The sequence below is a fragment of the Canis aureus genome, chromosome 33 (assembly GCF_053574225.1).
Source record: "Canis aureus isolate CA01 chromosome 33, VMU_Caureus_v.1.0, whole genome shotgun sequence".
NCBI classification, from domain to species: domain Eukaryota; kingdom Metazoa; phylum Chordata; class Mammalia; order Carnivora; family Canidae; genus Canis; species Canis aureus.
In genome coordinates this window covers 22,453,752-22,525,840 of record NC_135643.1, presented here as the reverse complement: position 1 = coordinate 22,525,840, position 72,089 = coordinate 22,453,752, and the positions used below count along the sequence as shown (strand labels likewise).

General features: G+C 38.9%; 1 long non-coding RNA gene and 1 pseudogene across 2 annotated transcripts; both read left to right on the top strand.

Annotated features, from left to right (window-relative positions):
* The first annotated feature begins 29,849 nt into the window (after nt 1-29,849).
* LOC144303923 (TAR DNA-binding protein 43 pseudogene) lies at nt 29,850-46,746 on the top strand (annotated as a pseudogene). The gene is made up of 3 exons (XR_013370933.1): nt 29,850-30,158; nt 30,801-33,591; nt 46,550-46,746. The product of XR_013370933.1 is annotated as a TAR DNA-binding protein 43 pseudogene (transcript).
* A 22,393-nt stretch (nt 46,747-69,139) lies between these two features.
* On the top strand, nt 69,140-70,230 carry LOC144304176 (uncharacterized). Its single transcript, XR_013371126.1, has 2 exons — nt 69,140-69,432; nt 69,650-70,230. It is a non-coding gene; the product is annotated as an uncharacterized LOC144304176 (long non-coding RNA).
* The last annotated feature ends 1,859 nt before the right edge of the window (nt 70,231-72,089 follow it).

Below are 72,089 nucleotides of genomic sequence, written 5' to 3'. Positions count from 1 at the left end.
CTGCTGTCAATATATAAAGAACTCTATCCTTAAGACATTTGTTCTTTCTTCAGTCTTTATTATACATCTGTGCACACCCACACATATATATGTATATAGAGAGAGAAATTTATAGATGTTGATATCAATAATAAAGTTATTGATTAAAGAAAAATCAATAGACATTTCCTCTGTGCTGAAACCTGCTTCATTTGAGGTCAGTGGTTTCCAAACATTTTAGTGCCACATGCCTTTTAATTATTTTTCTTCTATGTATCCCATGATTTGAAAATAGTCCATCAAATGACTAGACTTAATTAAAATAGAAATTCATGTTTTCCATTTCTATTCATCAAAGAACATGTAAGTGTTCAGCAGAGCTTCCACATACTTTACACTAGTCACCTCATCACCATCAGTTGATATAATTTTAGCTTGAAGACAAGAGACATGGTTTCAGCCAGCAGCTAGAGCAGCTTTATTAGATATAAAGTTTCCATAAGGTTGTTTTAAAAAATAATGAACATTACCCGCAGGTCTCTGTTGCTAACTTCACAAATACTCGAAGACCTAGGACACTGTTGAGAAATGTTGCTCCAAGACAACAGAGTTCTTTCTCTACCTTTTCCCCATCCCAGTATTTGGGAGATACAACCCACTCTTATAAGTAACTATTGATCACAGTGGCAGAGTCTATCCATGCTGCCCCCGAGACAAGAATGTGCTAGAATCTCTAGGAGAAAATGGGGCCTGTTGAGAGGAGAGAGTGTGTTGACAGTGTCACAGGTGACTCTGATTCAACCTTCATTTCATCTCCTTAGTTGAAAATGACTGCTGGAAGTTATATAATTCCTGAAAAGAAAGGGAGTTTATTCAGTTATGAAACTTAAACCCTTTTCTATGAACCTGAGATGTGGCTGGATTACTAGGGAAATTCTCGCGATCTGAAAACTTTTCATTACTTTCCCCAAACTTGGAACAGGCAAGTCATATCATCAGTCACTCCCAGAGTCCAATCACTCTGAGAATACAGTGCTGCTCTAGAACTCCTAAACACTGAGTCTGGTGGGTGACATTGATGACATTATGAGCACTCAAATATTACCCAACCCTCTTTAAAAAATACAGGAAGGGGGGCTTTCGGGGACCGTGGCCAAGTTTCACCAAGTTTCCTCCATATGCTCCTTTCATTCCAGCTCCTGGGTGGCCTTTTGCTTTGGAGGAAGATACTTTGAATTTCAGATGCTAAGATAAATCAGCATGAGGATACACACTGTATGTAGGAGGCAAAGCTTATTGTCCCTTTCCCTGTGATTATGAAAATGCCTCCCACACTCCCAAACTGAACATTCCAAATGAAACAATAAACCTAAAATCCACCAATCTATTTTGGAAATGGTAGTCTTAGATGTGCACGCAGTCGATTTTTGCTGAACTTTGATAATCTGCCAGTATCTTCATCATATTTTCCAGGGAGCTTGTTATTAGCTGTACTCAAAGCACATGGACACCTTGGATACATTAGAGTAATCCCCATAGCTTTATCCTTCAAAAGATTTTTGAGCCAGAGCTTTGGCTAATTTTATTTTCCAGTGGAAGTCCACCCCTGCCAAGGATTCAAAATTGGAAGCATTCCCAAAACCAAGCTTATTTACTTTCAATACGTTATCTTCCTCCTTAAAGTATTGCCCAACATAAGAGTTGTGCAGTATTTAAGCTTGTAGCTTATGAAGTTAGCTTCAGGTAATCAATAATTTGTATTTATGGAGATAAGAAAGATAGAGCTTAGAAGAAGCTAAAGACATAAAGAGAAGGTAGCGTAAACAACTGATTTCCAAACTGAACAGGTAGGTAAGTTATATCTAGCTAACAAAACAGCTAGAGCCTATATCCACCAGACTTGATTTTTTAAAATCGGAATTCCCTGCATAGACAACATAATAATGCATAAATGTGCTAGAATAATAGACTCACTCAACAAAATACACAGGGTATTGAAGCTTCATTACTCTGAGACTCTATATTTCACACATGAAGGAACTAAGGCACTGAATGGTTAAATGTATATTTCAGGTCACACCAGACCCCAGGCCTTTAGGGTTTAATTTCTTGCCATCACAATACCTAATTCCATTTGATGATCCAAAAATGCATTTGATTCTTTATCGAAAAAGACAGGAGTGGAATGAGAAGCAGTGATTCTGACTGTGGAGGCCACCGAAGAACATAGCAAGTAATGATGTAGGAGAGACGAAGTGTTTATCGTAGGCGCTGTGGTCATGATCCTGCGGTGCCACGTTAAACTCCTTAGTTGGAAAACTTCTTGAACTAAAGCTCATGAGAATAAAATATTGATTATTTTTTCTCAATAGAAAACTGACTGCACGTGTTACATATGAAATAAAAATTAGCTAGTCTGCATCTGCTTGCTTGCTATTCCTCCACTTTGGAAATACAAAATTGAGAAGAGTTTTCTTCAAAATTAGACATTTTCAATGCAATGTAAAGTTCTTTACATGGTTACATTTTAGAGATACAGTAAAATCCTAATAAGTTTATCTCATTTATTGACATGTGACATAAATAAACTTAATTCCAATGTCAGTACAATTGTTTCTGAACTTCTGATGATCCTCTAATGATGATGCGTCATTAAAATATAGGAAGAATAGGGGCACCTGGGTGGCTCAGTCATTTAAACCACAGACTTTTGGTTTCAGCTCAGGTCATGACCTCAGGGTTGTAGGATTGTAGGGTTGAGTGCCACGTTGCCCCACATTGCTCCACATCAGGCCGCATGTTGGCTCTATGCTATATGAGGAGTCTGTTTGAAATTCTTTCCCCCTCCTTCTCTCTACCCCTCTGCTCCTTCCCCTGTGTTCTCTTTCTTTCTAAAATAAATCAATAAGTAAAATCTCAGGACTCCTGGGTGGCTCAGTGGTTGAGAGTCTGCCTTCAGCTCAGGACATGATCCCAAGGTCCCGAGATGGAGTCCTGCACTGGGGTCCCTGTGGGGAGCCTGCTTCTCCCTCTGCCTATGTCTCTGCCTCTCTCTGTATCTCTCATGAATAAATAAATAAAATCTTTTTTTAAATATATAAATAAAATCTTTAAAAATATATATGAAGAATAAACTTCTGGCACTTATGACATTGTATGGAAATTGAATTATATTAGAATATATCCCCTATGAGTTCCCTGAGAACTGTAACAATATCTTATTCACAGAATCTAACATTGAAACTCAACAACATCAGATTCCTGTAATACTTAGTACAACGATTTTTATTCAATTGAACTGAATATAATTTTTTTCTAAATGCAGAGGATTGAATATAGATTAGATGTTTGCATTTCAGAACAGAAATTATCAGAAAAGTGGGGCACCTGGGTGGCTTAGTCAGTTAAACATCTGCCTTGGGCCCAGGTCATGATCCCAGGGTTCTAGGGTCGAGCCCCACATCAGGCTCTCTGCTCTGTGAGGAGCCTGCTTCTCCTCCCTCTGCCTGACATTCCCCTTGCTTGTGCTCTCTCTCTCTGTCAAATAAATAAATAAAATCTAAAAAATAAATAAATAAAAGAAATTATCAGAAAAGTAAATCAAAAGGGGATCCATCGCTATTTCCTGAGTGCAGTGATGGCTCATGTGGAAGAGTTAACTGCCCACCCCCCACATTACCAGAGTATAGAGATGACATTGAAAGTGGCTTCACAATCACAGAATACATATCCCAGCCTTCACTGCAGGTGGATGGGAACATATGACTAATCCTCATTGGATTATGACATCAGTGAGAAATCACTTCCCTCGTGTTAAGCTAGACTACAAAATATCACTGTGCCTACCAATTCTTTTTGTAAAACTCCACACACAAACATCATTTTCTCCTGGATACACTGACCTGGTAGGGTTAACAACCTGTCACTCAGAGTTGCAATACTGCTTTTGAAGTACTGTATTTATGCAACAGGATTTGCACTTTTGGCTGAATCCATTATCAAAGTGACTCTGTTGACTTTTTTGCTGGTGGCAGATCTTGGAAATGTTTACCCAAATCTTTATGAAAACATCATTATTTTTCTCTCCAGTCAAATAAAGGTAGCTATCCTTTGACTTTCCTCCCTTCCTCCCCCTTCATTCTCCTTGTGTTATCTCCTTCTCTTTAGATTCTTTAAATACCTAAAGTTTTTTTCTAACCAAAAAGCTTAACCTTTCACTGAATTTTTACAATAATAAAATTAGCACTTTTAAAATTTTTTATCGTAAATTTATTTTTTATTGGTGTTCAATTTGCCAACATATAAAATAACACCCAGTGATCATACCGTCAAGTGCCCACTAAGCGCCCGACACCCAGTCACCCCCACGCCCCGCCCAGCTCCCCTCCCACAACCCCTAGCTCGTTTCCCAGAGGTAGGAGTCTTTCATGTTCTGTCTCCCTTTCTGACATTTCCCAGTCATTTTTTCTCCTTTCCCCTTTATTCTCTTTTACTATTTTTTATATTCTCCAAATGAATGAGACCATATAATGTTTGTCCTTCTCCGATTGACTTATTTCACTCAGCATAATACCCTCCAGTTCCATCCACGTCGAAGCAAATGGTGGGTATTTGTTGTTCTAATGGCTGAGGAATATTCCATTGTATACATAGACCACATCTTCTTTATCCATTCATCTTTCGATGGACACCAAGGCTCCTTCCACAGTTTGGCTACTGTGGACATTGCTGCTATAAACATCGGGGTGCAGGTGTCCAGGCGTTTAATTGCATCTGTATCTTTGGGGTAAATCCCCAGCAGTGCAATTGCTGGGTCGTAGGGCAGGTCTATTTTTGACTCTTTGAGGAACCTCCACACAGTTTTCCAGAGTGGCTGCACCAGGTCACATTCCCACCAACAGTGCAGGAGGGTTCTCCTTTCTCCACATCCTCTCCAACATTTGTGGTTTCCTGCCGTGTTAATTTTCCCCATTCTCACTGGTGTGAGGTGGTATCTCATTGTGGTTTTGATTTGTATTTCCCTGATGACCAGAGATGCGGAGCATCTTCTCATGTGCTTGTTGGCCATGTCTATGTCTTCCTCTGTGAGATTTCTTTTTTTTTAATAATAAATTTATTTTTTATTGGTGTTCAAGTTGCCAACATACAGAATAACACCCAGTGCTCATCCCGTCAAGTGCCCCCCTCAGTGCCCGTCACCCATTCACCCCTACCCCCCGCCCTCCTCCCCTTCCACCACCCCTAGTTCATTTCCCAGAGTTAGGAATCTTCATGTTCTGTCTCCCTTTCTGATTAAAATTAGTACTTTTTCTATGCCTGATAAATTGCTGACAAATTGAAGGAGTAGGTATTAGCTTGGATGTTATTTATGATTATGTCGCATTTGCCACTGCATGTAAAACATAGGGACTTCAGACCTGTCAGTGACATCAACCATTAGAAAATATTACTGTGGTGCTGATCCTTTAATGAGACAGTAAATAGGCTGCCTTTGGAAACTAGAGTAACTCTTTGATGTTATAAAGATGTACAAATCAAATTTCCTTTGTACGTATTCAGCACAAGTTCAGATTTATGCCTTTAATAAAGCACAGCAGCGATCTGGTTGCATATCTGAGAACCGCCAATGTGCAGTAGAATTTTCCCTGTGGGTGCCATTTGCCTGCAAGCCATAAGAATAGAAGGCTACATGGTCCCAATGGAGTGAAAACATTTTCCAAACTCCTGCTGGTAAGTCAACACTGAAATGGACTTCTAATGAGGAACAGGGCACTTAAAAACTCTGGGATCATTTACAGACCATTTCTATCTGCAAACATTTGTTGTTGGCTAAGTGCTATCCTACTTCAAGAAATGTTAATATCTGGGACACCTGGGTGGCTCAGTGGTTGAGCGTCTGCCTTCAGCTCAGGTCGTGATCCCCCGGGTTCTGGGATCGAGTCTCACATGGCTCCCCTCAGGAAGCCTGCTTCTCCCTCTGCCTATGTCTCTGCCTCTCTCTCTCTCTCTCTGTGTCTCTCATGAATAAACAAAATCTTTTTTAAAAAAGGAATGTTAATATCTTTACTCTTTGAATGAAATTGAATGAAATTTGGCTCCTTTCAGAATTCTGGAATTCTATCTGGCAAAAAGTTCCCACCTAGCCTGCTAATCAACGAACTGTGCCTAGAACCTACATCTGAAGTACTACTAGTGAGTTCTAAGACCCCTAACTTCTCAAGGTAGATTGTAGGCTCCTTTGTGATTTCGGTAAGAGTGTTTTTCTAGCTCTTTCTCTCATACTGCCGTGCTTCCCCACCATCACTCACTTGAACATATGTATGCATGCACACACCGTCTACTCCCCAATCATATGAGCTGTTGATACTTACTGCGAATATTCTTTTCTAAATTTAAATTCAATAAATTAACATATAATGTACTGTTGGTTTCAGAGGTAGAGGCCAGTGACTCATCAGGCTTATATATAATACCCAGTGCTCACTACATCACATGCCCTCCTTAATACTCATCACCCAATTACCCCATCCCCCCCCATTCCCTCCCTTCCAGTGACCCTTAGTTTGTTTCCTATGATTAGGAGTCTGTTTTGTCTCCCTCTCTGATTTCATCGTGTCTTATTTTTTCCTTTCTCCACCTCTGATCTTCTTTTGTTTCTTCAGTTCCACATATGAATGAGATCGTATGATAATTGTCTTTCCCTGATTGACTTATTTCCCTTAGCTTAATACCCTCTAGTTCCATGCACGTTGTTGCAAAAGGCAAGATTTCATTCTTTTCAATGGCTGAATAGTATTCCATTGTATATATCTACCACCTCTTCTTTTTTTTTTTTTTTTCTATTTTTTTTCTACCACCTCTTCTATCCATTCATCTGTTGATGGGCATCTGGACTCTTTTCATAGTTTGGCATATATTCTTATACACACCTATTTTAATTCTCAGCTTGAATATCATTTCTTCCAGAAAGCCTTCTCTCATAGGTTAAACTCCCTGAGAAGAATGATACAGAGATTATCCCACCAAGGGATTTTGAGGGTACTCTTAAGATCCATATCTGTGTGAATAAAAAGAAGAAAACATTTGGACAGAAATATAGCTATGAAATCTCAAGAGAAACCTGAGCTGACCGCAGGGGAAATTTTGAAGCTGACCCATAAGTATTGTCCCAAACTGGGGAACAGAGTGCCCAAAGAAGGAAGCATAGCCATGAGTGAGGCGCACTCATCAGTCAAGACAGCATATGAACGAGGCCTGGAGCTGCAGGCCTTCTGGCAGGAGGACTCTCAGCAACTGAGGGGATCAGTGATTCCCTCTGGAATGATGATCAGGCAATACATCCAGCATTTACCACAGCCTACCTCTTGGTCCACTCGGATGCACTTCTTTGTAAAACCTGAGAATACTTTCTATCAAAATTCACAAGATGCAACAAAACCACTGAGTAGAGAGAAATGTATAGCTTTAAATAAAGGAACCAGGAATCCCTCACAAGAAATGAAAATAAAGTGATTTCAAAGAAAGAGAAGATATTAACAAAATGGAAAACAAACACACAATAGAGAGGGTCACAAGGTCAAAAGTAACTGGAAAGACTATTAAAATTAATAGGCTGATAAAGAGAGAAATGTAGCCAGTCATGAAAATGCATGACATCATTATAGATTCTACAGACAAAAATTTTTAATATGTATGAAATAATTTTTAAGACATTTTAATATTAAATGAATCAGGTCAGTAATGTAAAACTTTCTACCATGAAAACTCCAGGTCCAGATTGTTCCACTGCTGAGCTCTACTAAACATTTAAGGAAAGATAATTCTAATTGTACACAAGCTCCTCCAAAGAGTTGAAAAAGTGTTTCTAATTCTCCACTGATTCAATTGATTATAAAAATTATAATTTGGGGGGTTGCAAATCCCCACAATGTCAGTAAAAGGGAAGGAAGTTAGAGGCCAATCTTACTCATAAACACAGATGGAAAATGTTCTAAAGTATTAGCAACTCAGAAACAGCAATATATGAAAAGAATACTGTATCATGACAAACTTGGGCTTATATGGAAATTATTAATTTGTTTTAACATTTAAAAATCAATCAATTTAAGTTTAAGTTAAATTACCAGAAGATATATAATGCATAACTTCTAAGCTAATTAAAGTGAATAAGAAAAATTATTAAATCTTTTTAAAAAGATTTTATTTATTTATTCACAAGAATCACAGATATAGGCAGAGGGGGAAGCAGCTCCCTGTGGGGAGCCTGATGCTGGACTTGATCCTAGGACCCTGGGATCACAACCTGAGCCAAAGGCAGAAGCTCAACCTCTGAGCCACCCAGGTGCCCTCAGAATTTTTAAGATCTTAATAAATCCAAGGGGACAGAAAAAGATGGACATAGAGGAAAGCACTGGAGAAAAAGAACACAAAATAACATCATAGAAATAATTTCATATATACCAGCAATCATTACACATACATATGCACTAACTTGCCAGGTAAAACTGTCAGAGTAGAAAAAAATCAAGATTTTGGAGTCTCAGCACATTATTTAAATACATGGAAGTAACCATAGTAAGAACTGAAAAATAAAAGTTGTTGCCTCTGAGGAGCTACATTAGGACAAAAAGCAGTGGAGCTAGGAATTTTCTTCCAATTTAAGATCTTTAAATATTACAAATATCTACCTACATGTCATTACTAATATTCATCAATACCTAGGTCTCAACTACTTCCAAATATTTCAACTATTTTCTCATTTTAAAAGCTGGCCTAGGGCACCTGGGTGGCTCAGTGGTTGAGCGTCTGCCTTCAGCTCAGGACATGATCCCAGGGTCCTGGGATCAAGTCCTGCATCCAGCTCCCTGCCAGGAGCCTGCATCTCCTTCTGCCTATGTCTCTACCCCTCTCTTTGTCTCTCATGAATAAATAAATAATATCTTTAAAAAAATAGTTGGTCCAAAAGTTTTTTTGCCTATCTGATTTTTAATGAGTTTGAGTTTGGGTTCTTCTGTATTGCCTTATGACTATGGAAACAAATTCTGTGCCAAAGAGTTTTAGAAAAAGTAAAGCTAGATTCAAGCTCCCAGAAGTTTTTGAAATGAGATTGCCTATGACGATCGTCCTCCAAAAAATAAGCTTTCTTTATTTGCTGACCGAGATCTTAGCATGTCAAAGACACCCAAAGAAATCTGACAATTTCAGAGATTCAAGCAAAAATAAGTCAAATGTCTCATTTTAAGCCCAGTAGTAATCACTGAGCTTCATATTTGTGTGAAGAACTATAAATCAATTGGTGTAGCTAAGTGAATGTAAGAAACTTTCCAAGAAATAAGATCTTAAATGAGAGTCTGAGCAGAGCAGAGATTCTATATCAAATACATAAGCTTACGGTAATTTTTCCTGAATTGTGTGGAATTGGTGTATATGTATCAGAGGGAATAAGTGATTTGAGGAAGAAAGGTTTATATTCTCTTTATTTAAAAAAAGTTTCAGTGTTTCTATCAATAGAAAGGACATTATAGATGAAATAAGATAAATTATCTCAAGCAATAAAATATAGCAAACACTTTTATAATGTTTGCCAAATGCCATATCCTCTGATGTAAGTGATTTTTATACATTAATTCATTAAATCTTCATAATCTATGAAAGAGTTTCTAAAAGTATATTCATTTCAGAAATGAGGAACTGAGAGGAGAGGTTAATAACTTTTCCAAATTCACCCACGTAAGAGGTGGAGCCAGGTTTGAATAGAGGCATATGGCTGCATTTCGATATTCATGATTTTGTATCATGATTATTATAGCACATATTCTGTACTTGGCTTTCATCAATTAATGTACTATAACTATTCTTTCCATGTTTCTGTATAATCATTCTAATGGTTTATATCTCCATATTATTGTATCTTGCAGATGGAGTGCGATTTACTTTACTGCTCCATTATTAAACATTAGGCTGCTTCAATATTTTCTTTTTGTATGAATATATAACCTTATCCTCAGCATCTTTATGAACACAGCTTTTACCATGTTTCTAAATATTTCCCTAAGAAACTTATCCAGAAGTGGAATTACTGAGTAACCTAAAATTATTTTTATAATTCACTTTTTTTTTCTTGGGCACCTGGGTGGCTCAGTCGGTTGAGCATCTGCCTTCTGCTCAGGTCATGATCCCAGGGTCCTGGGATCAAGTTCCACATCAGGCTCCTGCTCCATGAGGAGCCTGCTTTTCCCTCTCTAGCTTGCTCGCTCTCTCTCTCTCTTTCTCTCTCTCTCCTCTCATGAATAAGCAAATAAAATCTTTAAAACAAATAATTCATGTTTTTTTCTTTAAAACATCTAAAATGCTTCTATTTTTCCCAAGCATTGTGTGTTACTAGGTTGTTAGTCCTTAAAAGTAGTCATATACTAAATCCTCCCTTGCAATAGCTTACTGTCAATTACCCGCCAGTCCTGCCTGGTGATAACAGATTAGAAGCTCTAATTTGTAACCTTTTTAAAAATCACTAATCTTTCTTTTTTAAGCTGGCAGTAATGTTATCAAGTTTCTTTATTTGGCACACAGAATTTTATACAGAAGAATACAATTTCTGCCAGCGTAACAGAGTCCTTTTGTTTTGCCAAAGGAAGATTGAAACTGATGATTTTCGTGGTTGAAGTAGATTCTATGGAGAGGTTTCCTTGCCACAGAAAGATCAAGCAAAGCTGCCATGAAACCATACCCATTATAATTGTACTTGCTCTCCCCTAAAAGCTGATAAGTAAAGCTCCAGAGAGCTATGCATTTCAACTTCCTTTTTTTATGTACCTAATTACTGAATCAATGCAAACTCACATATAAACTTTTTGTTCTGGGTCCAGTATTTTGTAAAATTATACAGAAGACAATTTCAAACTGAAAAGGAACTCAAAAACATTCACCTATCCAACTCATTATTTTACAGATGAAGAACATGAGGCCCCGAAACTTGGACATGACTTTCTCAAACATACACAGAGAAATAATGGCAAAGTCAGACTGGAACTAAATGTCCTCACTCTTATTCCCTCTGTCTCTACTTTTGAGATTGGAAAATTGGTACCAACGAAGTCCAGGAAGACCTAATTCTAGAAAAAGGAAAGACCTTCAGTCATAGGAATCAGGCTCAACCTTATATCGAGAATATATGATATTAAGCAGAATATTCAGGGGCTCCTCAGGGGTTCAGTTGGTTAAGCACCTGCCTTCGGTTCCTATCATGGTCTTGGGTCCTGAGATGGAGCTCCCCATAGGGTTTGCTGCTCAGCAGATAATCTGCTTCTCCCTCTCCCTCTACCCTTCCACCTCACTTGTGCTCTCTTGCTCGCTCTCTCAAATGAATAAATCTTTAAAAAACAGATAAAATAAAATAAAATTTTCAGTAAAGGAGAAAAGGTAGCAAACTTGTTGATATTATCTTTGTCATCACATGGCCAATGTCATATGGCCATATTAATTAATTTAGGTCACAGAAGTTATGATCTCGATGACCCAGTGTACAGTGAATGTTAATTGGTCTTTCTCAAATACAGCCTATGATGAAACTATTTTTAAGTAACTATTATATTTCCAAAGGAACAATTCACTAATATAGGCATGGGAGGCATCTCAATCTTCAATTACTAAAAGTTAGACCATATTATTACAGGTGAAGAGCCGTCTGAAAGTTTAAAGAGCCTGCACCATCACTGTAATAGAGTGCTACTGAGAGTAGTCTTTAAACCCATAATGCTAGGGATGCCTGGGTGGCTCAGTGGTTGAGCACCTGCCTTTGGCACAGGGTGTAATCCTGGAGGCCCAGGATCAAGTCCCACATTGGGCTCCCTGCATGGAGCCTGCTTCTCTCTCTGCCTATGTCTCTACCTCTTTCTCTCTGATGAATAAATAAAATCTTTTTTTTAATTAATAAATAAACCAATAACATCAGCTTCACCTGGGAGCTTGTTAAAAACACAAAATCGGCCCCACTTAGGCCTATCTGCAAATAGAGCCCAAGAATCTGTGTTTTAACAAGCTCTCCAGGTGATTCCTATGCATGTTAAAGTTTAAGAAGCATTGTTCTAATAGCAACATTCTCAACCTTTTTGCACATTGAAATTGTATGGGGAACTTTTAAAAAGACTTATGCCTGAGTCCCATCCCAGATTCATATTTAAATGGTCTGAGGTGTGGCCTGGACATTATCATGGTTGAGAAAAAATACTCCCAATAATTCATTTGAAGCTTTTGTGTTGGTTCCTTTTTATAAAATTATTGAATATAGCCTTCAGTCTTCCCAGCTCCTTTAAGGTTTAGAACAAGGGTGTCCAAAGTGAGTAACTACAATACAACCATTAGAATACAGACATAAATATCAGAACTTCTTTTTATTTATTTTAAATTTCAATATTTTAACATTTATTTTTGTCTGCATTTGTGCCCTCTATAGCATTAATATAGCAACACATGTGTAAAATTTATAAGTATAAATACAGAGGATGCTTTTCTTTAATTATCAGAGTTCATAATATTGAATGATGGTTTTTAAACTTGAGTGTGCATGAAAATCACCTGGGAAGCTTATTAAACTACAGATTCCTGGGATTACCTGCTAGAGACAGGTTCAACTGGCCTGAGTTTGTGCTCAGGCATCTACACTGCAAAACATTCCCCAGATGATTCTTTATGCAAATACTCCACAGACCACTGTTTAAGAAGTACTCGTTAGAACCAGGTCCAGTTTTAGTTACAGCAATAACAGAGCTGTCTGGGAAGGCGGAACATGAATTCAGGACCTCCAAGGGCGGTAGTACCTTGGGGGATAATCATGTTCAAAGGCTCAAACTTCAGCTATGAAGAACCGCAGCACACTCCAATGGATTAGTTTCCTGAGGCTAACCCTTGTTACAAAGACAGCAGTGTAATCAGGAATATCAGTTGCTAGATTTATAATGAGAAATATAACTTTTAGTGAGACTATAGTGGATCTTATTGGTTGCCAATACGTTATGGTCCTGCAGAAAACCAATAGAATGCAAAATTGTAATAATAAATTTGCTTCTTTAGCCTAGAATCAGAGTAAGAAGAAATAATTATAAAGTAAAGTTTTCATAGTTGCTGCTCTCAAAATATAATACATGGCATACTGCCAACAGAAGAGGAATAATTAGACCAAATATAAATATAAGTGATATAAACACACCAATTTAAAAGATTGTCAAATTGTACTGAGCAAAACCAACTGTAGTTTTCCTACAAGAAATTCACTTACAAATACATTTAAAGTAAAAAGATATAATAAGATGCACATGTTAACCATAATCAAGAGAAAGCTGGAATGGCTATATTAATAATAAGCTGATTATATATTTTGGATATTAACCCCTTATCTAATATGTGATTTGCAAATATTTTCTCCTGTTTTATAAGCTGCTTTTTCTTTGGTCATTTAGTTTAGTTTTTTGGTTTTTGTTTTTGTTTTTCTGCTGTGCAAGGCTTTGTAGTTTGATGTAGTCCCATATGTTGTTGTCTTTTTAAGATTAATAATATTGATAAACACTTAGCCAGTCTTATCAAAAGACAGAGAGAGAGAGAGGTATGACAGAAATTTAAATATCTAGAATTGAAGAGGAGACATAACTACAGAAGCTAGAGAAATTACAAAGATAACAATATATTTTTATTTACTTATTGGTATTTATTGGTATACCAATAAATTGGACAACTTAAGTGAAATAAACCTTGAAAATTACCAACCGCTAAGTCTTTCTCAAGAAGAAATAGACAACTTGAATAGCTCCATGGCTATCAAAGAAAATAATTTTGTACTTACAAATCTTCCCACAAAGAAAAGTCAGGGCTTAGATGGCTTCACTGTTGAATACTACCAACATTTAAGGAAGAAAAAGAATCCCAACTCTACACAAAATGCTCCAGAAAACAGAGAAGAAAACACTTCACAAAACATTTCATGAGGCCATCATTGTCCTTTAACCAAAAGGGACAAGGATATGGTGAGAAAGAAAACTATTAATTGATCTCTCATGAATACAAATACATAAATCCTTAAGATTTTAGCAAATCAAGTTCATGCATAATATATCCTGACAAAGAATAACCTATTTCAGGAATTCAAGGTTGTTCTAATATACCTATTCAAAAATCATATATTTATCATATAATCAGACTTAAAAAAGAAAGACTCAAATGAGTATCTCAATAGATGCAGAAAATTCAATATCCATTGATAATAAAAATACTTCAAACAAACTAGGAATAGAAGAAATTCTCCTAACTTGATAAAAAAGCATCTATAGCCGATACCACACCTAATGGTAAAAAATTGAATGCTTCTCTCTCTAAGACTGAGAATGAGGTAAGGATGTTTAGACCATCACTTCTACTAAACATTATATTAGATGTCCTAACAAAAGCATTAGATCAAGAGAAAGAAATAAAAGGCAGACAGATCAGAAAGGAAAATAACATGATTGTTCAAGAGGAAAATTCTAAGTAATTTATGGAAATATTTCAAAGTTTAATATCTGAGTTAGCAAGATCACAGTATACATAGTTAACACACAAAAATTTATGATAGTTCTATTTCTTAGCAATGAGTAACTATAAATTAAAACTTTAAATATATCATTTATAATAATATCAAAAATTTGAAATATTAGGGATATAGCTAACAAAATGTGTGTTAAGACCTTTCCTCAAAAATTCCAAAATGTTGCTGACAAAGATTGAATAGACTAAAAATGGAGGCAGCTGAGTGACTCAGTTAAGTGTCTGACTCTTGGTTTCAGCTCAGGTTATGATCTCAAGGTCGTGAGATCGAGCACAGCGTCAGACCCCACACTCAGCACAGAGTTTGCATAAGATTCTCTCTTTCCCTCTGCCTCTCCTGCTCATGCTTTCTCTCTCTTTCTCTAAAATAAATTGGAGAAATAAATTATGCTCATGAATCAGAAGTTTGTATTTTTACGAGGTCAGTTCTCCTCCAAATCCATCTGTAGATTCCCTGCAGTCTTTATCTAAATCGCAACAGATCTTAGCAGAAATTACCAAACTGATTCTGGAATTATATGGAGATTCAAAGGACCAGAAATAGCAAAAACAATATTATAAAGAAAAATAAAATTGGGGGATTACACCACCTGATTATAAAACTTAATATAAACCCATAGCAAATCAAGAGTGTGATATTGACACAAATATAGATGAACAAATTTAACATAATAGGGAATCAAGAAGTAGACATAGACACATATATAGTAAATTGATTTTCAAGGTAGAGGCTAAAGCAATTCAGTAGAGAATAATTATATTTCAAAAAATGATGCTGGGACCCTGAATTGCTATATACAATAAAATGAACCTGTATCTTTATCTTACATCATACACATATAACTCAAAGCAGATTATAGATGTAAACATAGTGGATAAAACTTTAAAACTGGTAAAATAACACATAGGAAAAAAATCTGTGTGACTTTGAAGAAGAAACAGATTTATTTGATGAGCTATAAAAAGCATGAGATATTTTCAAATGATAACTAAGATTAAATTAAACATATTTACTTTTCAAGAAACATCATTAAGAAGATAAAAAGACAAACCAGAATAGGAGAAAAAAATTGCAAAATCTATATCTGATAAAGAACTTGTGTTCTGAACATATGCAGAACACTTAATAGTTGATAAAACAAAGATATACAACCCAATTTTTAAAAAAGCAAAATATGTAAAGAGAGACTTTGTCAAATAAGCACATTATGTGATGCTGAGTACCATTATTTATTAGGGAAATGCAAGTGAAAACCACAATTACATATCACTCATTACACACCCAACATAGCTAAAATTTCAAAGAATGACAATACCAATTATGGGCAAGGATGAGCACCGACTGACTCTTACGAATCACTAGTTAGAAGGAAAAATGATATAACCACTTTGGAAAACAGTCCAACAGTTTCATATTAAATGAAATACATACTTACTATATGACCCAGAAATGTCACTCCTGTGTATTTACCCTCCCCCTCTCCCCCAAAAATACCCATGCATCTATACCAAGATTTATAATGAATATTCATACTAGTTTTATTCATAATAGGCAAACACTGGAAACAACCAAATTTGTCAGATGGTGATGGAAAAGCAAACTGTGCTGTACCTATAACAATAGGTTACTACTCAGAAAGAGAAAAGAATTAGTTATATAGGTGGCAGCATGGATGAATCTGAAAAGCATTTAGCATGCTAAATTTAAAAAGGGAGACATAAAAGGTCATTTGATTCAATTCTGGGAAATGATAAAACTATAGTGACAGGCAGTCTATCTTCGTTTGCCAGGGGCTGGGACTAAGGAAGAGCTTGGCTTTAAGGGCACAGAGGAATTTGGCAAGGTGATGCGGATGTTTTATACCTTGATCGGCTGGTGGTTCCACAGTACTATGCATTCATCAAAACTCATCAAAAGATACACATGAAATGGGTGAGCTTTATTACATGTAGATTATACTACAGTACAGCTTAAAAGAACAAATCTTTAAAAAATAATAGGCATGAAGGGCACCTGGGTGGCTCAGTCGGTTAAGCGTTGTCTTTGGCTCAGGTCATGATCCCAGAGTCCTGGGATCGAGCTCTGCTTTGGGGTCCCTGCTCAGTAGGGAGCCTGCTTCTCCTTCTCCCTCTCCCTCACCCTCTGCTGCTTCCTTTTGTTCATGTTCTCTCTTTCTCTCTATAAAATAAGTATAAATAAAATAAAATAAAATATAATAAAATAAAATATAATAAATAAAATAAAATATAAATATGGTTTTATATACCATATAAAACCTGGAGAAGGAACCCATACTCTGTGCTTTCACATTTAATCCTTGTAATCATCCCTTGTAATCAGACATAGATATCAGCACTCCACTTTATAGATAAGAAAATTGAGGGCTAGAGAGCTTTGTTTCCCCAAAGTCACACAACTAACAAATGGCAAAGCAGTGGCTTGGATCAATACAATGCTGAATCTCACGCTCATAACTATTATTCAAGGGGAAAAAAGAACATAACAAAGACCTATGATTTTACATTTTTCCATATGCCATTGAAAAACATGACATTGTGGCAGCCAAGGACAATTCCCAACATATCTAGTTAAAAAGAAAACTTTGAAGTCACATGACACTCGAAAACCACGATACACATTTATACAAATTGCTATTGTTACTGTCCATATATGCATATTTACTAGACTTTTAAAAATTATTTAAATTGCATCTATAAGAATACAAATGGAGAAAATAATTTCAATAGGAGTCAGAACAAATCAGAAAATCAGATTCTTTTGTTTTAAATAAGAATCTCATACCCAAACAAGCTCACTTGCATAATCATGTGAGAAGCCCTATATGGATTGTGACATGGAAAAATTGGATAAACAAGAGCTTCATTAGGTATGTTCAGGGGGGAAAAGAACCACAATATGTTATATTAAACTAGGACACCTGACCAGGTTAGTTTACTGCTATATTCTAAGCGGCATAATCATTTGAATGTCATTGTTATGCAAAGAAATGCTTAAAGTTTAGTTGTACTGTGGCCATTATGCAAATATGATCCTTCTGTGTCTAGCCTAGTCTGGTTTACAAAATTAGATATGCCCAGTCATGTTTCAGAAGCTCGCTACAATAAATACAATCCCAGAATAACTGAGAGAGGATAGTTAGCAAAAAATCTAATGACAGAGCCCGAGAAAGCAAAATATCCAATGTGGTAATACGTATTCTTTTAGTGGCAAAATTTAAAATAATAACATGCCAGAAATACTGCTAACAGATTATAATATATGGGCTTATATATGAGACCAAACAGATTATGTTCCCGAGGCAAAGAGCTTTTCTGTTCTTTCACATTTAGGACATTAAGACTTTCTATTAGAAATTCCTCATTTCAGATTGTAAAAAAAGATGCACATACCAAAGTCACTTTGATCTATTCAATTCATTTAGAAAAAAAGTTTCACATTTTATGCATACTTCAATTTTAAGAACAGCTACCATTTCGTGAGCACTTGGTGTGTTCCAGACATTTTTCTAAGTGCTCTATTAATTCATGCAATCCTCACAACAACCTTATGAGGTAAATAGTGTTACTGTCCATTTTACAGATCAGGAGACTGAAGCCAGGAGAGGTTAAGTTGCCTTGGGTCACACAGCTCTCAGATGCTGGAGGCAAGAGTTGAGCCTAGGCAGCCTGGTTACAGAGCCTGCACCCTATACCACTACACCATGCTGGCCAGTGCTGATACTACACTTTTAAGCTATTAGGAATAATGCTGCTAAGAACAGGGGTGTAAAAACATCTTTAATATCCCCCTTTCAATTCTTTTGGCTATATACCCAGAGATGGAATTGCTGGATCATACGATAATTCTATTTTTAATTTCTTAAAGAACCCTCATTCTGTTTTCCATAGCAGCTGCACCATTTTACATTCCTACCAACAGGGCACAAGGGTTTTAATTCCTCCACATCCTCACTAACCCTTGTTATTTTCTGGGTGTCTTTTTTAACATTAGACATCTTAATGGGTGTGAAATAGGATATGTGCTTTAAGTTTCTGGAAAGTTCTAGATTCTGTATTTTGAGTTAATAATATACATTGTTAAGGACTCTATCTTGCTTTGAATGTTTGCCATGACCATGTCTTCTACTAAGAAAAGAGGTACTAAGATACCATAATGTATACCAGATGGCCCCTCAGGCATGTGAGCTCATGCTTTATACATGTGACCCTGTTTTTCTGGCCAACAACTGATCAGACCAAAGGATGATGCCTGAGCCAGAGGTTGACCGGGTGTTTTGATGCAGAAGTTTTCATAAAGGGCATCAAACCATATCTTCTCTCTCAGTTTCTGTCTCACAGCCTGTCTGTGATTGTCTCCCTTTATAGGACTAAACTCATGAAGTTTGCATTCCACAGGTCAGTTGGTCCTTAATAGAAGGAGAAGTAGAAGCAGTTGAAACAGAGATGGAGTATCTGAGACACCATAGTGATGGAACATTTACAGGCACCAGATGCTGAAATTTGCTGAACCACCAGGTCATCAAAGCTACTCTGCTTTCCCTAATGATGTCCTAGCTATTTCATGCACTCTTCTACAGATGCTCCCCATGAACACTGACCTTTGGTACCTTGAGCATGCCTCTGTTCTCTACAACCTCAAAATGATCTAGCAGGGTTTTTTAAACAAAACAAAACAAAACAAAACAAAACAAACAAACAAACAGATATGTGGGGATCCCTGGGTAGCTCAGTGGTTTAGCACCTGCCTTCAGCCCAGGATGTAATCCTGGAGTCCTGGGATCGAGTCGTACATCAGGCTCCCTGCATTGAGCCTGCTTCTCCCTCTGCCTGTGTTTCTGTCTGTCTGTCTGTCTCTCTCTCTCTCTCTCTCTCTCTGTGTGTCTCATGAATAAATAAATAAAATCTTTAAGAAAAAAACAGATATGCTTACTAATGAAGATCCATTTCTTTTCAGTTTTATAAGTCATTTTTTATTTTTAAGGTAACTTTTTAAAAAGAGACTTTAATTGGATGCTTCTGCTTTGCACAAATGTGTTCCTGTTTGCTGTTGCTTTAATGTACATCTCAAGATATCTCTGAAACATAACTAGGAAAATTGGAAAGAAGTTATAAATGCAAGATAACTGAGAAGAAAATGAGAACAATATATTTAGCTCTGAATTAGAATTAACAAAAAGCAAACAGCAAATTTCCAAAATGAATTCATCTGCAAACACCAGTCACCTTATACTTTCTCAGGTTAAAAAACGATCAAGAAAAGCAGTTTCTTATATTGAATTATAATTCTGGCTTTAGAAATATTATTTCCATAAGTCAAGTTTTAAACTGGGGAAGCCAAAGGCATCCAATAGCCATAAAGAAAATATAATTTACTGTAATCAATTTTGAAATAATGTGCATAAAATTAAAAAAAACACACACAAAGCACTTACCCTTAACTCACACATGCCCCCTGCTGACACACTTGATGTAACACCATTCTCTGATTAACTCCATTAAAACAGAACACATATGCCCCATTTAAGTGCACCGCTCTCATCTGCTAATGTAAAAACTAAAAGTTCTGCACCAGAAGCTTTACTCGTGACAAAATGAGGGGCAGATCCAGAAGTCAAACTACACTGACATTTAAATACACAAATGAACATATTGGAGCTATTGAAATGTATAGGAATAAGTGCATGGTGTAGAGCAGAAATTTCCAAAGACATGTAGATTTCTAAATCTCAGCAGAGGTAAGTTACATCCTCCCCAGTGCAGGCTGTGAGCCAGACTGACGTACAAAGCATATACTACCTTATGATCCCAATGGGGGACTAAACCAGACCACAGAAAAACCATAAACCTCTTTCACAACTAGGCTAAAAAGTCTGAGATGGTGAACTTCAACACTCTCCATTTGCTTAGATAATTTAAAGTGGGGAGGTGGGTAGGAGTAAATATTGACATACATGTCAACTAACTATAAGTATGATGTCACCTTGGTTTTAACGGATCTTTCCTAATTAAGGGATTGATAGTAATATCAGCAACCATTTGTTGAGTGACTATTGTGTCAGCCACTTTGTACACATTATCTAATTTAATATCTACAGCAATCCTGTGAGGAAGGGTTCTTATACCCTGCATCTTATACATGATGTTCAGATACTTGACCAAAAGCACAAAGCTAGGAAGTGACAGAACAGGTTTTTAAAACTCTATTTTGTGGGACACAAAACCCATATTGTTTGACTGTATCACACTAATTTTCAGAGTACCTACTAACCACATAATAATAAATGAAGAATTCAACAAATTTCTATTGAGTAAAACATGCCAAAAACTCCAGTCACAAAATGCTATCTCTTCTGTGAAAGATGCAATGTGTATTTCTACTGTACTTTGGTTCCTGGCTTGATGTGTGCAAACAAGAATTTAAAAGGCAAATAAAGTCTGTCTACTATTTCTGAACATATATTATTCTGTTTTCAGCACAGAGCAGTTTCTTTACCATTGTCTTACTTTCTCTCCAGTAAACTGTGAATTCCCTTGTCTAGACCCCAGGCACTTCTTTCGTAGACAGCTCTAACATCAGTCTACTAACGCCATAGCCAAAGTCGTCTTGCATGCCTGCCACTCTCACGTTGCACTTCCATAAGATATCCTGAAGGTTTTCCGTGGCTCTACTAGTTATGCAAATGGACGTTGTTCCCTTCAGGAGCTCACTCCACGCTACCTGCCTGTTCCCTCTGCTGCTATAATCCAGCTGTATCATGCATTACATATTATGGAAGGTAAAATACACCCTCCATCCCAGACAAGCTTAGGCTTGTTCCCTTACATTCATTGCCATCCCAAAAACTCACACAAACTGTTCCATGTCACATTTGCAGCATGGTTGCCAAAGAAGAAACTCAAGGTTGGCAAAGGGTGTTTGTTTTTTGTTGTTTGTTTTTGGGGGGTGGTTTTTTTTTTGTTTTTTTTGTTTTGTTTTGTTTTGTTTTGTTTTGTTTTGTTTTTTGCCTTTTATGAAGTTCTTTGAATAGATTTACTTCACTGTTCACCCAAGAGAATCCCTCTTCACAATATTATTGAATTTGGCAATCCAATTGAGGCTGAGAGGCCATTCCAAATGGATTTGCTAAATCAGCTTTTATTCTGAGGCAGACAAGCAACACTGCATTCTAGAAAAAGAAGCATTCCAGTTAAAAAGAGAAGCTGCCCTTTGGTTTGCCCTCTACCTCCTATTATCAACTTTCTTCTATTTTCAAATCTATTCTTCAAGGAGGACAAGCTCTAATGGAGGATTGGGAGATGGAATCTCCTCTGAGCCAGGCAATGTTCTTTTCTATTCGCAACCACTCCACTGCCAAACTGCAGTGGGCTTGTTAATTTATTCTACGTGAATGCCAACATGACAGCCAAGGAAGCAGCCTCACGTACACCCAACAGTTCACCATTGGAATCACATCACGATGTATGTTAGGACACTTGCAATATCTCTCGTGCTCTTTTTCCTAGGATTGCAATCTGTAAAGCCACCATACGCCAGAACCACCAGTGTCCATATTTGTCACTTTGTGGAAAGGACTTGCCTAAAATGGAAAGCAGTACAAAGTAGAGCCAAGAAAAGGAGAGAAACCTGCCAACGTCATGTGAGCTCTTGGAATCAACCATGCCTGAAGACAGAATTATCCCATGGACTTTCTAGTGATACAAGCTAATAAATCCCTATGCTTTTTCAATGTAAGCAAGGTTAGTTGGAATATTTTGTCACTTGCGAATGCATGAGCTCTAAATAATGAATAGCGTGTAGTTAAGAGGAAAGAAGGCTGCCTTTGGTGTATTTCCCAATAGGAAACAGATGGCACTCTCAAATTGGAAAATTTTAGAGGATTTTTTTTTTTTAAATTAAGGTCCTATTTCCAAAGTTGTAGGTAGGGTGGATCAGAACCACAGGGGTTGTGTGGTAACTCAGAGCTGGTTAGAGCAGTGCTATAATTACCCACAAGCCTAAAAGGACAAGAGAAAGGACCAGTTATCAGAACACAAAATGGGAGTCATGCAGGAAAAAAAGCTACCTTGAAATAAACAGTGATGTTTAGTCAAGGGACACAGGTGGCTTAAGGTGAATTCACAAGAAAAGATCCATGGAAATAAACTCTTGCCCTAGTTCTGATCTCTTGCCTAGGATACCCTACTTGCCATACTCAACTGAAAGTCAGAGAAACCTGGGATGTAGTGCACATAAACCATCCACCCAGGGCAGAGATAAAAATTTAGAAGGGTGAAAATTGACCTGTAATTTCAAATGAAAGATATTCAATGAAACCTACATGCTTTGTCCCTCACCATTCATTTTTTTCCTTCATCCAGTTGAAAAACTCATGTTCTCATCTTGGGACACATATGAAATCTCATCAGCTGTTGTATTATCATGGGATGATAATGACTCCATCATACGGCCACCTGTCTTTCAAGGTCACCCCTGAGTGTGATTGTTGTGTGGTTTCTGTCCTTCTTCATCTGGTGCCAGCAGAGCATGGCGATCTACCTATAAATCAGGCCCATGGTTTGCCTCCACAATTAAGTAGGCATTTTGAACTCTCCATGCAGTCACAGTTGTGGATGAGGAAAAGATGACAAAGCAATAGAAGCAGATACGATATGAATTCAGCCACCAGCCCCTAAAGCTGATGAATATGTTCAAGACCAGATATGTACATACTATTTCAATTTTATCATTTATGTTCAACTTTAAATTCTGTAGGTCAAGTATACCTATACATATAGTGGGAAGTTCAGATTGCATAGTCATTTTATTTCCCATGATCAAGTGCTATCTATCAAAACCTGCTAGCAAGCCAGGAGTTGTTTTTCAAATGGAAAATAGTTGTCAGTAAAGAAGGACATGGCCTCATTCCAGATCCCTGTGTTGTGATTTTCCTACTGAATTTGCCAGAGGCTCAAAGAGCATCTTGTCTGCCACAAATGCTTCCTTTATTTATAGTGTCCCATATTATTAGGCTCAGATAGCAGAGCAAATTGCATTGCAACCTAGAACTACTACAGAGTCCATTATTACTACCGGTCCCACTCAAAAATTGTAACCTTCTGAATTGCCAATAAATAGAATGAGAGGATTACCCCCAAATACATGCATTGCCAGCAAAATCCTGAACAGCTTTAGATGGATCCCATTGTTTTAATATTTTATTTATTTATTCACAAAAGACACAGAGAGAGAGAGAGAGAGAGAGAGGCAGAGACACAGGCAGAGGGAGAAACAGGCTCCATGCAGGAAGCCTGACGAAGGACGTGATCCCGGGTGCCCAAGATCACATCTTGGGTTGAAGGTGGCGCTAAACCGCTGAGCCACCCGGGCTGCCCGATGGGTTCCATTTTTGAAGTGGTGAGCATTGTGTAAAGTGTAGCAGCTTGTTCCTCATTTCAGAAAAGAGATGACATTATGCTCAGTCCTACTGAAGACCCTAAAATACTGTAGTTTTTATTCCTAACCTTTAGAATGTACATGCCTTATTAAGATATCTTGAGTGCTTAATACTTCCCACGTACCAGACCCAGTTACCAATGTAATCATTGTGTAGTAGACAAATGAGATAGATGTTCAGTGTAATAACAAGATGATGAAGGTCCATCTAGATTACAACATAGAATAAAAGAGTTGACATAGCCTTTGAACAAAATAGTGAAAGTAGGCTGCAGTCTCTGCCATGTAAATGCAAATTGTTCCTGATTTTCCTTGCTGATTAAGATAGAATGATAGCACAGCTGAAAATATAATCACTGCATGATCAAGTCTGCTATAGTCTGCTGTTACTCTCCATAATACATCTGGCTATTGTATCAGCCAAATAGGCTAATGTTAAGTGATATGTGGCAACTATAACCATTTTGTTTCTCAAAATGTTGATAGTGACACTATAATATCTCTAGGAATTGAATATTGCTTTTGGTGTTATGGGAAGAAGAGCAGGTAGGGTTGGAGGCAGTTTCAGGAATTTCTACTTGATCTTTTCTGCTCTGGAACCTTCAGAATTCATTCCCACACAACTTCTGCAGTCATCTGCTGATAGAGATCAGTCAATTCTTTGATCCTTTCTATATGCACTTTCTTCACAAATGCAGGTCTTGAGCTTCTCAAACTGTGCTATGTTGTAGAATAACTCTCATTTTAGGTCTAGAAGGAATGACAAGTGTGAGGTTGGGTCGTGAGCAAAATTAATGTCAGGTTATGAGACAACCACTTTAGGTCCAATCACTGCGAAACTTTTATGCAGAAGAGGATTACTTAGAGGAAGGGAATGAGACAGAAACTACCTCCCTAGGCAAGAAAATTTCGGGAGATTTTTGAGAGTCAAAGTTCTCAGCCTAGTGTCTGCTCAAATGTCCCAACCCTCTGCTTCAGGGTACAAATCCTTTTCTACCAGTTGCCTTAGAAGAGAGACATGACAAACCTGAATATTTAAGTCTGCAATCCCTCACCCCTGACAACTACATTTTGGGCTTATGCCTTAGCCAAATATATCCTGCAACAGTAGGAGATGAGGAATTCCTTCAAATCTTCCATAAAGGCCATCTGGTTCTCCACATGTGTTATATAAGTTCATATCTCTTATTTTCCCCCTAAGTAAGCAATGGAGGGAGACAAGAAGCCAGTTCACTCAATCTTTTTAATCCCTATTGCTGCCACAGTGATCTCTCACTGCCATGCTCCCATCTGCATGTCTTTTATACTGTCAGTGATAATCTGGGTAGTAATAATGCCTCTTCATTCCATGAAGTGCCAGTATCCCACCTTCTCCTGGCAAGATGACTATCCCTGTGCTCTTTGAATTCAGGAGAAACTCATTGTCAGAATCCCATTTTGTAGGCCTATTCCCTAGAGCCACTTACAGTACCAGTGAATGCTAAATATAATACTAATTATTGTGTCACTCAGGGTCATAGCAGGATGCCATATTCAGATTAGGAAAATTGAAGGAGACTCATCACAAAAGGACAATTTGCTAAAGTGAGATATAGGGGGAACCACAAGTAACAGTGCATTATTCCAAGTGTTTTATCATCCATAATCCAAAGATGGCAATGAAGGGAGGAAGCCAATGCTCAGAAGCTGAATGTTGACAGACAAGTATGAAAGCCACCTCAAGAGGATCTAGTGAATGAGCATTCCAGGGAAGAGAAACAAAACATATGGAGGATCCAAGACTAAAGCATGACTGGCATTATGAAGGAAGAGCAAATAGACTAGTACCTGGAACAGAATATGAGAAAGACTGCTAGGAAGTGAGAACAGAGAGATGAGAGGCTGTAGGTACTGCAGAATTTGTAAGTCATTTGAAAGGCTTTTTTTTTTTTTTTTTCTTAACTGTCCATATGTTGGGAAGATTCCAGAAGGTTTGAGCAAAAGGGTGACATAATCTGATTTACTTTTTAAAAGGATCACACAGGAAACTCTACAATGTTAACAAACATGGAGACCAGTTAGAATATTCTTATAACTCAGATGAAAGATGACAGGGATTCAGACCAGCCAGCAATGGATAGTAGCATGGAGTGATCAGATTCCAGATATATTTTGAGAAGTTGATCTGATAGGAATTGCTGAGAAGCTGAATATGGGCTGTGAGATAGGAAGGAATAAAGAATAACCCCAAGTGTTTGGACTGAGTAATTTAAGAATGAAGTTGCCATTTGGAGCTGGAGAAGCCTTGGGAAATAACAGGTGGGGTGGGGGGACAAGAATTCTATTGTGGACACGTTAGGCTTGAAAAGGTTTTAAACAAAAAGTGGAGGTGTGCAGCAAGCAAGAGGATATATAATCTGGACCTAAGAGGAAAGGTCTAAGCCAGAGAAATAAACATGAGAGTGTCAGACCATAGATGGTATTTAAAGCCATGATACTAGATGAGATCACCTAGGGAGTGAAAATCAATAGAGAAGAGCACCATAAATTTGAAATATGAATCAGTCTCTGAGCAAATTTTATCCTAAAATGATTAGTCTGAGGATCTTTAAAATTGTAGAAGGTCAAGAGACTACTCTGTTTCTCAATGGATTTGTATAAAATCTTCATTTAAGGGTGTTAAGCATCATGGCTAAGTTGATGAAGAAATATGTGGATAGGAAAGAAATACAGTCCCTTTCGACTTAAATTTCTTAATTCCCTCAGGTTTCACACATTTAAAATATTCAAGAGACACCTCAGTAAAGGCCTCATCAAGTCACAGCCAGTGCTTGACTGTAAGCCTTTTGTAAGAAAACCTTTTGTCTGAGTTGAATCCAAAGTAATTTCTCAAGATTTTCTTTAACAACCCCTTGGAGGCCACAGGAGAATTAATAAGTGCCCATCAGAGACAGTAGCTATGCTCATAGTATGCCCCCTAGTAAAATCACAAGACCCGAAAGCAGCCAGTGAATATAAATTTGTGTACAACAGCCCAGATCAGTGCCTTTGATGGTATCCCCCTGAGGGGATCTGAACTGTGAACTCATTAATCCATCCAACATTCTGACATGTATGTGGGAAAGTTGCTCCTGCACAAATTGTTTCAATATATGTTATATAAATGATAGCTGGTTTTCATAATGCTCCATGTCACTCCTGCCTTGGTGTTTGCCCCAGTTTGCATTTAGGAGATAACAAGGTATGGATATTTAACAACCTGTCAAGAGTCACAGAGCAAGCCAGAAATTGGCTGTCCTGATTCTCCTCCTGGATTTACCACTTTGTCTTTTCACTTCAACAAGAAATAACTTCAAAACCACACACAGCCACCATCAAATGTTGGTTTCACACACACTCATAAAACTTAGGGGGGTTTTGAAGCCAGTTTTATTTTGAACCCTGTTCCCAGTGGCCCCTTAGCCTTAAAATTTTGATTATTATTTTCCTGATTTTGCAAGATAATGGAGAAACAGCACAGAAATAAACCATGACTGAAACTAAAATTGTTAAAGCATATCAAACAGTATACAGCTGCACAATCATTTACTGGGGGGTTGATAGGATATACCACATATTATTTTGTGGCCATTCAGAAAAGATATAGAAATAATCATTTTTTCTTTGGCCAAGCCACTCATGAGAGTACAAACAGCACTCAACTAGGCAACTGAGGACTTCTGGGGCTCCCTGTGTATGTTCATATCACCTTAGCCAAACTCCGCTTCCTCGGTAGTCCAGCAAGGTTATAACACCTGCTCTGTTAGCCTTGTGAACATCTGTGAGGATCACACAAGATACTACGTGTTAAAATATAAGCACTAAACCAATAATAATACAAACAAAAGTAACAGTAGATAGTATCGTGCTTGTCTCACCATCCTAGCAGCCTCACGGTACACACAAGTATTATTTTATTTGCGTTGATCTATTTCATATCTAACGTATCAGGGTGCTGGGAATTATTGACTTTTGAGGCTGTCTGTCCTTACTTGAATGTTATACTGCATCATGGTCACCGTTTTCTCAACCATCTGGACACTGATCAGAGATAAGCCAGTTCTAAAGAGCCCCAGGAATGCATCCACAGCCTCTGACCTATAAGCTGGCTATGACTGGAACTGAGGCAAACCTAGGACTGCACACAGGAGTTTTGGCTTATTGGTCACAACATGGTTAAGCTAGAAGTGGCTGGTATAGTGGGTGAGTTAGAAAATCAGTTTCAAAACTGCATTTGTATAGCGAGCACACCACATTTGTGTCCAATGAAAAATACATGTTTAATAATATATGAAATGGACACTTAATGTAATGTATACATAATGTAGAATGCATATAGAATGTAAATTAAATGCAGGCAAATTTTCTTAAAATGTTTTTATTCACACTCTCCAAAAATGGCAGATGTCAAAGTCTCTATGTGGGAGGTAAATGTTGATAGTGATTCTAAAGAGATATAGTGTAATTTGACCCACTCTCCTAGCATGACTGTTAGGTTGGACTTTGTTTAGGCAGATGTTGTGCAAGGATAAGCCCTCCCATTTCCTTCTCCCCTCTTTGCTTTTCCCCTTCTTCCCACCCCCTTTGCTTTCCCCCTTCTAATCTTTTTTATCTTTTTCCTTCTTTCCTCTCTTTTACTTCCATTTGCCTCCTCTTCTCTTTTTCTTCTCTTCTCTTTGACTATTTCTCCCTTCTCTCTCACTGCTAGCCTCTCTACCTTCTCCTCATTTCCCTTTCCTATCTCCTCTCCTCCTTTTCTCTCTCTTTCTCCTCCTCCTCCTCCCCTTACCTCACCTGCCTCAACCTGCTAGCCCAAACCCATTTCCTACTGTTCAGGGGCCCTTTCTTGGCACTCTATCCACATTTTACCAGAGTCTTCCCTGTTCCTACAGCCTGGTTGGCTTCCTTTTAGGAGAGCTTTTTAACTGGGGCCACAATACAATCCTACTGCCCAGAGTCCCCTCACATCATCCCACTCCACACAGCGGATTGGACTCTTTGATCCCAGCATTGGCATGAACCACCTCTGATCTCCCCATGTGGCTGAGACCTAGAGCACTGGCCAGCCCCCCTAAAGCCCCTGAAAGCCCTCTACAGACAGATCAACTTCTTCCCCTCCATCTCTGACCTCATTCTGCCATTCCCACCCTCTGCTCTCTTGTGGTCCATGTCACTGAGGTCCCCACATTTTCTGAATTTAGGTATTCCCAAGGTTTTTTTTAAAGATTTTATTTATTTATTCATTCATGAGAGACAGAGAGAGGGATTGAGAGGGGGGGGGGGGGGGCAGGTACACAGGCAGAGGGAGAAGCCGGCTCCATGTAGGGAGCCCAATGTGGGACTCAATCCCAGGTCTCCGGGATTGTGCCCTGGGCCGAAGGCAGCGCTAAACCGCTGAGCCACCCAGGCTGCCCTAGGCATTTCCAAGTTAAAACACCCACTCTGAGGAAGCTGACAATCCTACTGAGAAGACAGCATAGGTATGTAGAAAAAAACTGACAACACAAAAGAAAGAGAAGAGCCAGTTTGGGAGTCTATAAACTAAGAAGAATGCAAAGGAGAAGTGATTACTATAAGAGTAGGTGGTTAAAGAAACTTCACAAAGAAAACAGAACCTGAAATAAAATTTGAATTTGTAAGGTTTAATTAAATAGAGAAGTCAGTGGAGAGCATTCCAGGAAGACACAATATAAAAGTGGGTACAAAGATGGGAACATCTCTAGCATTTGGAGGTTTATCTTTCTATTTGCGTGTCTCTGACTTCAGGGCCTGCTGGGCATTCAACAATGGGTCTATGAAGATGGGAAATTTATCTAGAAATAAATGAATGCAGACCACAGAGACCAGCAAAGAATATTTTAATACCTTTGGAGACGTTCTTGTGGATCAGATCAAGAAAGATACTAAAACTAGTTGTTCAAGGCAGTTTGGCTCTGTTCACTTTATGGAATATGAAACTCAGGTGAGAGTAACATCACAGCAACATATGATAGATGGACAATGGTGTCACTGTAAACTTCCTAATTCTAAGCAAAGTCCAAATGAGCCTCTGAGAAGCAGGAGGATGTTTGTTGCGTGTCGTAGTACCGAGGACATGACTGCCAATGATTTACTTATTAAATGATAGCATCAACAAGTTTGGTTACTGAGTGGGAGGATCCATACAAATGTATTTCAATAGAACCATTAAAGCTTAGCAAAATCGCTCTCTAATGGGTAGCTGGTAAAGAGCTGGGCCATATGGGTTGAAAGGGAGCTCATAAAGTACAGAAACTAGTTAAATTGCACATCTAGTGTAGATTTGTTGAACTCAGAAATAGGCCTGGATGTCTTAAAAAAAAAAAAATAGTACTTTGGACTGCTTCATACTCAGCTTCTCTGCAGCAGGTTATTTTTTACAATGCACCTTATTAAAGTATAAATTGATATAAACCACATTTAAAGCATATAATTTGGTAAGTTTTGACTTCTGTGAAACCATCACTGCAATCAAGGTAGTGAACAATATCTGTCACTGCCAGACTTTTTGGTGTTCCCTCCTTTGTAATCCTTCCCTCTTATTACTACCTCCCTCCTCTCAGCACCCCTCCCCCTTTGGTATGAAATGTAATTAATGGGCAAAAATCTTATGGTAATGGGTTTAAAATAACACTTCAAAAATTGTATCCTATTTGCTTTATATTAAGATAAGGATTAGAATTATTTATATTTCCATAAATCTATTTCTATTAAAGTTGAAATAAATGTAAAAGTGTTAACCTAAAAAAACAAAAAACAGGCAATTTGCCAGAAGAGGGAGGTGGTCGATGTCTTTATTCCCAAACCATTCAGGTCCTCTGCCTTTGTTACATTTGCAGATGATCGAGTTGCCCAGTGTCTCGGTGGAGAGGACCTGATCCTTAAAGGAATCGGCATTCATATATCAAATGATGAGCCTAAGCACAATAATAATAGACAGAAGTGGAAGATTTGGTGGTAATCCAGGAGGCTTTGGGAATCAAGGTGGATTTTGTAGTAGAAGGGGTGGAGCTCATTTGGGAAACAATCAAAGTAGTAATGTCAGGGAGGGGTGAACTTCGGGGCTTTTAGCGTAAATCCGGCTGCAGCCCATGCAGCACTGCACAACAGCTGGGGCTTCATGGACATGTTAGCCAGTCAGCAGAGCCAGCCAGGGCCAAGTGGTAATAACCAAATCCAAGGCAACATGCAGAGGGAGCCAAATCGGGCCTTTGGTTCTGGAAATAGTTCCTACAGCCATTCTAACTCAGGTGCAGCAATGGGTTGGGGATCCGCATCAAATGCAAGATCAGGCAGTGGTTTTCATAGAGGCTTTGGCTCAAGTGTGTATTCTAAATCTTCCGGCTGGGGAATACAGGCAGTGGAGTTGGTATAGACTGCTGGGAATTCAAATTTTTCTAAACACGTGGTAAGTATATAGTAAAATGCATATGTACAAAGAATTTTCAAAATTGGTTTGTTCGGTGTGGCATACATTCAGGAGTATTTTTTACCTTTCTCCTTAGAAAAAGGAAAAACTAAAGGAATTCTATAAGTCTTGTTACATAGAGGGTAGAAATATTGAGTGTTTAAAAGTGAACTGCTGTTTGCCTGATAGGTAAAAAACAACACACTACAACTGATATCAAAAGGTTTCTCCTGTAATATGGAAACCATTGGTTAAAACTACATTCTTTCTCCTGATCTTTTTTTTTTAAAGATTGTGTTTATTTATTTATTTGAGAGAGAGAGAGACAGAGAGAGAGAATGTGTGTACAAGCATGTGTGCAAGCAGGGGGAGGGGCAGAGGGAGAGGGAGAGTGGGAATCTCAAGCGGACTCCCAGCTGAGCGCAGAGCTGATGGGGAGCTCAATCTCATGATACTGAGCTCAAGACCTGAGCCATGACCTGAGCCAAAATCAAGAGTCAGATGCTTAACCAACTGAGCCGCCAGGCACCCTATCTTTTCTCCTTGACTTAATTTAACCCCACCAGATGCATTTTTTCCTTAGGACAAATCTCCTTTTTTTGGAGATCATGGCGTCACAGGGTTTAGTTCTTTTATTTTTACTTTGTTTTTAACACTTGCTTCCCTTCATATGCAAAAATGAAATATGAAGCCTTCATTTAATCTCTGCAGTTCATCTCATTTCAAATGTTTATGGAAGAAGCACTTCATTGAAAGTAGAGCTGTGAATAGTCTGCCATAGGAATATTTCTGTCTACATGCTTTCTCATTCAAGGATTCGTCAGCATGCTACAGAAGCTACATTTTTGACAGCGGGTGTCCCGTTTTTATCTGCCACTCTTTATTTCATGGAGTTGTACCAATCCTATGAACACAGGCCTGTGATATGGAACCAGTAGGCTGTTTGAACTTTTGAAATTTTATGTGGGATTGATGGTGGTGACAAGGCATGAAAGGCAAGTATGAGCAAGAACAGGAAAAAGTCCGTGCAGAGACTTGGTGGTGCATAATGGATATTTTTCAACTTGGCAAGATGTGTCTCTCAATCCTGTGGCTTTGGTGAGAGAGCATGCAGACAGAAAAGACAGCAAATAATGTATAACCGTTTTTTTGTATTTGAAGGACATCCACATTTGTTGGAAGACTGTACCTGAGTTTTGTTTTTAGATAAGCCCCATTAATTGAATGTGTTAAGTAAAAGGATGCTTGCATTCCCCTTACCCCTTTGTCAACCACTATGAATGCTGTATGGTGTGTGTTCTTTTCTGTTACTGCGCTGCAAGTGTGGTCATGTGAACTGAAGCCAGTGGGTTGAGAACAAGAACTGAGCTTGTGCTGTGCTTTGCAGGAGTACTTGGAAACAGAGATCACCAGGGAGCTTGGGGGTGTCACAAAGAAGGGTGGAAGTTCTAAAGAATGCTGTTTGATGTAGCCCTGTGTCCTGTGCTTGGATCCTTTTTATAAGAGTTTCCCATGCTGAAAATTATTAAGTAAAACTGATTTACATAATGAAAAACAGTAAATTGCAATTTGGTTTACTGTGGAAGAATAAAAGAAAATTTACCAAGTCTATGGACTGAGAAAGTGATCCTGGATGAATTGACATCTGACTTGGATCTTCCAAGATGCAGAAGTTTGATTGGCTAAGACATTCCAGGCAAAAGTGCAATGTGAGCAAAGTTCTAAAGACAAGAAAAATGTATAAACAAGAAGCTGTATGTTTCTAGGATGAATTTTGAGGCACAAAATTGAGAAAGGTTATCAGGGCAAATCACAAATAGAAGGAGCAAGACCCAAAGACCAGGGAGAAGACATTGGCTGAAAAAGGTTGGGTTGTAATTGGCTCCAGTGCAACAAGAAAATGCAGGGCAAATTCTCAAGGGGCATGAAGAAACAGATGTCTGTGAACACCCGGGCACCAAGGGACCCACACCAGGCACTTAAGGCTCAGAAGAACAGAATAATTCTTATTCCAGAAGAGTGATGTTTCTTATACACCTGCCAAACTTGGTACTTATTGATGGAGAGAATAAGAGTAGCGCTGAGCCCACAGCTTTTCAATACTACTTGCCAACCTGCTGAATGGAGACCTGCAGAACTAATGGTATACGTATTTTATACATTTATTTATATAAAAAAGTCAATACTCAAAAAATAAGATTGTAAATATAGATGATGCTCTGGTTTTGGAAAATCTTCTTGGCCAGACTGAGAAGCTTTAGTTTTTTTATAGATAAATGAAAGGTCATTTGCCATTGACATCTCAATAAGGAACCAAGGAACCTCAGACCTAAGCTGCTACTAACAATTCTAGTCCAAAGAATGTAGTTTAGGCAGGCCATATTTCCTTAGGCCAAATGTACATAAAGCTGAATTTCTAATTAAAAAATAAATGGAGAAATGGTATGTTTTAACAGTATTTCCACTCCAGGATTTCTTTACTTCATAAGCTATATCATCACTGTCACCTGCTTGATTCGTAAGCATCCAGGTTTGGTGCCATTTTTCAGGAATAGAGCTATAGCATGAGATAAGGTATCCTGTGCTCAGGCTTCTCCATTTAGTAGGCAAGAAAACTACCTCTTCCATCTTAAAGTTCAGGATTATTTTAAATTAAAAGTAATAAAAAATCCAGAGTGCCTTGAATTCCTCAGTAGAAATATGCTACGTAGGTGTGAAGTCCATAAATTTTTTGTGCCTCCTTTTCTATAGCCTAACAGCTGGCACGGAAGAGAAAAGGATTGACTTAGATACAAGTTAGGGTCACCGTGGACAACTGAGTGGTCATCTGAGCAGTGGTTTCCAAAATACTTTGGATACTAAAGGATAAGAATGCAGAACTGCCACTGCTAATGCGGATATCAGCATAACAACAAAGAACAGCAATCATGCAGGTTTTGTTGGATTCTTGCTGACTGAGAATCAGATGATGTTGCCAAGCCTTATAACCACTTGGTAAAGGGAGGCGTCTTAAGTGTTGGAACATGGACTAGCTCACAGGATCGTTCCAACATATGCAAATACAATGTAAGTACTTTTGCTATTTATTCATTTATGTAAATAACTATGTGTTTAGAAACATAATCTCTGCCTTTAGGCAAGAATGTAATCTACATGAAAGCAGGAATCAAATTCAGTATCATCAGCACTACATTTTACTTTCCAGAATAACACCTGATACATGGTAGGCTCTCAGTGATGCCTGGCCTCCTGTAATAACATCCCATCCTCATCAAGAATGAATAAACAAACAAAATCATTGACTTAAAATTTATGCATTAAACCACATTGTTAGATTCTATCTTGGGCCCTGGTAATTCCTGGAACAGAACAGGCACCAGAACAAATTTTATGGTTTGTCTTAAACTCCATGAGACCAGTGATTGTCTTTTGCTTGCAACACTTAGCATGGCTCCCTGAATATGGTAAATGCTTGCTACCTCTCCTATCAATTCAGGCAAACTTGGTGGACCTCTGAAAGATTGAGGCAATGTAGTTTGATAGAAATAACAACAAATAAGAATCGTGAATGCTGATTTAAAATTTAACCATGGATCCATGAATCTAGGCATGTATTTAGACTCTTTGGCCCTCATTTTTTCTCATTAGATCAGGATAGAACTTCTCAATTCCCCTTCTTTGTTATGGCCTCTTGAAATGCCCTTATTAATCAGAATTTGTTTGGGTCGGTAGCCAGAGAAAGAGAGAGACAGGAAAAGATTATATATGTGTGTGTATATATATTCTATGTACATGTGTATATATGTATATATTATATTGCAGACTTTATGTTTCAGAAAAATGATCACTGTCAGTAGAAATATACGTCCTTCAACAAAAATGAAGTTTCCTTTCCTGACATCTATATATCAGGCCTGAAAAAGATTTTCTTTGGCCTCCCTTGAGTCATGACTTTACTCTTCAGAGGCATCATTTAGCCAAGGATAAAGAATTGTCCAAACCCAAGTCACATTTTCATCACTATGGCAGGAAGGGAGCTAGGGGTGCTGGCACTTGGATGCCAAATGAGTTGATTCCAGAACCACAAGGGGAGTAGGATAATTTCCTAAAGGAAGAGATATTAAGCAAACAAAACTAAAATATGGCCATTGCCATGCTTTATAATCCCCCTTTTATGTTAATAAAGTTATACTGTTTGAAATTTGTTCATGTTCATTTTTTCATGAGTATTTGGTTTAACTTCATCTTTCTGTTAATGGGACCTCTGGCTAAGTGTGTACAAGGTATCAAGGAGCTAGAAAAGAAGCACTGCTAATTGTCTTAGTCATAGGATTTAAAGTAAGTTGTGTTCTCCAAAGCAGCATTATGATACAGATGGTAACATAGAACAGTGGGGAGAACATGGGCATTGCACTTGGGCCTGATCTCTTATTAGCTGATGACCTTGAGAAGCTTACATAATGTCCTTGACCCTTTTTCCACATCTGTACATTATAGTAATATCTATTTCATAGGATTTTATCAGGTGGTGAAGGCATAGTATGTAAGGTACCAGAATTGTTCAAATCTGGGTCATATTACCATCTCTGTGGCAGAAAGGGAGCTGGTAAGATGGATAGATAGATAGATAGATAGATAGATAGATAGATAGATAGAGATATAATTTGTACAGGTACACATTTGAAAGAGAGAGAGAGAAGAAAGAGAGAGAAAATTGAGTCTGATCTGCCTGCAAGCTGAAGGTCCAGAAAAGCCAGTGGTATAATTTCAGGACAAGTCCAAAGGCCTGAGAATGATATAAGTTCCAGTCTGAGGACAGGAGAAGGCAAATATGCCTGCTCAAGCAGTTAGGCAGAGAGAAAATGCATTCTTCCTCTACCTTTTTACTTTATCCAGGTCCTCAATGGCTTAGATGACACCCATATTAGGAAGAGCAATCTGCTTTCTCAGTCTCTAGATTCAAATGCTAATCTCATCCAGAAACATTCTTATAGACACACACAGAATTAATGTTTAACTAGATATATGAACACTCTATGGTACAGTCATGTTGACACATAAAATTAACCACCACATCCATCCGCCAATGGCTTCTCAGTCCATGTTGAAAAGTTCAAGTGGAAGGGTTTATAGGAAAAAGTGGGTAGGGCTACCCTTGGCATATATGACTTCTCAAGTATTTTTGGTAAACAGTCAAATACAATTCATGATGAGGTTAAGACAAAGCCAAGTAGCTGTGTATGTCCAGAAAATATAACCTCAAAGATTGATTGAGACAAGGCTCAAGAAGTAGGAGCATTCCCAAAGCCTCTGGGTAAAGGTAACAGAATAATAAAACAAATGTCATATTACAAAGGCTGCTCAGCCTGAATGTTACCCTCTCAGAGTGGTCTTCTCAGAGCATCACACTTGAAGAAGAACCTCCTGGTTTGCTTATTGCTCTATCCCTGGGACCTAGAACAATGTCAGGCCAGAACAGACCCTCAGGAAATACATGTTGAATGAAAGGAAGAAAGAAAAGCACAAAGGGGTGAATGGGTGATTGGCACTGAGGGGGGCACTTGACGGGATGAGCACCGAGTGTTATTCTGTATGTTGGCAAATTGAACACCAATAAAAAATAAATTTATTATTAAAAAAAAATAAAGAAAAGCACAAAGGAGGGAAGAAGGGAGAAATAGAGAAAGGTTCATGATTCAAATCAGAAAACCAGTAGAGAAGCAAATGGACTTAAATAATGGAGATTTCGGGTAGCTCAGGTGGCTCAGCAGTTTAGCGCCACCTTCAGCCCAGGGTGTGATCCTGAAGACCCGGGATCGAGTCCCACGTGGGGCTCCCTGCATGGAGCCTGCTTCTCCATCAGCCTGTGTCTCTGCCTCTCTCTCTCTCTCTGTGTCTCTCCTGAATACATACATACATACATACATACAAACATACATAATATATACATACATAAAGGAGATTTCAACTATATACCAGAAGCAGAGAAGCACTGCTCAGCTATAATAAAATAAAATAAATCTAATAAATCACTGATTCACTTTGCTGACAGTTCATTTTTAAGGCTGAGGATATGATAAAAGGCTGGTTTTAGATATGAAGGAAATCATTGGTAAATACAATTCAAAGACAAATTGATTAAAGTGATTGCTAAATTGCACAACTTTGCCTAATGAATTCTTAGAAGTCCAAAAGAAAAATAATACATGGTACCCTGAGGCTAGAAGAACTGGAATCTCTCTCATCTCATAATAGAAAATCACTGCAATACCATTCGTTCAGTGCCTCCTGTGAGCTAGATGGTGTTTAGCTCTAATTATGGGAAGTGATTAGCATTGACCTGACCTTACAGGTCAAAAGCCAAGCCTCAAAGAGGTAAAATGACTTATCCAGTATCACTCAGCTAAGGGGCGGCATGAGATTAAAGTCCAAAGCTACCTAATTTAAGGCCTAGACATCTTCCTTTATGAAATACTGAGGTGTGCTGCCTCTGTGGATATGAGTGTTCTCTCAAGCCTATAACCTACCTTACCAAATATTAAAAGCCTAAAAACTTTAACAAGGCCTTAGACATAGTATTTTTGAAAAGTTGCTTTCAAAATGAAGTGCTTTTATTTTAATCTTGTTTTCCAATAGACCTATTATAACACCGAAAGCACATTTCCATAGAAAAACGAGGCCTAGGGCTTAATAAAAACATTCTTACTTAAACAGAACTCTTTAAAAAATCATGTTCCAGATAAAGTTAATGTATAATGATAAAATATTCATGTTAACCAAGTCACCTAATTCAAACAAAGTAAGGAAATCAGATTTATGCCTGACAATGGTTTAGTGGGCTAAAAAAGAAAACAAAGGGCAGAAGCTCACTGCCTTAAAAGTTATTCTTCTATGAAACTCTCTTACTGATATGCCACATACAGCTCTCTGTGGCTAAGATAGCTTTGTTTTAAAGCACCTATAGAAGCTGCTGACTTCTAGAAATAAACATGCCGAACTTGGCTGCAGGGTGAAAGGAGACAGAAAAAATCCAGAGACCAAACTTCAAAATAAGTTGAAAGAGAACTAATGAGGAAATTGATTTCTAGAAACACACAGCCAGAAGCATCTGAAATGTGAGTCCTAGGAGTCCTCAGGCAACATGCCAAGCTTGCTCTTTATTTTATAAATTCATAGAATTGTTGTGTTTTAATGCCAGAAGGCAAATGGAATCTTCCACTCCTTATTTCTGATGCAGAGTAGAAGCCTGGAAAGGCCTAGTAACTCACGCAGTAGAGTGTAGCTGGCTAGGAGGAGAGTCTTTTGAGCCATTCTATTAGAGGATCTCTTGATAAGATTTACTTTTTCAAACTAAAAACTGTATTTCAACTAGCCTCAACACAATAGGTAACATTAACAAATTAGCCTAAATTCCTTTTTTTTAAGATTTTATTCATTTATTTATTCATGAGAGGCAGAGAGAGAGAGAGAGAGAGAGAGAGAGAGAGGAGAGACACAGGCAGACAGAGAAGCAGGCTCCATGCAGGGAGTCCTACGTGGGACTCGATCCCTGGTCCCCAGGATCACGTCCTGGGCTGAAGGTGGCGCTAAACCGCTGAGCCACCCGGGCTGCCCCAAATTAGCCTAAATTCTAAATGATTATCTTTTTTATCAAATTGTTAAAACAAAATGTTACCTAATAAAAAAAGACAAACTTTTGAAAACTTTTGAACTCTTTGGAACAAAGATGTTTGGTAAATCTATAGATAATATAAAGAAGGTAAGACTAAGCAGTCTCATACTAGCAAGAGTCAACAGTGAGCTTTAGAGCAACCACCTAAGTACACCCAGATAGGATGGGAGAGACAGTGGAGGGGAGGTCAGAATGGCTAGGATATTATTAGCAAAATACTTTAATAGGAGCATGCCAATTGGCATGGGATACACAAGGACCAATTTGGAGTGGAAAACGAGAAAGGATCAAAGTGCCATGGAAAATAGGAGCAAATGAGAAGGAGTGAGAGATGAATCCATGCAACAGAACACATTTCCCTGCTTTGGCAGCTTTGCAGAACCAGCAGAAGATGATTCTGTCAATGGTTGCGGCCGGCAAGAGTTTAAGAAATAAAACACTCCACAGCTCTGCCAAGCTACATTTTTTTTTTTTTAATTTAAAAACCACTCTGACAATTCTCCTGAGAATGTGAGGCTCCAAGAGTTAAGAAAGCACAGAGGCGAGGTTTCTGCTTCATATTTCCTCTCCTTTGCCGTGTTTCCTCCACAGACCAGACACGCAGAGTCAGGAGATCACGAAGCAATGAATATGCTCTACACTGTGTTCCTTAAATTTTGAAAGTTTTTTAAAATACCACTGGCAGCATTTTTTTTATTATTCTTTTAATTGTTTGCAATTTCATGTTGGACTTTAACATAAGCCATTTTCCAGTTTTGTTGCCAGCAATAGAACTTGGTCTGCTGCCGCTCTGAACTAGTTCCACACTATCTCTCCTCACTATCTGTAATGTGACCCAGTTTTGGTGAGAGAAAAGAGCTCCTGATCCCTCAGTGTGGCAGCTCAGGGGAAGCTTTTTGCCAGACATGGGAAGTATCTGACCCTCCTGAAACTACACAATGTATAGGTCAAGTGCCGGATCCTTAGAGTGAGTAGCAGAGTGTTGGACTTAGAGAAAGTTCTCTTAGAAGGTCAAACTAAAAGAAGGAGAGCACTGCCTGTGCTGATAAGTCACCAGACTGGGACTCCACACGCTGACATGGCTTCCTGTGGCACTGGGGGGTAATTAGTAAGATGGGGGGATGTGGGCCTACACAATGGGATTGCACTTAGGGCCTCAGCACCATCACTCATTTGCCTTGTGAACGCAAGAGAGTAAATCTCAATGAGCCTGAACTGTAGCATCTAAATGTGGGAATGAACATTAACCTTTTCAAGGCTGTTGTTTCATAGGAAGGGGTCTGTGAAAAAGTCCTTTGTAAACTTCAACATGGCTTATGGAGATTAGTTATTAATGTTACCAAGCAAAATCTTTTCTTTTTTTTAAGAGTTTTATTTATTTATTCATGAGACACACAGAGAGAGAGGCAGAGACACAGGCAGAGGGAGAAGCAGGCTCCATGCAGGGAGACCAATGTGGGATGGATCCCAGGTCTCCAGGATCACACCCTGGGCTGAAGGCAGCACTAAACTGCTGAGCCACCCGGGCTGCCCAACAAAATCCTTTCCTTTACAAGAGTACACACACACACAAACAGGCACACACGCACACACACACACATACACTCAAGAGGGAATACTTTCAGTTAATTTATTATTTCAACATTTTTATGTCCTTGGCTCAAAGAACTTAAAAGTATTCTCATTTGAGTGTGATATACTCTAATAGTCTGGTAGTATGTGAAATGAATTTGTCTTTGATGAATTTAACTGAAGCATATCCTCACTGGGGCGAAAGGGGAAGCCCTCATGGATCTCCCATCATATTCTGCTAACTGGCAAAGGAAGGATCAGTTTTAGGGGTCTAAGTCATCTCCTTAATGCTGCAATATCCATTCAAAAAGGGAAAATTTACATAGAAGGACAAATATTGTATAATTCCATTGATATGAAGCACCTACGTTAGTCAAAGTCATAGGGACAGAAAGTACAATAGTTGTGACCAGGGACTGGGCAGGAGAGATGGGGAGTTGTGATTTAACAGGTTTAAAGTTTCAGCTTGGGATAATGAAAAGTTCTAGAGATGGATGATGGTGATGGTTGCACACAATGTGAACGTATTCATGCTGCTGAACTGTTCACTTAAAAATGGTTAAGATAGTAAGTTTTATGTTACCTATATTTTACCACAATAAAAGAAAAAGTAAAATTTATTTTAAAAGTTTAGGTCACTTCATATTGATATGCTTTATCATGGGTCACTAAGAAAAGAAGAAGAGATATTGATGAAGATCTTTCATTCCGTTATCAGCTCTAGATTGGCATGAAGCTGAAGCAGAGAGAGAAAGAGATTCACAGTGATCAAAAAAATAGTCCATAGTTTGCTAAAACATGGCATTGCTACATCTAAGTATCCTCTGTTCCCTGAAAGAGAATGAGGACAATTTTATCAGCTATAAGTGAGTTCCATAATGCTGTAAAACTCAGGAAAAAAAAAAAAAGTCCTGAGTAGGAGGAATAAACCAATATGGTTCCCAGAGCATAAAGAATTACTTATATCACATTGCTTATAGCCAAGATAAAGGTATGCACAAGGGTCAGCAGGCAGTAAATAGAAAACGAATTTCAAAACCATATGAAGAAAACTATTAACTTTGTATCATCATCACTAGAAATGAGATGATCTGGGAAACAAAGAAGACATTCTTTCTACCATTCAAAGAGCTATGACATTTGAACTGAGTTAGTAAAGTCTGTTTCAAAACAGGATATTGGTGAAATCATAGGTATGATGTTCTAACTGGAAGGGGAAGAAAAGGACAGAATTAATTCAGATTAAGCCAATTCCTTGAAAAGGAGTCAGTCGCTATGCCCATAAAAGCAAGCTCATTCCCAATCTAAGAGTCATCCCAGTAGATTTTGTGAAATACTAGATCACTCCAATGCCCTCACTAAATAAATGGAAGCGTCAGGCTGTTTCCTTTTGCAAAACAGAGACTCTGGCATAATTTCAATATAAGCAGTTTGGTTATCTCAATCCCTGCCTTGAAGGCTTTTCTTTTTAACAAATTATACCTGCTCCAAATATCTTCATTTTTTTTTTTCATCTATAAACTGGGCAAAAAGCTGTACGTTGTTTTAGCCAAGCGCCTAAGACCCCTTACTAAACTCTGAAAGAATGTGGCAACACAGAAGAAAGAAATTGTATACTGGAGCCCTTGGAGGCCTTAAAGCACCGTGGGGCTCTGAAAGTAACTTAGATCCCCCATGCCCTCAGGGCGAGTGCTTCAGGGACAATCTCCTAGGGAGCAAGTGGGTTTTCTCCAATTCTCTGCAACATATATGTCTGTCATCTGAATTTTATTTCCCTTCTTTTATTTTGCCTTTGCTCTACAAACATGGTAGCTTGGTCTCAGAGGAGCCAAATTTCATTTCTTTCCTAATCGTTTCTTCTCCTCTCTTTACACCTTTTTCTGCTTTGTTATTGAGGTAGCTATACCAATTCTAGTTCCTTGGTTGTCTTCTTGTGTGTTATCTTAGGGGAATTGGATTTATTGATCCAGGGACCACCCAAAAGCCAGACCAAAAAAAAAAAAAAAAAAAAAAAAAACAGAGTTCTATTGGTTTTTCTATTTTCTTCCAATATAAATAAAGATTGCTTTTTCTTCCATTAAGAATTTAAAATTCAAAAGTCAATCCATCTTATTTACTGTCTTACCAGAATGACATTGAGTCCAAAATGCTTTCTATATACTTAATAATTTTCATTTTCACAATTGTTGATTTTGTTTCACTTGGTCAAAACTAGGTGCATACTGTTAGTCCCGTCTTCGATACACACCCTCATGTTCACAGGCGCACACACACACACACACACACACATGTCCATGTGCACACACATCACATACTAGTCTTGGTTTGAGTCCTTATCGTGCTCTCAGGAAATTGTAACAAGACTTTCCCATAAATATAACTCCAGCAATTTATGCTTAACAAAAAAAACAGTGTGTGGGATGTAAATACATATCTACCAAGTGTTATGAACTCACTTATGGGGCATTCTCAATCATAAACAACCATATTCTTTTTAGCATTTGTTGCTGAAATGCACAATAGTAGCAGACACAACACACAAGTCCTAAAGGAATGAGAACATTTGGCTCATGTAAAGAGTAAACAGATTTTTCAAATATATTATTTCTCAAAGAAATAACCTGGAATGTGAGAAATGAATGGAAAGAAGCATGGTTATTAATGCATTTTCTTTTTTCAAAATTCTGAAAACCAGCCATATGTTCCACATTATGAATATGCAGATGGTCTCAATGCAGTTATTTTTCTCTAATTAAAACCATCAGGGTAAAATAATGCAGTAGTTTAGGAAGCTGGTGCAGCTGGGTCTCTTTGCTCCCCTTCTCCAGAAGTGCACCAAAGCCTCTACATGCCTATGTAATTTGGAGATCCTTGCTGGTAAGTGAAAACGATAGACAAGAAAGCAGCAGGAAGGATAGCTTTATTCTTGCATGCTTTGTGGTAAATTGTGCACTTCGTGAAGAAAATGCCCTTCACAGACTGATTTCCCTTAGATATTTTTGTGTAGAACCCACTTTTGGCATTTTGTAAGCAATAACTCCTCTGAATTCAGCATCCTTGCTATGTCTGCCCTTGATCCAACAGTGATGTTGAAATCAAGTGTATCAAGTTAACCTGTCCACCTGTCTGCATGTCCCCTGAGTGGCAGCTCAAGCTGAGCATGTCAGCTGGGCCTGGCTGAGCTACTCAAGGTCAAGGTCTGAGATTCTGTTACAAGGTACCTTATGCTCCTCTTTGATTGGGATGGATGATGGATGACAAATATATGAACTATTACTGCACTTGTTCTTCCTCTGCAAAGAACCCTAAGAAAATGATTCTGTCCCAGGCCTTCCCTCTCCCCAGTAAGCATTAGAATCTGGTTGTTTATGATTGAACTCATAAGTGAGTTTGTAACATTTGGTAGATGTATATTGACATCAACACATTGTCTTCTGTTAGGCATGAGTTACTGGAGTTATATTGGGAGAAGTGGTACCCAATCTTCATCAAAGGACTTGTTCAAATAAAAAATAAAATTATAGACTTACATGAAATATCCAGAATAAGGTGATACATAGAAGTTCGATTGGTGATTACTGAGGCCTGGATGAAGGCTGGTGAAAAGATTGGAGGGTGATATCCAAAAGGAAGGGGCTGCTTTTTGAGGTGATGACAACATTCTAAAATTATAATGATGGTTCTACACCTCGCTAAATATACTATCAAGCCATGACTTGTGTACTGGGGGGAAAGAAAGTGTAGGAAAAGGAACGTGTGGTGAGGAGGCTACTCTTATAAAGTAGCATCAGAGAACCTGATTTTCATGAACTCTCTCAACAGATTAGAGCTGAACTGCTCCTTAGGACTCCAGCTGCCAGAGCAGCCTGCGTGCGGGCCACAGAGGAGCACAGTGAGATGCAGGCAAGAGACAAACACACACACCCACTCGCCTGGAGGAACTTTGAATCCTTGAATGCAAAAGATTCCACTTCAAGTGAAATAATAATCCTTCCTTTAACTGAGTACAGTGAAAAGAACCATCACCACCACCACCACCACCACAGCAAGACGGTACCAGATGCAAACCTCATGTTTATCAGATTTCATCCAGGCATGGGAGCAAACACAACTGCGAACCTGCAAAAAGATGAAGGGAGGAACCTAACGTCTGACTCTTCCTTCAGGTGTTTCTTCCAGGAAGCACTCAGAGGGAAAGTCACTATCCTGCACAATGAAGTATTACTCACATTTTCTGACACATGTGCATCTATCTGAAGACTTAACTAGCCTGAACTGGAACTATATACTGCAGGATTTATCATAAAGTTTTCAGGGCAAAGTGGAGCTACAAACACAGTAAGGTCTATTGAAAAGGTCTTGTTGGCCGGGTCTTCCAAAGGTTCATGGAGCCATCAGAAGCTCTGCCCTAACAGAGCAGGGCTCTGCAAAAGCAGCTGGGAGGACAGCGATTGGAGACACTTTGTACATGCCTCCTAGTGTTTTACTGCTGGTGAAAGTTACTAAGCTCTCCCTTCACACTCACCTTTCTGTCTTTGTTTGTGACTCTGAGTCTAAGACTCTGCAGTCCAAGAGGATGTTTTGCCAGCTAGGTGCCTGTTACACTCTGCCAGGAGGGGATGAAGGGAAGATGGGAAGGCTGGAAGAGGGAGAGGGCATTAGCTCCTCTGGTCTGCTTCCGGAATCTCCTTTGTCTCCTGCCCTTCTTGGGCTGTAGCTTTATTAGTATTCTTGAGCAATACCTTTTCAGCCCAGCAATGGCAATCCCTTCCAGTAGTAGAAGTCTAAGGTTCAAAAACTCAGGGAATAGCCTCGTGGGGCCACCTCAGGGATTCTAGAACCAGTCCTGTCGTGCCGCTTCCAAGACTCCCAATACCAGCTGACCAACACCCATTCTCAGAGTCCCCGTCTCAGAGACTCCCTTCTCTGAACCCAGAGATACCAGTACCAGGTACCACCTGCACCTCGGAGGCCCCCTTCTCTAGGATTTTCTGTTTAATAATGTCGAACTCTTCCCTTCATTTCCCTACTCCTAAAAATGGTAACTGCTTCCTCCAGGTGGTCCAACTGCATAATTTGCAGGATCCAGTGAAAAATGAAGATGTGGATCACTTGCTCAAAAATTTCTAAGAATTTCAAGATGGATTTCAAGCAGAGCCTTAAATCACTCATGGGGCCTTCTAAATTTGAGACCTTATACAAAGACAGAGGTCACACACACATGAAGGCAGCCCCGTGGATAAGGGACTACCTCTGGGACAAAACAATGCTCGTTTTTGGCACTTTCAGTTCATTAATACCAAGTTAACAATTGCTCACATTAAATTCTCTCCGTTAAAAAAAATTAGTGTAGTTTCTGTCCTGAGACTGGATCCTTACGAAGACCCTATTTTTCTGGTGCTTCCTGATGACAGGGTGTCTCCAGAGTGACAGTAGGCTTCTTTTTCTGCACCATCTCCTAACAGGAAAGAGAACTCAAAATTTAAGTTCCAGCCCTCATCTTGGGATTCTTGGGATCAATGTCCAGGAGTCCATAGTTCAAATCATCCTGACACATTTCATTCATGTCTGTTTCCTAGCAATATAGCCTCCGATGTTCTGAATGTTTGTGGTCCCTGAAATATAGCAGTACATGGTCCTGAGTTAATACAGACACAAGTAATCGAACTATATATGATATAATATTTACTCCCCCCATAATTACTTAAATAGAAAAAAATCTAATAGGTGGAAACTACTTAGAAGTTTAGATTCCTCAAAGTCTCTGGCAATCAAATCATGCAGTAGTAAGCATTACCCTCAATAATCATTCCCCAAACTGATAAAACATTGCATCTGTCTCTTTTACCTTTTTTAGAAGCAGAGAAAAATTCCTTTGGGCAGCAGAGACTAACAGAAAAGCTATCAACTATTAACTTGAGCTCTCTCAAGGAGGGAAGCCCTTTAGTCAAGCATTCTCAACTGAAGACTCTGCAGAATGGAGCACCCTCAAGTCCCAGTTATTAAAAATAAAACTTACTTTACTCAGAAGTAATAAAAGAGAAAAGCATCAAATGCTAATGCCACAGTTACTATGTGATTGAGTGCAGTCGTACTATACCATCTCACAGCTCTATCAATAAGTCCAAGTATTTGATACCAACCCACAGCTACCAATTATTGAACACTTATTATGCTTAGCATTTTAGCACAGATTTTCTTACTTATCCTCATAACAACTCCAAAATTGATATAGTTATAGCCGCATTACTTGAGAAGGTACCAAGGATCAGATCCGTTAAGAAACATTCATGTGGTCATGATTAGTGGTGACTCCAGGTAACACAACACAAAATTTTTCTTGGTTTCTTTTAGAAACAGAACAAAATTTCTCCAGATGTTTTTATACATTTCCAAGTTATTCAAATTGTTATCAAATTATTTTCTGAAAGTGGTGTTTATAATTTGTGATAAATTAACTTAGTAGATCACTAAGATCCATTCTTCAAGGTGATATCTTTCCAAGGTAAGTAGATAAGCAGAGACCACCTAGTGCATAATGCAGTTAAGTCTCTAATTCTCCAGTAGCTCCTCAGGTCCCACACACAGAAGAGAGTACTAGAAACCTTCAAGAATGAATATCACCCTTTAGAGTCAGGTCTACCTCTAAATGACATCAGTGTCAGATAAAATCTAGAAACCTCAGTCCATTATGCAGATATTTTCATGCATCTAGATATCTGATATTATGCAGAAAGGATGTATGATTATTTATATGAAGTCTTTGGTATTTATTTAGGTATTTGGCATTAACCTATACTTTCCCAGACAACTCCATGCAGGCTCCTTAGTCATGCCATAATTTTCATGGTTCTCTCTCTCTCTCTATATATATATATATATATGTATATGTATATGTTTATATTTATAATATATAGCTATTATATAATGTATATATGTATATAATATATAATGTATGTATATAATATATATACATATACATACATACATACATACATAGACAGATATATAAATCTCATTTCTTCTTAGCCTTGTCTTGCCTACTACAATTTCTATGAATGAAGGATTCACAATATCGTTTTTGTAATTAACAATATTAAAAATAATGGTAAACATACGATTTGGAATTTGCATCTATGAATAAGCATGGAAAACATACCTGGAGAGTTTTGCAGGTGCTGAGTTATCTGGCTAAAGGAGAAGGAAAGGGGGCGGTAGGTAGTCCATGCAGGAAGGCATAGAGCAGCTTTACCTCTGCAGGTTCCTAAATCTGCAAATCTATTTAAAACCCAAAGTGGAAAAACTATGTGTCCAATCAAGCACTGTGGGCACAATTTAGAGCCTTTCTCTACTAAACACATAGGTTTTAGAAATGTAAAGAGGTTAAGGGAAAAAAAACCTGCAGAGTCTCAGAACACAGGGAAAATGCCTATGAAAGTCGGTCTTATTATGCAGACTGATGGCAAGTCATTAAAACCATCTCAATGCATGCAGGAGGCCTTTTTTTTTTTCCCAAAGAGCTGTAAATAATATCAATCAGATGAACCGGGATATTGGGCTGAGTCAGCAAACACTTCTCCTCCATGGTTCACCCATTAATTGCATATATTTGCACTTCTTTAACACCAGCATACTTCTCAGTCTCGAATGGCTTTTTGAGATATACAGCTCTGTTCATACTTTAATAATACACCAAAGTTGCCTATGGTAAAACCATCCTTTATTATCTAAAAATTTATTGAATGCAGTAACTGCATTTTTTTTTTGTAACTGCATTTCTAATCTTTCCTCCATATATTCTACTCTCGGTTATGAACAAGGCCATTAACACTTTCACAAAACCCTTAGTGTAAGAACTTTCTCATGCCATTAACACCTACTCTACAGAAGTGTGTATAGAGTTTTCTTTGAGGTATATATGCCTGTGTTTACTCATGCTCACCTCAGCCATGTAACATGCTCCAGAACATATCAAAGAGTACATGGAGGGTGGAGAGAGGGGTAGGAGGAGGAAAGTGAAAAGAGTTCTAGAATAAAATAACAATTAGTACTTATAAACTGGTACTTAGAACTAGTACCAGATACCATTCTAAGCACTTTACATGTTACTTCATTTTAGTCTTTATAGCACCTCTAGCAAGTTAGTACTATTATTAACTTCATTTTACAGTCAAGGAAACAGGGAGTTAAAACAACTTACCCTTACTCACACAACTGAGAAGTAGAATTGTGACTCAAACCCAGGTAGCCTAACTCCAAAATTCATGCACTTAATTATAATGTCACATGGCCTTCTTTTACAAGGAAAAAATTTTTTTAAAGATTTATTTATTTATTTATTTTGAGAGAGAGAGAAGAGCAAACACACACTGGAGTAGGAGCAGAGGGAAGATAGGGAGAGAAAGAGGGAGAAAAAGAATCTCAAGCAGACTCCCTGCTGAGTGGGGAGCCCAAGAAGGGGCTGGATCCCAGGACCCTGAGCTCATGACTTGAGCCAAAATCTAGAGTCAGATGCTTAACCAACTGAGCCACCCAGGTACCCCAGGTAAAAACATTTTGAAAGATTATTCCAGCAGGGCCAACAATATGGGTCACTCTTCTTCTACTAAAGTCTATAATGGAGCAGGGACCAAAATGGCAGTCTTTTCAAACCTGCTCCTGACTATCTCATAGAGACAGACAGACAGGTAGATAGAATATATGGTGTATGTATTTCTATATATAAAATAAATTAACTATTAATGGCTTCTAATTCCTAGAAAAACTAAGTCAGAAAAACAGTTTGAGAATTAAAAAAAAAAAAAACAATGTTTTTTTTCTTGTCATGCAATTATATATGCCATGCAATTACATATAGATGCACAAGTCAAAAGAGATTTTTTTAAAAATGAGAAGAATATAATAGATATCCACAGAAGCAGGAGGAACAACTCAAGTCCTACAGACTCAAAATTGATGTAACAGTTTCCAGAGTGTTGAATTCCTTAAACATTGACTATCCCTAAATTTATCTGTAAATATAGAATTCTAGGGGCACCCGAGTGGCACAGTCATTTAAGTGTCCGGCTCTTGATTTTGGCTCAAATCATGATCTCAGGGTCTACATTGGGCTCCATGCTCAGCAGGAAGCCTGCTTCATTTCTTCTCCCTGTACCCTTCACCTGCTTTCATTCTCTCTCTCTCCCTCTCTCTCTCTGAAATAAATAGATAAATCTTTAAAATTCCAAAGCCTTATCTTTAATAGCATTCTCATAATAGGGGTTATCTCTACTGACCATCTTGGACTTTCATTGTCACATGAAATCAAAACTTGAAAGTAAGACAATTAAAAAAAAAAAAGAAAGTAAGTAAGACAATTTAAATATATTTTCTGCAGTTTACTGGACTAACCATTTTGGGGCTTTGGGTATGGACAGGGATTTAATCGAAGCTATAAATATGAATATGTTTCCATATCTCTCTTAGCAATTCACAGCTAAAAAGGAAGAAGATATACACACAGTGTATAACATGAATAGTATGCAGTCTCAGACAAGTGCTCATCTGGAGAAATAGCAGAAGACAGGAGCAGAAGGGCATCTGAAATGGGAAGAGTCGAGATGATCAGATATCAGTGACCAGAGACATAGGAAGAGGGCATCCAGAGAAGAGTGTGCACCAACCAAGAAATGTGGGGTCTGGGGGTAGGAAAGAGGTCAGCATGGGACTCTGAGAAGCTGGCAAAGCAGGTGGCTGGACCGTGGAGTTTTCAGTAGGCTGAAGAGAAAACCCACGAGCAGACTGGAAGAACTCAAGTCCTTAGCTAAGAAAGCTGGACTTTTCCCAAAAGCCAGATAGAAATGGCCAACTTAAAAGCATGTGGTACCTTCTAACTATCCAACTCCTTTTTGAAAGTGAGGAATATCTAAGCAAAAACAATAGCAATAACTATACAGTACTTTATTCACTGATTCCACAGAATTTTTGAGTGTAAAAAAATAACTCCCAAAGTGTGGTACAATGGATCCAGAGTCAATAGACCAAGTTCTAGCTGTAATTACTTAAATTATCTATGAAGTGACCTTAAGTGATTATCTTCACCCTGGTGCTCTTCTGGGCCACAGTTACCTTAGCAATAAAGCCAGGAAGCTGGATGTGCAAAACGATCCTGCCCAATCTCTCCAGTTTAATGCAAGTGCTTCAGGGGAGGTTAAGAAAAACACAGCCCTTATCCCACCCTCCTAAGCTTTACTCTATACATTGAGCTTTCGTGTAAACTTTTAGTGGAAGGGAGCATTCTAAGGTTTAAAAATCATTTAAGAAACACCAGACGATATCATTCCTTGACATCTCTTTATATGATTTAAGGGTGCATTTCTTGTTAATATCCAAACATGCCCCTTATATATGTCCACAGGCTTTCATGAATGCATTTGATAAGGCCTAACATGAGTTCCAGTTTTTTTCTTAGTCAAAAGGGTTTTGTGATACATTTTATCATATTTGGTTCATGGATATATAGGTAGGCAAATAAACACTCCACAAATACAGGGTATGATTAGTGGTATAAAATAATAGAAACCAAATAGAACTCCATAGAAGATGAGCTTCTGGCTTGTCATTGTCCCAGCAGTTTTCAATTTCCTAGAAAATACAGAATATCCATGGGGAGCCAAATTTGCCAAATCCTCTGTCTTGCTCCATTAATCCTCCACATCCCGGTGAACAGCAAGTTGCCTAGTCAGTAAAATGGCAACCATACAGGGAATGAGCTATAAACATTAACTGACAAGGATGAATAATTCTGCTTGACTTCCTGAGCAATTTAGTGGCTTGGGCAAGGTCTAAAGGGAGAATAGCTGGGTTCTGTAATTACAGAGAATAGATTGATTTGAGTCCAGTAGTAGAGATGAAGATCTCCTCCCTCAGAAGCTAAGATGGACCAGCCGGCCATTTATCTTCAGAAGTACTCATTGCTCCATACCTTTGCACATCCCCTCTCACCAGTGCAAAATCCACCTGGGCTAGGTCCCATTTGCTTAGGCTGTTCTCTTCTAGCTTTCAGATAGAAAATATGGCCATCTCATCTATGTTCATATTTTAAGGTATTACTTGAAACTTGTACCAGATACGTAAAGGAGTTAACCTGGCTAAGACAACATCATGTAGGAAGTTCTGCTAACTGGTTCTGCTCACCCTGCAGATACCATAATCTTAACTGTGATAGCTAGCAAGGCACTAATAAAATCTGGGGGTCTTTTTTATCTGGAACCTAGGAAGAAAATAAAAGTGGATTAGTTTAAAAGATTGAACCAAAGCTAGAATTAGATATATTCTTATTTTGTTATACAGTTAACTTAGGCACTCAAAAACTTACAAGGGATGTACAGCAGGAATTCTGATAGAAATTTCTAGTTCTTCATCACCACAAGTTGGTGAAAATCTTTTTTTTTAAGATTTTATTTATTTATTCATGACAAACAGAGAGGGAGAGAAAGAGAGGGAGAGACACAGGCAGAGGGAGAAGCAGGCTCCATGCAGGGAGCCCGATGTGGGACTCGATCCCGGGACTCCAGGACCGTGCCCTGGGCCAAAGGCAGGTGCCAAACTGCTAAGCTATCCAGGGATCCCCCAAATCTTTTGTTGGATAGGGCTGATAGAATGGTTTCTGTTCTAATTTGTGTGAATTCGGCTTCACTTTGTATTGTCATATCCTGCTAACCTGTACAACATCCTGTAATCCTGTTCTGTACCACTCTGCTACGGAATGAGGTGCATTTTTATATTTGTATTACTAGGCATTGTCTCTGTATTTGTTCAAAGTTCAGGTTTTAACAGCAATATCTTCAGCAGTCTTATTGTTAAGAAGCTTTGTTGACTTCTGCTAGACAATCCTTGTTGTGACCTGCTTTCCTAGGAATGGTGTAAGTTTGCTTAAGCACATGCACACAATCTGCAATTTTTATCTCTCAACTGAGCATGGCCTGTTTCTCTGCATTTTTTCTAATTAACATTACTCTGAGGTGGTGGTGTGAATTATAGCCTACTTGTTTTGATAAGAATTGAAACTTTCAGTGTCAAGGCATAAGTTTAAAAAAGTGAATTGTCCTCTAGAGCAGAAATGTTGAAACCACAAAAGTTCAACTGTGGTGTTATCAAATCTGGCAGACAAGAAGCTTCTGTTTAACATGGACAACCCCCGAGCTCCAGAGTCCATATATAATTGCTTCCTGAATAATCCAGATGGATATCTACAAGAAACTCAAAATCACATTTTGAACAAAAATTCTTGAATTCCATCTCACTTCTCAAGAATAGTTTCTCCCTTAGTCCTTCTCCAACTCTGTAAAATGACACAAAGATTCAAACCGTAACAGAAGTAAACAATATAAGAGTCATCCTACTTTTCTTCTTTTTCCTGTTTTTCACATCCCAAACCACCAATAAGAGTTATAGGCTCAACCTCCAAAATATTTTCCACCCTACTCCCTCATCTCCATCTGTACAGCCACCATGCTTGTCCCAGGAGCCATCACCTCTGGCCAATACCGTGCTATGGCCTCCCCACTGCTCTCCCTATTCCCATATCTACACCAACTGCAAATTACCCTGATCAAACCAGAGTGATATGGCCAAGGCTGGAATCTATATCTACTGTAAAGTAACTTCGAATTAGGTTAGCCAGTCAAATTTCAACGTCTTTTCAACCCATAGGAATATGTGCAAGAGGTTTAATCAAAGAAAGTTACAATAGTAGTAGTAGTAGTAGTAGTAGTAGTAGTAGTAAACACATACTCCTCTCTTACCACATATCAGGCACTATTCCAAGCATTATGCATGCATTAACTCATTTCATCTTTACAATAAGCCTATGAAGTAGGTATTTTATTATGCTCTAATTATATACTGAGCATCTATTATATGATTGGCTTGTGTTCTGTATTGTGTGGGATACAAATAAAAGATACCACACATTTTCTGATCCCAAAGTTTTTCTTCCGTAGAGAGGTATTTAGAAATAAAACAAATAAGACAATTTAAAAAACCCAGAGTGATGTATATAAAACATAGATTAGATCATTCCACTCTCCTGCAGAAAACTCTTCCTACTGTGCTTTGAATAAATTCACTCTAACCATGACGTATACAGCTTGGCCTCTCTCTTTCCTTTGCACAACTCTTTCCCAACTCCAGTCAGAAGGAACATGCAAGAGCATTCCCTTCCCATAGAACTTTGGAGAGACAACACCTTCTCATTCTTCAAGTCCTGCTTCAATCATCACCTCCTTCCATGCCTTGTTATCTACAGTAGACACACTCCTTTATCAGACTTTATCACATTACCCTAGCTATTTGCTTCATTGTCTGATTGATCATATTTATTTATTGGTCTACTGCCTGTCATACACTTCTAGAAAAAGCTCCATGAAGATAGAAACTCATCTACTTCGTGCATCACTCTATCTCCCAGCACATGGTGGTACAAGGTATAGAGCAGATCCTCAACAAATATTTGATGATGTTGGTGGCTACTGGACTGGATACTAGCTCTGCCACTTACTGTGTTATCTTTGTAAAGTTGCTTAATCTATATTTGCCTCAGCTTCTTGTCTACAAAATGAGGACGAAGAGTAGTACCTATCTTATTAGGTTGCTATGAGAACTGTTTAAAATAAAATATAGGGGATCCCTGGGTGACTCAGCGGTTTAGCGCCAGCCTTCGACCCAAGACGTGATCCTGGAGTCCAGGGATCGAGTCCCGCGCCCGCTCCCTGCAAGGAGCCTGCTTCTCCCTCTGCCTGTGTTTCTGCTTCTCTCTGTGTGTGTTTCTCATGAATAAATAAATAAAATCTTTTTTAAAAAATGTAAAAATAAAATAAATAAAATAAAATATATAAAGCACTTAGGAAAGCATTAATCAAGTGTTTATCATTTTTATTGGAAAAATAACTGACCCCACCATGTAAGCTTTATTATCAGTAATCGCTATCAGAAAATGTGTGAAATTTAAAAAGGATCTTATGAGGATTATGCTAATAAAATTCTTTTTTTTTAATTTTTACTTATTTATGATAGTCACAGAGAGAGAGAGAGGCAGAGACACAGGCAGAGGGAGAAGCAGGCTCCATGCACCGGGAGCCCGACGTGGGATTCGATCCCGGGTCTCCAGGATCGCGCCCTGGGCCAAAGGCAGGCGCCAAACCGCTGCACCACCCAGGGGATCCCTAATAAAATTCTTAAAGGGGGCATTACTGAATTCACAGCAAATGGTGGGTGACATAGATGTAATTAGATTCATGAATCTCATCAAACTTTTCTTCAGAATTTTCTCCTCTTCCTAAACATAGATCTGAAACTAACTCTTCAAGGCAAAGCACAGTATTTGCTATCAAAAAAAGAAGAAAAGAAAAAAACATAATTCAAGTCCAGAAGATGCACTTTTTAACAATGTAATTTGGTCATTTAATCAGTCTCCATTCTTTCAACTGTCAAATAGTAATATAAGAGTCTAAAAAGGCACAGCAAAGGAATACAGTCAATGATATTATAATAGTGCTATATGTTGACAGATGGTAGCTACACCTGTGGTGAGCATAGCATAATGTATAGAGGAGTTGAACCACCATGAATCACTGAAACTAATGTCACATTGTGTGTCAACTAGACTCAAATAATTTCTTTAAAGAATATCTAATTCAAGAGTGTCTGGGTGGTTCCATTGGTTAAGTGTTTGCCTTTGGCTCAGGTCCTGGGTCCTGGGATAGAGCCCTGTATCAGGCTCTCTGCTCAGTGGGGAGTCTGCTTCTTCCTCTCCTTCTGTGCTCTCTCTCCCTTTTGAATAAATAAATAAAATATTTTTAAAAAAAAGAATAATTCACAAAGATAGATGAGATTCATAACAACCTATATAAAAACACACTGCTTCTGTAAAGACTGGCACAGAGTTAAGGTTGGCAGCCATGTCTCTTCATTTCCACTCAATTAATTGAGTTCCTCCTCAGCTACGTCCTAGAAAAGAATTAGATGCTGAAGACATCTGGGGCCACTGAGCATAAGACAGAGCCTTGCTCTCAAGGAATTCAAGCACGGAGGCAAGACAACTCTGAAAACAAAGCAAGCAATGTGGCACAGGGAGGGAGGAGAGCAAGAGTTGCAGAGGTTGCTGGGACAGGGAAATTAACTCCATCTGGAGTGGGTGGGAGGCACACTGGGGAGGGCTTCCTGATCTCATCTGTTAGGACACAGAGACCAGTCTTGTGGTCAGGAGCATTTCCAGGAGATCAGGAGAGCTCTGAGACTAATCTAGAGTTTGGCTCTGTTCAAGGAACACCTAAGCTGGCCTTGACACACTCAAACCTCAGAGAAACTCAAACCCCATGTGTTATATTCCAACTTGTAAGCTGACACTAGGGCTGCCTGTACTTCTCGGAAGTTCTCTAAATTGGAGATCTCGAGCCAGAATAAACCACTCAGTTTTCTTGGAAGGTCCACTATCCCTGCAATCACCTTCTATCTGTCTGCAGAAATTCTATGCTTCATTCAAGGCTCTGCCCAAATCCCCTCATCCCCAAGAATCCTTCTAGTGCCCAGCCTCTGTTGGTTTCCCTCAGCCAATCATTCCTTGCTCTGATGCATTTTTAAGACCCAAATCCATCATATCTTTCTTGTACTAGTTATTTATATTGCCACATGTTTCTTACATTTGACAGTATAAGCCACTATAATAGAAATGTGTTCCTTCTGTTTTGTTTTTATTTTCCCTCATTTTAATGTTTTGCACAGTGTAAAGGCTCTATCTCTAATTCCAAATTATGAAAACAAGATCCTAAAAAATGGAATAAATGTGGTATTGGAAGTGAAACAGGTCTAATATTTAAAAGAAAGGAAGGCAGTGGATAAGACACAGGTACATCTCTATGTGAATAACTTAAGGAAGGATTTCCAACCAACTCTGTCATCATGCTCTGCCTAAAATCCTTTCTACAGAGCACTTACCTGACTAAAGACTCATTCTACCCAAAGAACAAAAAAGCAAATATCACTTGGTAAGTTATCATTTATTCATAGAAGTTATGAAGGTATTTTCAAAGACAAGTCAGATGCTAAGTATAACACATGCTAAGTAGGGAATCAACAAAACATTTGCCCTTTTTTAGTTATTAACTGAATAATCTTAGAAAATACCTTCCTCAATTCTTAGGCCCTTAGAAATCTTATTACAAAATAGGAATAATGAAGTTTGGGGTTTTTTGTTGTTGTTGTTGTTGTTGTTGTTGTTGTTGTTGTTTGGAGGGATTTTTTTTTTTCAGAGGACTGAGGTAGAGATACTGATAAGGTTTATGTGAAAGTGCCTGGAATAGGAGGAGCTCAACTTTGATCCTCTGTTGCCCTCTCCTCAACATCTAGCTGATTTACTATTCATTAATTCATTAGCTAATAAATATTTCTTACATACTTGCAAGTGCTATGGGAACTGCAGTGAACAAGAAAGAATGGTTCCTATCTTTGTGTGGGCAAGATGAATATTTAGCAAATAAAAATATTTATTTAGCAAATAAAAGCATGATTAAATAATCACTGTTATGACATGTGTGTGCATGAAAGGGGAATGATAGGGCACAAGAAGAGCGAATATCAGGGGGAGCCCACTCTAGCCCTCGGGGACTGGTTAGGAAGGACTTCGAGAATGGGAATGCATGTATGAGGAAAGACATTGTAGAGCATGAGGGGTTTTGGTTGTCCAGCCAAAGAATTTCTTAAAATCAATAGAGCAGGGATCCCTGGGTGGCGCAGCGGTTTGGCTCCTGCCTTTGGCCCAGGGCACGATCCTGGAGACCCGGGATCGAGTCCCACATCGGGCTCCTGGTGCATGGAGACTGCTTATCCCTCTGCCTGTGTCTCTGCGCCCCCCTCTCTCTCTGTGACTATCATAAATAAAATAAAAAAATTTTTAAAAATCAATAGAGTGTAAGTATGTGAATATGTTCAGAGGCATGAACAGCGGAATAGACAAGGAAAGTCTCCAAATTACAAGTGGCAGACGAGATATGGTTGCCATGCGTTATCCAAGGGTTGTCACCTATGGGCTCTGATATATCAACAGGAAGTTAGTAAGGTACAATAACATTTTTTAAATGTAAGGCAATATTATTTTCCCTAAAAATCTCCTCATTGTCCCTTCTCTACGTTTTCCTTCCCTCACCCTCACCCCATTTCCTACAAACCCTGCACTTTTTGCCCTAGAAGAAGGATATATCATAACAAAAGAGCAAAGAACAAGAAACATCTTCCTAGATATTGTTTCCAAAAACCAAGTCTTTAGACACAGAAAAGACTGTTGACAGAGAGAAATGTTTAGGAGCAAGAGAAGTGAGGAATGTTGGATTGCCCAATCCAGGGAGATTGAGGACAGTAGAGTCCCTCACAATGCCTTACCTCTACTTCAAATGTAGAAAATGTCCCCCTCGCTGGGGCAGAGAAAGACAGTTGGTGGCAAAACAATGAAGTTATAAATATTGGTGAATCTGGAGAGGATACTTACTCTGTCCCTGAAATGTGGCCAAACTAAAAGATGTATGAAAACTCCAGAAGCAGAAGAATCAATGCTCCGCTCACCTTGTAGAGCCTCAAGGAAGTGGCAAGACTCTGGCTGAACAGCCAGGTGGTCCAGACTCATGGTGAGCCTCAGATGTCCTGTGTCAAATGGCCTAATGATTCTTAGGTCCCAGACTCTACAGTGGAAGTCATAAACAGAGCTGCTGGACCCAGTGGGGTGAGGTAGGTACCGAAGCATCAAGATGACGAGTCATTTAGGCAGATGGCCAAGTCCCAACAGGTTAATGGTTACCCCAAAACTTCCTATTTGAGAGATTTGTACAGATGACCTTGAGCCATCATCAGGACTTGAGGACACTGAAGAGACTGAGATCAATTTACTCCACCTTGATGGAATGGGATCTAAAGATCAAAATTGGTTGTGATAGAAATATGGAAAATTATGTGTATGTACATCTTAGTTTGTAAACTGACTTTCACAACTCCTGTACCTGATCCATTACCAGTTCTTAGATACCAGAATTGCTTTTCCATCATCTGAGCTACTCTTGATGTCCTTTATTCCAATTTAAATACCTGCATTTGAAGCCCCAGTTTCATTGCAGTGTTTTTTTTTTCTTTTAAGGGAAATCAAATCATTATAAACTTTGCTCTTATTATTGTGAACCTATGTGTCCTGCTGTGAAGTGGCCTCCATTTGACGGGCTGCACAGAAGATTAAAAGGACAGCAATTATGATCCTTCTCAGATGCAGGAACTGAGTTCAGGCCCCAGTGACTGGAAATCTGTACGTCCTGGTGCTGGCGGAGCTTTTAGCAGTTCTGCCGACAGTCCCTCTTTGAAGTGTGTCCAAATGGGACTTTGAATCACAAACACTAACCACTTCATACTCCTCAACTACAGGACTTAGAAACATACTTTTGTTTGATGGTGTTTCATCTCAGGTGGTTTTTAGCTTTTAAATAAAAGAGATCACTCCAGCTTCAAAGCTAGTTGTTCCTTGGCAAAGGGTAATATAAATTCTTGGGGGAAGAAAGGATGAAAATTCAGTCTTTCTGGTTCCTTTCTGAGGTTCCCTTTTTTACACCACCTTCACCAATTAGCTCCTAAAGATTCTTACAGACAGCAATTTATAGATAAAAATCCAAACCAAATGAGCCCCAGCTGTGGGGCAAAGGCTTCCATGGTAAAGCAAGGAACAGATTAGAAGCTGGCTCTATAAAATACACTAAGTGTGGAAACTTAGCAAAGGAACCTCAAGAAGATTTGGGCTCCAGGGAAAAAGTTCTGAGTCACTCCAGCTATTTCCCGTCTCTATCCTTTTATATATTTATTTATTTATTTTAAAGACTGCATGGCTAGAGCCCAGACCCTAGCTTCATCTCTCTGCAGGCTACACTGAGTCACCTTGGCCTTGAAGACTGAGCACGGGTTTAAGAGTTAAGGCTTGTTCTAAGGTCTGTTTCTACCCACCTCCAGCCATTTGGATGAGTACACTTCTATTTTGTCCTTATAAAAAGGAGATGGAGAATGTCACGGGCAGAACTTGGAAGGACAATTCAAGCAAATAAAACATTAAACTTCATAATAACTGAAAAGTGCTTTCAGAGTTTGTCCTAGGCAAGGTTATTCATTGTTTTGGAAGAATAGTTTTTTAATTGACAGAATGTTGTACTCTACCTGTTTTTAAAAATGGCTGGTTAACTCCATGATGACCAGTTTTCAGGGTAGCAGAGAATCATGTTCTTCGCATGAATCTGTCAGTACTAAATATTCATAGAAATGATACTCTGCTAGGGTACCTGAGAGCAGACCAGAGGAATTTTTCTACAAAGCAAAGAGACTACAGAACATGAGAAGGGAAAATTGAAAAGCAAAACAAACACAAAGTATATATGCAGTCTGTATGAGTTTGCTAGGGTTGCCCTAATACAATAGCGCAGACTGAGTGGCTTAAACAACAGATGTGTATTTCTCACAGTTATGGAGACAGGACACCCACAGTCAACGTATTGACAGCAGACCTTCTCTTGAATCTTCTCTCTTTGACTTGCAGGAGGTCTCCTTCTCACCATGTCCTCACTTGGCCTCCCCTCTGTGGGCACATGTCTGATGTCTCTTCTTGCATCCTAAAATCCTCTTCTTCTTAGGACATCAATCAGGTTGGATTAGGACCCACACTAATGACCCAATTTCAACTTAACCATCTCTTTAAAAGTCCTGTCTCCCAATACAGTCACATTCTGAGGTACTAGAAGGTTTGGGAGAGGGGACACAATTCAGCTCATAATACTCAATGTAATATTTAATATTGTTGAATATTATAGCTGGACTCTGCATGGTTGAATCTTGAGAGAAAGTGGGCCACACAAGTAACAATATTCAGATAATGAGTGCCTACCATTTTTAAAGTTATTAAATCAAGATATTTTCCCTCTATACTGCAGAATATGCTCTCATTCACTGGCCCCTCCCATCTCCACAGATAAAAAAAAAATTATGGTAAATTATGTGGCACTCTGAGGCTTTCAGCCAACAGGCTCTATCTTCTTCTGAGGAAGCATCCTTAATATTAGTATTAGTATTCTTAAAAAATACTAATCCTATCAGATCAGTGCTCTACCTTCATGACCTCATTTAATTTTACATTCTTATAGGGCCTTCCCCCAAATTCAGCCACCCTGGTGGGTAGGGTTTCAACATATGAATTTTGGGAGGGTGTAAATATACATTCCATTAAAGAAGCCTTCTACTCGGAAGAGCTTTTTTTTCCTCCCTCAGAGGCAAAAGAAAAGATTGAGAGATGGGTTAAACACAACACCTTGGAAAAGTTGGGATCTCCTGCCTAACCTAGCATACTGCCTGGTACATGAGAAAAGCTCAGCAAATCTTACTGAATCAAAGGACAAATGAATTATTCTATTACTTTTAGGTTGGGGGGGGTCTCAAAGTGTAAGAACAATTTTGTGGGTAGTATCATCTCTCAGGGAAGGATATCCAAACTGATTCCCTTTGAAATAGGCTGAGATTTCCTAAAGGTCACCTATGATTATCTTAATGTGCTAAAAATATAGGAAAATGTGATATGTTCAGTAGGTGTTAAGAGAAAATCAACCATGTGAGTGGAGGAGGAGGAATAAGGAGAGAAGAGAGCCAAGCAAAACAGGAAAAGAAAGACAGTACTCAAATCTGTATGATAAGATTTCATATATGTGTTTATATATTAAACAATATATTACAATTTTTCATATTTTTTAAATGACAAGGACCACCCATCCAGAAGGAATCATTTGTAAGGAATGGTTCCTAACCAATATAAATCACAAAATAAGCAGAGATAAGATGTCACTATGATGGAGAAGATCAAATCTTCAAATTGCAAAGATTAAGCCTGACCTCAAGACAGAATTAATAAAGATGGTTTGTGAGGTGATATAATGGGCTCCTAAAGAGCCAATACAAGCTTATGTAATAAAACCTTGCCAAACTGTCCTTGTTTTCTCTTTTGGTCAAAATGCTAGACAGGAAAATCAGCAGAATCCACATTTGGATTTCAATAAAGCATCTGAAAAAGTATTCAGTAACAATATTGTTGGCAAGATTAAAAAATAGCCAGCTTAAACCTATATATCCTGAGTATTAAACATATAACTGTTATTATGAAAATAAAGGTTTTTAATAGTTTGGCATAGATTGGCCAGGGACCCTGTCCAGAACATTTTATCAATACCTTGACAATACCATCTTTTTTTGTGAGGATACACTACAATTCTGGATTGAGATCATGACAGATCAGAGAATAATGGATCTAAACTGAAAAGATAAATTTAATAGAAAAAAAATAAGACTCATATACATAAGTTAAAAGAATAAAACTGAGCAGATTTTGTGTGTGTGGTTCCTGTGAAAAAAATAAATAAAATCACTTGTGGCTTGGCTGACAGCAGGCTCAATCTGAGTCATGTGTCATTTAACCCTGGGAATTTAACAATCTCTTCGGCTACATTGCTGAACATATAGGTTCAGGCAGAGAGAGATGATGACCCATGAGATTAATGGGATGCTGGTCTGACTGCCTCTAGAATAATGTGTTTCATTGTGAGCACCATGTTTTTTAAAACGGTTCTGACAAACTAAAATGTATGCAAAGGAGAAAATCAAGGTAGTAGAGATTCTGGAAGCCACACCATCTGCAGAGTTAGGAACAAACTAGGTTTTCAGTGCTTCGTGGTAAGTGACATTTATCAAACCCACCTCAACAACATAAAATAAAGCTCCGCCATCCTAGGCTTGTCTGTGGTCCTCATCCTGGACCATTTGTTCCCCTTGTGATCCTCCATTTTCTGATTGTTCCAGCTTCTGACCTCGTGATAACCTTCCACCTGGTAAAGGAAATATTTATACATTCATTCATTTCATACATCGATCATCTACTACATACTGGGCATTTTTTTCTAAACATTGGAAGCATCAGTGAACAAAACAAACAAGAATCTATGCCTTGGTGGGGCTAACATTCCAGAAAGTGACAGATAATAAACAATAGATCCTATAAAATGAGTAAATTATATGTTATGTTGGAAGTTGATAAACATTATGGGGGGCAGACAGGAATAAATAGAAGAGTGTAAAGGGATTCCAAGGTGCTGAGGAAAAGGGGTTTGCTGTGATTTTAAGAGGCACTGTCATGGCAGGCCTCAATAAGAAGGTAATATCTGAATAAATCATGAAGGAGTTAGCCATATGGCTGTATAGCACAAAAGTGTTCCGGTGCCAAAGACCTAAGGAATATCAGAGAAGAGAGGACAGCAGGACATGAGCTCTGAGAGGTAATGGTGCCAGATAAGGATTTCAGGTTTTACTTTACGTAAGGTGGGAGTTCACTGGAGGGTTTGAACAGAGGAACAACATGACCTGTATTACCGATATGAATGTGGAAATCTTTAAAATGTAGGTGGCCCTGTAAGCTATGAGACTGTAATTACAACAGCAAGGGAGTCAGTGGAGACAGAGAAGAGAAGAGAATCAAGGTTGAATGCTGGTGCTCTCTGTAGGAGGTCAAGGACAAAAGAAAGAAGAAGCAAAACAAAAAAGGAGTCCAGCCTGTAAGAAAAACCCCTAGGAGAGTATGGTACCTTAGAAGTCAAGTGAAGGGGGCATCTGGGTGGCTCAGCAGTTGAACATCTGCCTTCAGCTCAGGGCGTGATCTCAGGGTACTGGGATCAAGTCCTGCATTGGGCTCCCAGCAGAGAGCCTGCTTCTCCCTCTACCTATGTCTCTGCCTTTCTCTGTGTGTCTTTCATGAATAAGTAAGTAAAATCTTTTTTAAAAAGTCATTTTCAGAGGGAAAAATGTGACCAGCTCTATCACCTGCTGCTGGCGGGTTAAGATGGAAACTAAAAACTGAACACTGCTTTCAGCACCATGGAGGTCAAGAGTCACCTTGGCAAGAGCAGTTTCAGTAGTGTGGTCAGGGACAAGATCAAATTGGAGTGGGTTAAAAATAGAATTGGAAGAAAGGACATTTTCAGTATTTGCTGCAAGGAGACGGTCAGAGAAAGTAGAGTCAAGGGAAGATTTTTCTAAAACGAGGGCAATAACGGAATGTGTGATTGCTGCTAGAAACGAGTGGAAAGTAAAAACTTGATTAGAGGCAGAAGAAAGAAATGCTGGCGTGATGTCCTTTGATAGATAGTTGATGAGATCTAGTGGAAAAGTGGAGAGCTTGGTTGTGATTAAGGGCACAAGAATTTATCTATGGAAGCAGCCAGGAAAAGTAGATTATGAGAGTGCAGATGCTGTTTGCAGTTAGATGGGGCAGTGCTCATTTGGGAAAGTTCTCTTTTGATTATTTCTACTTTCTTCAGACTGCTCTGTTTTACTCCTAGACCATGATATGAATTCTCCCAACTTGAATGTGGTCACCATCATTGGAAAAAGCCTCACTTATCCAGCTAGGCTGAGCACCTGATACCTCCATGCAGGTCCTTTGGTGCAACATCCTTGCCTGGTCCATCCCAGCCACCACAAGAGGGACCCAGAACATAGGTACAGCTGAGAAAAGAGAAAATACATAAGAAGAACCACCAGCTGTATTTTAGTACTTGCGGCATTGGTATTTTGTGCCATTTTTTTAACACAACAGAGTGGATGTAGAAAGCTGTGAAGTTAAAAAGTACGTGGCCCACATACTCATTCTTCTCTCTTTCTGGGAGATTTTGGGTGAGTGGGTTAATCTATTTAATCTTATTTCTTCATCTGTAGGTAATAGAAGTATACACTTCCCCCATCCCTTCCGGCCTCCAAAAGTGTGGAGATTTGAGCCTCTTTTGTAGCGCATCAGGACCAAAGATACCTTAGGTTCCAAATATGGCAGAGATGCATGCTCATGGGGAACCTCACCCAATCTCAAAGCGCAGGCAAGGAGCAGATCTCCTCTCATAGTGAAGCAGTCAGATATATAGAGAGTTACCCAGGGCTCCTGCATCCAGCCCCTCCTCTTGGCACTTGCTAGCTGCCCTCACCATACACCATTTCCCAGTCTCTGGCTTCAGCTATTCCCCAACCCAAGATCAGTTCTTGAATGGTTTCAGGAGGAGCCCATCCCTCTGTTGTCTGAGCCATAGCCTGCTCATTTTTCTCTTCCTCACCTCCTCACCCTTATTCTACCTACTTTCATCTTGAGCATAATAATACATCACCCAGCACCACTCACAGAGCTTCTCACCATATCGTCCCTACTATACTGCCAGTGTAGAGAAGCAGTGACAATCACTGAGAAAGCCACAAGGTTGGAGATTCCACCCTCCTTACCGGGGCCTACCTGGATGCTTCTCATCTTTCTTAATTGCATGTTGTAAATTACAGCTTCTTCAGAAGGTTTCTGCGCTATGAGTTATAATAAAAAGAATTTGAACCCAGAAAACTGCTTAAAGCTAAATCATCTGACTACCTCTAATCATTCATTAAAATGCAATAATACTAAAAATGGGCCATGGCTTTATCTCTGCTCAACCCACATCAACATGGCATTCAGTTATTATTCTGCACACACAGAGTGGAGAGGAAAAGTTGCTGATCAGTAAAGTGGTATAATTAAAAGGAGGTCCAAAGGCTTCTCAGAAACATCTCCTCCCCCTTTTTTTTTTTTTTTTTTTTTTCCTCCCCCTTTTTGAACATTATTCTGTTAATGACAGTTATCTGAGTTAATGCTTTCTGTCCCTGGAAGGCCGGCAGTTAGAGGTAAATGTACAACCTGGGGAAAAAAGCCCATTGAGATGGCCACTACCCTGTAATACATTCCAGTGATCAGCTGATCAAATTGGTAGGTAGTCAGCCACTAATGCCAGTGAGCTGCCACGCATAATGACAAAGTGTACAACACTTACAAAGAGATGGAAAGGACCGATTGGAAGCATGAAGAGAAATGCAGGTTGCTGCGGAGGGCACGTGAGGATGCCGGGCCCCCGATAAAGGAAGGGAGGTAAAATCTTGTGAATTCAGAGCCTGGAGACGTGAGGCCCCATAACTCAGCTCCATGATTCCAATTTACTGTAAAATTGGAGGAGATGTTTTGTTGATGATGATAAGATTGCATAGGCACAGAAAGTAAAAGAGCGAATGGCCTTCCCTGGTGTCCAATGCAAGATCTCCAAAGGACTGGCCTTATTTAATAATTCACTAAATATCCTGAAAGAGGACTATGCCCCAAACTCTCCAAATCTGAGAAAGGCCCCCAGCTCTTTAGTCACAGTAAATACAAACTGTCAGACTGGGTCAGCTGAGAAGTGAAAGGAAATTATTATTCCGGATGAGATCACTCCGGTTAGTGTTGCTCTCAGAAGAGGGGCAGGTTCTATTTTCACAGAGAGGAGTGGTATTTAACACCAGGCTGTTTAATGTTGTCTCTCCCTATGACGACCACATGCATCTCTGTGACTTCTCTCAGGCGCCCTGTCTGTAATTCCTGAAGCTACAGCGGGCTGATTGCGGATGATTAGGTGAGCATTTCTCTGCCGTGGTGTCCCAGGATCCTAACATACTGAAGCGTGAAGCCAGAGAAAGAGACATAGGTGGTGTTTTGACCTATATGCTCAGGGAACATGACATATCACCCGCCTATTTTATCCATCGAGCTGCCTTGGCAAAACTTCACAACCAACGGATGTCTTATCTGCAAACCTGGGAGGAGGTGGAGAAGGGAAGAGACAAGAGGTTCAAACCTTTAGCTAAGTGAATGTCTGCTACTTAGGTTTCTCTGAGGTGCAGAAACAAAGAAGCAAGATCATTTGATCATGATCTAATCAAGAAAATTTTTACTTAAAAATATAACCAATAAATAAAAAAAACGTAGTAAATTCATTTCTGACAGGCATAGCACAGGACAGAATAAATAAAGTTTGGAACTGTAAACTTTCAAGTATAAATTCAGAATTGTTTCCAGTAAGTGCTACTGTCATTCTGGTTTTCATTTTTACACTAAGGAAAACTTCAAACTTCAACTTTCATTTTGAGTGTTTACAAATTCCTGACTTTGTAACTATGTACTACTTTTTTTTTTTTAACCAAAGCTTAACTGCTTTAGAATAATAGCAAATACATTTAGGCACCAGGAAGTAGGCACTAATTTGCCTTCTTACACTTTTAATACCTCTGCAAGATCCAAACATAGCTCTTCACCAGCCACATGGCAGCACTGTCTGCTTAAATGCCGGAAATTCTTCCCATCAGGTTCGTTCTTTACCCAAACTCCAACTTCCTTTTCCCTGTCTCCTTCAGTTCCAGTGACTACCCCTAGCTAATATTGCCCAAATTGCCCCTTCCACAGATGATGCCCAAAAACGCAAATCACACCAGGATTCCCACTATGCAGACCCTCATAGCCAATTGCCTCTGAACACCTCCCACTGGACAGCCCATCTTTACCCCAAGCTCAATAAACTCCCAAAGAAAATCATCACATCTATTCCAAAATACATTCTTGTGTGACACCATTTTCCAAGATAATCGCTCTCAAAATCTTGATGTCACTTTTGCATCAGCTTCTTCTTGCTCATACCAAATAAATATCCATGGCTGATAACTGTTTTATCTTTATGAATCACTCTTGCATAAGCACCCAACTTTTCACCTGTATGGATCCTCCCTATGTTCAGGCTCTTGCTTCTCTGCTTGGCACTACTGTCATCATGGCCTACCTAATTTCTGGCCTCCTGTGTCTATTCCTTTCTGAATCATCTTTCCCTCTGCTCTCTCAGAATTGATTTTCTTTCTCACCCCCACTAAAATTCCCACACATAAATAAAGTTAAAATCCACCCTTTGCCATCTGGCATATACTGGCTCCAGTCTTTCCTTCCATTCCCATCTCAACCTCACCTGTTGATGTTATAACCACAACTATATTAGCGAGCATGGGCTAAGTTATGCTGCAGGAAAAAAAAAAACAACTCAAAATCTCACTTGTTTTTTTTTTTTAAGATTTATTTATTTATTCATGAGAGAGGCAGAGACATAGCAGAGGGAGAAGTAGGCTCTCTGCAGGAAACCTGATGTGGGACTCGATTCCAGGACCCTGGGATCAGGCCCTGAGCTGAAGGCAGATGCTCAATCACTGAGCTACCCAGGTGCCCCTTTGTTTGCTTTCAACAGAAGTTTCTTTGTGGCTTATGACACTGATTCTTTGGAGTGGGCTTCATATCTGCTCCATGTTGTCTTCATTTGAGGTTCCAGGTGAAGGAGTCCCTGCCTGGAACTTGAGTCTTGTGACAGAGAGGAAAGAAATCTATAGAATGGCCATGGCTGGTATTAACGAGGTAGGATGTACTATTCTCCCACATGGATGGTTCCAAAAGAGAGCATCATCAAGTATTTTAAACAAAGAATACAATCTTTCCCACCATCTTTAAAACTATGGCTTAAATCCCACCAAGTTTCCATGTCTCACTTCTTCTAGGCCACAGTACCTCAATTTCACCACTATGGACACATTAGACCAGGTAATTCTTTGTTGCAGGGTTTTGTCTGTGTATTGCAGGATGTTTAACAACATCCCTGGCCTCAGTCCTCTAGACACCACACATACCCACTCTGCCAATTCAAAATGGCTCCAGATCTTGGGAAATGTTCCCTGGAGGGGCAAAATCACCCCAAGGCAACAAGCACTGCTCCAGTCTATGTCCTTAAGGAATAGGAACCATGTCTTGGTCATTACTCACTGCACCAATGACTACAAATGATATACATTTACTAACTGTTATAAAATAGAACAGAAATTTCAGAACAATGTGTTCTGTATTAAAAAGTCAAGGAGCAGCATTTGTGCCCCAGATTTGTTCGGGGGGGGGGGGAATCTAAACTTTAGACACAGAAAGTCCAAAGGCTAAAATCCTGGCTTCACTGCTTTCTAAGACTCTAGCAAATTTGCTTGACCTCAGTTTCTCCATCTTCAAAATGGGTACAAGAACATTTCGTTTGCAGCTTTGTGGTGATGCATCAGTGCAAACCGCTGGGTGGACGTAACCTGCTGAAAAATGATACTGTCACCAGCCATGGTGGCAGAAGCAGCATTACTTCCTCCATGACACCCATTAAATAGATGCTTAAAAACTATTTGCCCTTTTGCGTAGATATGCCAAACGTTACTCCCAGAAAAAGAACAGCAAGGTCCCACAAAATACTGCCTACGTCTGTTTCTCCATAAATAAGCCTTGTCGTCAAGAAACTTGAGCTCAGCGCCGGTGGATTTGCCATGAAACACACAGCTTGGATATGAGCAACAGGTTTTTGCGGCACTTTCCTGGATGTCAGCAGAATCTCACAAATTAGGCAAGAAAAGTCCAAAACATATGCCCTCAGCAACTTGCCAAAAACCAATAAAAGGAACGGGTAGTAGAGCCAAAATCAAGGAGCAGGCAGGAGGGTGGAGGGCTGCAAACCTCAGTAAATGCACATGGAAATGCATTTCATCTGAGGAGCAGCCTGACTACACAAAAGCCACTCAGCTGCTGAAGAGAGCCCTGGCATAGCTAGCTACCCACCGTCAGAAACATCAAAATGACCAACCTCGCCTAGATTCCTTTTTTTTTAATCCAGCCATTTGGTACTAGATTTGTTGACAATGCAGTGGTTTTGCAGATTGGAAGTGTTAGTCAACATCACAGAACTGGCCTTTTGTGAGACAGCAATGGCAACACGTTATGACCAGGTGCAGAAATACCTCTTCCATTTCCCACTGGGAAATTCAGGGCTTGGAGATCCTGAGTTTAGAATCCAGGACCAAGGACCAAACGTCTCGGTTTGTAAGACAGGCTGTGCGCGATCTGTCTTCCAGTTGAGCATGATTCCCTGTGCAGCAACACTAGACGTGAAAGGCCTGTGGCTTTGTGTGTTTGATTTTTTTTTTTTTTTTTTTCTTTTAACAGCTCCGTGAGAGTCTCAGGCTGGTAGAAAGATCTGGATCCCAGGGCCCTGGAGACCGACAGGCTGGACTCCCCAGCATCAGCAGCCAACAGTGCGGCCGCGGCCGCAGTGCACGGTTCGTGATCCGCCCGAGCTAAGATTTCAATCCGGAGGCGCTGAGATTCAGACTGTTCCTTCGGTGAAGCTGGGGTCAGCCGGCTCCCAAGATTGAGCGTGTGTGACCCTGCGCACCAAGGCCCGGGCGCTGTCCCCGCTGTCCCCGCCCCGCCGCCTCCTGCTCGCGGGGTACCTGCCTGCCATCTGGCCCCGAGCCTGTTCCCGCTTCGCAAGCCGTGTGTTGTAGTAACCAGATGACTTTTCAGCAACAAGAGGCTTGACTCAAAAATGTGTTTTCTTCACTTGCAACACTCCTAATCCTGCTGGCTTAATGAGCCCCATAGGGCTGCCTCTGCATAGCTTACTGAATCCTAATTAGATAATTAAGCCGGATAGAAAAAAAAAATCTTTATTTCTGTAGCTATTATACTATGTGCAACTAAAATTGCACAAGCAAAGCATTGCCAGTTTTCAAAATAAATCGTTTTTGTTCCGGACTCAGCAAGTCGTACTGCTCTGGTCAAGGTTCCGGGGCTGTCCTATGACATTTTTTTCAAGACTGAGAGAGAGAATAAGCACAGCGATCCTCATTCAAGCAAGCATGCATTTGGTCAGTAAATATTTATTCAGCACCCACTTTGTGCCAGCCACTGTTTTGGACACCCAATAGTAAAAAAGGTTCTAAGGTCTACTTGAAGTCCTGATTTAAATATTTGAGACAAACAAACGATAAGGACAACAAATATATATGTCTATAAAAACTAGAAACCCACTTGCTTTTATTTTCATGTTCATTTACACTAACCTCACCGACTCCATCATGGGTAACCAGCCAGACACATCCACTTCCTTGTGTACTTTTTATTTTATGTGCTGTATGACTCATTCAACTGTGAATAGATTTGCAAAGTAGAATAACAATTATTTTTCAGGAAGTAGCTTCAACATGCAAAGCAAAAGCAAAGGCCTATCCATATGGCTATTTCTTCAGCGCTGATGCACCCAAATAAAGAAAAACTGTTGTAACTATGTAACTAAAGGTAAAAAAAAAAATCACAGGTAGGAATTCATTTCATTGCTATGCTGGAAGATTTTTAGAGAAAATGGGAGGATTTTTTCCAAAAAGAAAGACTTACAAAAAAGAAAGAAAGAAAGAAAGAAAGAGAGAGAGAGAGAGAGAGAGAGAAAGAAAGAAGAAAGAAAGAAAGAAAGAAAGAAAGAAAGAAAGAAAAGAAAAGAAAAGAAAAGAAAAGAAAAGAAAAGAAAAGAAAAGAAAAGAAAAGACTTACAACATTTTAAAGAAGGGAAAACTGGTTATTTGTTTTTCTCCTTTCTTCCATGCACCCTAAAAAAATGCATATTCAGTTTCCCCATTTCTTCTGTATAGATATTTAAAATATTGCTCAAATTACCCTAGATGTTTTTAATTTGCCTTTATTTTCTTTCTTAGTTGCCAAATTTGTGTCATTTGTTCTCTTTGGAAAGAAGACTAACAACATTTTAGATGAGAAAGTGAGTCAGGATTAGACATTACCTTTTCTTCTTCTCTTCCTTCTTCATTTCTAATAGATTTTTTTCAGGCAATCAATGGATCCTATTGACATTCTCAAAGCAAAATTTTGGCAAGTCAGTGCTAGTCAAAAGTATCGCAGGACAGTGTTGCACTGTTCTGCACAATGGCAAATACCAGATGGAAAAGTAAAACTGAAACATCTGGAAATTTTCCAGATAATCATTTCACCTGAACAAATTCTATGAATTATATTAGACATCCAGTTTTTGCTTCTCACCTGGATATGTGTTTTTTAATAGCTGTAGGGCTAGACACAAAATTCTGGTGATTCAACAACTCCTACTTCAGTTTAGCTTTCTGCAAAAGGAAGGCATTGTTTAATCAAGGTTGACTGGAACAATAACATTATAACATCAACAATTTTGATGTCTTTCATTGCAGCAGGCTGGAAAGAGAATGGAGACTCAAGGATGGACTGATAAATGCCCCTCTTTGGGTCATCCTGCCTTGTATCCTTTCCCTTAAATAGCAACTTTAGAGGAACACACACACAATTAGCAACTTTAGCAGAACACACACACACACACACACACACACACACACACTTTTTGGAGATAAGCTTAAGTCAAACGTCAAGAATAGAATATTATCTTATTACATTTAGAGAGAATATCCACTATGAAATTTACCAAAGTATCTTTTCAAGTGTATGTTAGCCTCAACGTGGCAAATTTTGCTTTAGAATATAAACGGTCACTATACTTATGGTTTAATTTTATCGACATCGGAACCCCCTCTAATGATGATAAGAATCCAAACTTGGAAGCTCTCCC